The 72,089-nt window shown below is 41.4% G+C and overlaps 1 protein-coding gene across 2 annotated transcripts; it reads right to left on the bottom strand.

The window, feature by feature from the left end:
• Positions 1 to 920: 920 nt before the first annotated feature.
• LOC147638649 (MSF1-like family protein) lies at positions 921 to 32,170 on the bottom strand. 2 transcript variants are annotated; one of them, XM_086798582.1, is made up of 2 exons: positions 31,435 to 32,170; positions 921 to 1,451 (listed from the first exon to the last, which is right to left on the bottom strand). In XM_086798582.1, the coding sequence occupies exon 1, from the start codon at positions 31,997 to 31,999 to the stop codon at positions 31,439 to 31,441; it is 561 nt and encodes a 186-aa protein (XP_086654708.1). In that variant the 5' UTR covers positions 32,000 to 32,170; the 3' UTR covers positions 921 to 1,451; positions 31,435 to 31,438. The 2 variants fall into 2 exon arrangements, with proteins under 2 accessions (XP_086654708.1, XP_086654707.1); XM_086798581.1 differs by having other exon boundaries at positions 921 to 1,458.
• Positions 32,171 to 72,089: the final 39,919 nt, after the last annotated feature.

Below are 72,089 nucleotides of genomic sequence, written 5' to 3' on the forward strand. Positions count from 1 at the left end.
TAGGCTCATTGGTTGGTGCTGTAACGATTGCTATCTCAACTTGTTCACATTGATTCTAACCTTATTTCTCCAACTAATTTTTTTCCAACAATATAAATCTCCATCGCAGGAGATAAGCCACCATTCCACAACGAGGGAACCTTGGATAGAGGATATGCCTTTTGATGATTGCAAAGGTATATTTCATAATCTTTACCATTAGTGGCAATATTTGCACACATGGAATATCAATAAATTAAACTTGTGAAGACAGTAGAAATGGCCAATCATATAATTTTTAAACTTCGTGAAGATATTTTTAATCGAGCTTGTTTAAGCCAATGCTACTGACTACCTCAAAAAATAAGCATGTAAAATTGCATGGCAAAGAGATACAAGGGTCACAAACTCCTGCGAAGTGGGGAAATTTTGCTCACAATTTGAGAAGAAATTTTGCTCATCCTACGTTGCAATGCTGGTTTTACCGTCACCTTTCCACAAAGTCAGCTATACAACCTCAAGCAATAGACAGACCTACAACAGAACCTGACCTTGTACAGAAGCCAAAAAGACAAGTCACCAGCCAGATTTACATGCAGCTTGGTAAATTTTATATGCAAAGCTAACATCCCATGAGAATGTGGAGTTCACAACATGGCTGGCAACTACACTGGAATTTGAAAACATAAAGGTTGCGGAATCAGGAAAAAGAGATACCGGCCAGCCAGAGGGTAGTTCTATTGTCTCTCTAAAGGGTACTGCACATGGATTTATGGACCCAGACCTTGATTTAGATGAAGTATAAGCCACAAGCTTCCAACTTCAAAGTGCAATCACCTCATACTTTGCTACCATTCTATGCAGAGGGTAGTTCTATTGTCTCTCTGAAGGGTACTGCGCATGGATTTATGGACCCAGACCTTGATTTGGATGTTTATATATATGCGTGCAGAATATGTTCTCTTTTAAGCCACAGGCTTCCAACTTCAAAGACAATCACCTCATACTTTGCTACCATTCTATGCAGAGCCCCCAACATGACAAAGACCAACAGGTCTATAATAAGTCAAATGCTAGGAGTTCAAACACAGAAAAACACAGCAAATCATGGGTCTAAAATCTAGTCACAAAGTTGGACGACGAAATCATTTTGATGGCACAGAGACATCCCAGTGTTTCTAAATATCTTAAAATCCTTCCCATGAAATCAATCAACAAAATTATATCCTTAATTTTGGCAAAAAGATGCCAGATTCTCAAAATCTGGAACCTCTTATTCTCGTGATGCTGTCTGTCACTGCTGTGGAGAAAAAGGTTGAATTCACATGCCCTGGTAGACCCCCTTTTTTTGAAACTGGTCTTCAGGCAGTTAGACTACAGCAGCTAACTTTAGGACACGTGAGTTCATCTCATGTTCTTCAGGTACTAGCCGACACCTGTTCCCACATTGACATCCAATCCTCTGGAAAGCTCTGAAACCTTGGAAAAGGGACAAGAAGAGATACCATAAGATGACAGAGGCTTTCAAAAACAGACAGGCAGACTAAAAGCTCAGACAACGAAAACAAACTAGCATCCATTACTGATGCATGTGACCATAAAAAAGCCTTTAGAGAAAAACTTGTGTTGAATGAGGACGAGAGCCATGAACTGGTCTACATGCTATGATAATCAGGTTTCTAAGCTTGTGTCAGAGGCGCAACACAAACAAGATACGGCATCTGCTAGGCAAGCCCCTGTTGAAGAAAAGAGCCTGATTTGAATCTTTTTCAACAGTTAAGCATTTTGCATTGTTGCATGTAGCATGCAGGTTGGCCTCTGATAAATGATCGTTCAAGCGAAAGTGGATGTCAAAACTACTATACCATAGATAATACATTGACTTGTTACTTGCTAACCTTAAGATAGAAGACGTTTCGTGCAAAGGTACACTACGCATAAAACTAAAATTTGAAACCCTAAATACTTTCCTTGTTAGAAAACACTTTTCAAAGCCCCCTGGGCCAAATTGAACTACTTCAATGAGCAGTGGATCATTTGTCCCTAAACCAGCTCCAGCAACCAGGGTATAACCTAAAGCCCCGACTGCCTATGCAAGGCGGCAAGGGCAGACGGGGCGGCACGCAGCCAGGGAGGCTTTTCAGGCCAGACCTGAGGTGGGCGCACAGGTGCAGCAGGGCACATGTATGCAGTCAGCCTAGGGTGCTGTATAAGGGCAGAACAGGCCTGTTACAGGGCAGGTAGCATGCGCGAAGGCTGGGCTGCAGACAGGGTGCCTGCATGTATGATGCACAGGGAAGACTGTCCGGAATGTGCGCAAAGCTGAGCAGGGTACCGGTCTATGGACACATAAAGCGGTAATTCATTCACGAATAACCTGGACTTACTCAGACACAATCACAGAATCCTCGCTCCCTCGCTCAACAACACATTGGCCCCGAAGTCTGGTGCCCCTTGCGGTATTTCTTTATTGTTAAAAAGTTGGAAAATACAAAGCCCGAGTGCAACAGAGCACTCTACTTGCACTAGCTGAGTTTTACAAATTCTGGGAGAAATTTGCCAACATAACTGCACTAAAACTGTTCCATAACATCTCAGAATGAGTCCCAACTGACAGGCTCACTTCCATAGGCATCTCCCAATGGAGTCCAAAACATCACAATTCAGCTTGCTGTAATTTTCTGCACAGACCTGTTTTCAGCTCTGTTTTCAGCCCAAATTAACCCTTGTACTGTCCTGGAAGACTTTAGCAAAGTCCTACTGCATTCAGGCATCAACCGGGCAACATAACAACCCAAAAACAGCCCCTAAACAGTGCTGAAACAGCGTTGTATTGAAGAGGTTATTACCCTCTTCCGTCCCTGCTTTGGTGTAGGAACTAACTACACCGGTTCCTGTTCAAGGAGGCAACTAGCCTTTGCATATAAGCATGAAATTCACACAACTGTACCTGATTTTATCTGATGAGAGCACTTCCATAGTCTGCAAGAGAGAGAGAGAGAGAGAGAGAGAGAGAGAGAGGCTGTGGGGAGCAAGCTCAACCCTCAATACATGAGTTGCAGGGCAAGGGAGTGCACCACAATAGCTCTTAACGTGCAACAATCCACCCTGATGGCTGCAAATGAGCCTCATTCAGCCCAAATTCCCACGCTTCCCTCTTCTCAATTAGGAAAATGCACATAAATTTGACACTTGGCACATTTTTAAGCCTTTTCCACATGCAATCTTCCAGGCTAAAAATCTCCTCTGATTCACATTCTCACAACAGTCCTTTGTCAGCTTTTGGTCCCCTTGACATTCCGCACAAACTGACGCGAACACTTTTCAATTCCGACACTGCCAAAAATAGCAATTCCCTAGATTTTAGGGATGAGGTCATCTGCATTCCTTCTGGTCTCCTGACCATCTTTGACCACTATGGTCACTTCAGAATTTGCTTAGAATTCAAGATACATTCACATTTCGGTGGCGGCCACTTACTAGTGTAAACTGGCCTATACCCTCATTCAGTGGCCATGTCCTGGACACTGTCATTCATCTTTCAGTGCAGTTCTCAGGCTTAGCCAACCACTGGTCCAAAGTCCCACTGGTTGACCCATTCTGACATTGCAATGGTCCAAGCCCTTCCAAGAGATCTCGGGGGAAAGCAACAGCAACCAAAGAGAAAGAAAAGAAAAATATATATTTATAAAGAAATGTAAATAAGGAAAACAACTCCAAAAAGTTTCACCTCCTGGTGACATACCCCCCTCTTGAAAGAAGCAAGCGACCTCGATTGCAAGTCCACATGCAAACGGATGACATAGGACGAGCACCAGATTCCCCAGGTGATTAGTGTCATCGCATGTATCTCCTGCCAACGGATGACACGGGACGATGATAGGAATTCCCCACTACCATTTGTGCCATCGCAGGTTCAAGCCTTTCAAATACATGTTTCCGGATGCAACACAGGGCGATATCATATATCTTGTACTATTAGTGTCACAACATGTAAATCATTCATTTGAAGCGTAACAGATACAACTTCAAAGCACTGAAGTTCATTCATTGATTAAGTCATTGACAACAAATGTCAAAACTGTACATTGCCAAACATATAATACAAATGTACAGGTCATTCAGAATTCAGCTTCAAAAAGCATATTAAACCACTGCAGGTTCTAACAGGAAGGCTTCCTTGTGAAGTTGCATCAACTGAGGTGAATCAGCCAGTTCAACCTCATCCATCCATTTAGCATCCATTGGTGAATAATTTCTGAATTTCACCAAGTATCTTCTTGCAACTTGTCCTTTCACTTTTCTGTCTTTATGGGCCAGAATCTGCTCAGGAACCAGAATTTCATCCAATTCCTCCACTTCAGGCTGTTCCTCTGGCACCATATCTTCTGGCACATTGCCAATAAAAGGTCTCAACAGGCTCACATGGAATGCATTGTGGATCTTCCAAGTGTCTGGCAATTTCAACCTGTATGCCACATCGCTGATCTTCTCTGAGACTTGGAAAGGACCATAATATCGCATACTGAGCTTAGGAAACAGACGTTCCTTGCCCTTTCTTTTTCTCAGTCGTGCCTTTTCAAAACGCAATAAGACCCAGTCATTCTCTTTAAACAAGAGCTCTCGACGATGCATGTCAGCAGCTCTTTTCTGCTTAGCTTGTGACTTTTCCAAGGCATATTTGACCTTCTTATAGGCTTCTTGCCATCCCTCAACATACCGATCTACTTCAAATATCTTATCCTTTGTCTGCAGAATGGGAGGTACTTTCTTGCCACCTTCAACAATTTCAAAAGACGCCTTGCCAGTAGAGGAATGCACTGTATTGTTGTAAGCATACTCTACTAATGGCAAATAATGCTCCCAAGCTGCCTTATGTTCTGACACATAACATTTCAGCAGGTCCAAGACAGTAGAGTTAGCCTCTTCAGACTGCCCATCAGTTTGAGGATGAAAAGAAGATGAGAATTTCAAGGTCGTGCTCATATTCTCAAACAATGCTTTCCAAAACAAGCTAGTCATCCTTAGGTCTCTGTCACTGACAATAGACTGTGGCATACCATGGTATTTAAAGATATTCTGTATGAAAATCTTAACCATGTGCTCGGGCTTTATCTTCTTTCTAACAGGAATGAAGTGTGCCTGCTTACTGAATCTACATATTATAGTCCAGATTCCATCATTCCCTGTCGTTGTCCTTGGAAGATCAAAAATGAAGTCCATGGCAATACTTTCCCATGGTCTCTCTGGAATAGGCAGTGGTTGCAATAACCCAAGTGCCTTCTGTCTATCAAACTTGACTTTCTGGCATACTAGGCAAGATCTGACATAAGCATCAAGATCACGTCTCAAAGCTAGCCAATAAAAGAAAGTCTCAACCGCTTTCACTGTAGCATCAATGCCTCGATGTCCAGAATATGGTGGAGCATGACTTTCTAGCATTACTTTCGGCCTTAACTGCTTAGTCACACATAGCTTTCCATGCATCATGAGAAAGCCGTCTTTCAGAACATAGTGATCATGATGTTGATTATTCATTAGCTGCTCATAGATTCTGGAAAAATCTTCATCACTGGCATACTGCTCTTTCATATCATCCAATTTCTGGTGATAAGAAATAGAAACAGCTGACACTTGTGGTTTGCGAGACAATGCATCTGCAACCACATTCTTCTTGCCTTCCACATGCACTATCTGAAAATGGAACATTGACAGAAAATTTGCCCAGCGCATGTGTTTCTCTGACAACTTTGCCTGTGTGAGAAAGTATCTGAGCGTCTGATGATCCGTTTGCACAACAAAATCAGCACCAAGCAAATAGTGTTTCCAACTAGTAAGTGCATGGATCACAGCTAGCAGCTCTTTCTCATAAATCTGATAGTTCTTCTCAGTGTCAGAGAGTATTCTACTCTCATATGCCACGACTCGGCCATTCTGCATCAAGACAGCACCAATGCTGTTCCCACATGCATCACACTGCACAACAAATGACTTAGACAGATCTGGCAATATCAACACAAGATATGTAGTCATTTTCTGTTTCAAGCATCTAAATGCTGATTTCTCTTTATCTGTCCATTGCCATTTAATGGCCTTCTTTTCAAGCGCATGTAACGGTGAAGCAATCTCTGTAAAATGCCTTACAAATCTGCGGTAGTAAGAGCATAGGCCAAGAAAACTGCGAACATCATGCACAGTCTGTAAATCTGGCCATGAAACGATTGCTTCAATCTTAGCAGGATCCATTGTGACACCATCCTTTGATACAATGTGCCCAAGGAAGTGAATTTCTTCTAGAAAGAATTCACTCTTCTTGCCATTAATGAGCAATCTGTTGTGTTTCAGCTCATTAAAGATTGCTGTCAGATGGTCTCTGTGCTCCTCTTCACTCTTTGAATAGACTATCATGTCATCAAAGAATGTGCCCACAAAGCTTCTGTAAGGACGGAAAATTCTGTCCATCATTCTGTTAAATGTGGCAGGAGCATTTGTCAATCCAAAGGGCATGACTAAGAACTCATAGAGACCAAATGTAGTGCGAAATGCGGTCTTGTGCACATCCTCGGGTCTGATTCTGATCTGATGGTACCCACTCTTTAAAACTATCCTGCTAAACATTTCTGCTCCTTGCAAACGATCAAGAATATCATCTATGCGCGGAATCGGAAATCTACTCTTGATCGTGTTCTTGTTCAAGGCTATGTAGTCAATACACATTCGCCATGAACCGTCTTTCTTCTGTACTAGTAACACAAGTGAACAAAACGGGGAACTACTGGGCTGAATTAGTCCCTTCTCTAACAGCTCATTAACCTGTGTCATAATCTCTTTCTGCTGGGCTGCACTAACCCTGTACGGTGGCCTATTGGGCGGACTAGACCCTCGAATAAGATCTATGGCATGATCCTCTGGCCTCTCAGGGGGTAACTCTCCTGGTAAAGACTTTGAAAAACAGTCTCTAAACGTATCCAAGAAAGCTTTTCTACCTTCGTCTAGTGTAGACAAATCAGTTTCAACTTCATTCACTTGCTTTGCAAAAACCAAGTACGCAGAAAGATGATTTTTCATTACTGAAGTTATGGCAGAAGCAGAAATAACTGGGACAGACTCTCCTTTCAGCTTCACATCCAGAACATGAGTCTTGTCCCTATGTACAATTGTGATTTTCCTATTAAAAGCATCCAACACTGCATGTTTCCTATGACACCATGGAATTCCCAACAGGACATCACATCCTTCCAAGGGCATGATAAGAAACTCCTCTGTGTCCACATAACTCTGTATATGCATGCGAAGTTTGCCAAGTATAGGAGTGACAGGAACTGAATGCCTAGGGCATGCCAAATCAGCCTGTCCAACTGGTCCCATCTCTTCAGCACGAATTCCCAACTTGGCTGCCAATGCCGGTGAAATAAAGTTGGCTCGAGCACTAGGGTCAAAGAAAATCAGCACTGTAGCATCTCTGATTTTACCCCATGCTCTGCACAATTCTGTAGCATTATCACATGGCTGGTCACCAACCATGTCAGGTACCAATCCTGCACTCGGCATTGTCTTTCTCTTAAGTGGCCCTTCTTTATCCTCGGCATCTTTTGCTGGCTGTTGTGGACATTTTGCAGCCATATGCCCTTTCTGTTCACAGATGAAACATTTCCCAGCTTGCATCAATGCCTTTCTCTCTTCATATGACTTGCTATATAATGGCCTCTTCTGTCCTTTGCCTTGACCAGCACTTTTCTGAGGCTGTGTCTACCAAGTCTTCTTCTCAAATGGCTTCTTTCTATAAAATGGTCTAGGTGGGAAATCCCTCTTCACAACTGGTTCCTGTTTGCCCTGAGGTTCCTTGTTCACTGTGCTCTTAAAGCCACATGAACCTCCCTGTAGCAATGCATTAGCCATGTTTGCATTCTCAATGAGCTGAGTCATATTAGAAACATTGGTCTTAATGCAATAATCCCTGATTTCTTTGGGCAAACCACAGCAATACTTCTCTATTTGCTCTGACAATGGCACTGTTCTGTAGGAAGTTCCTGGCAAGAGTGCATCCCAAAACTTCTTATTATACTCTTCCAAATTTACACAGTTGGCTGCATCAAGTTTGTGCCATGCTGTCATAACATCCACTTCAAAAGTATTTGTAAGCCAGGCAAAAGAGAACTGCTGCTTAAACTGAACCCATGTAGCAGGTGCTTGTCCTTGCATCAACAGTGAGGTCCACCACTGCAATGCATTACCTTTCAAGAAAGTAGCAGCCTTTCGCACCTTAGAAGACTCTGTAAAGTTACCCCCAGTGTATGCTGCATCAAACTGCTGAATAAAAGTCAACGCTTTCAATTTGTCTTGCATCCCACTGAAAGTCTCAAACTTTACTGCTTGACCTCCTTCTTTGTAATCCTTTTGCACCTTTTCTGCATCAGTCCTTACTGCTCTTTGTCCATTAGGTTGAGATAATTCAGCCACACTAACACGTGCTGCGGGCCCCAAAGCTGGACTAAAATAAGTTTGAAATCCGGGTTGCACACCTATATTGGCATAAAGAGGGTTCACAGCTTCCATAGGCATCATTCCTGGTGACACTCTTGACATCAGTCCTGGCAAAACTGTGGGCGGCCTAGCCATGGCCTGGAAAACAGACCCACCACCAAAATAGCCAGGCTGGGAAGCAACGAATGGAGGAATGGTCGGCATAACCCTTTGCACATTACTGCCCTGGCCATTAAATGCCTGTACCTATGCCAGTGTAACATGCTGCACTGGATCAGCTGCCACTGCTGGTGTCTGCTCTACATGCTGTGGCATCCTTGGCACTTGTTCCTGTGCCCTCTCAACTGCATGCTGAGATGATTCAGCCTGGGAATCCCCTGTCCTTGACTGCAAATATCTCTTCATCTTGGGATTCTTCACCAGCTGTTCAAAGGTACCAACCATGCTCAGGAGCTGCGCATGAAATAAATCCTCTTGTTCCTGTTCTTCTACTGACATGGCTGGTTGTGACAATGGCTGTGTCCGCTCAGATGCTGACACTCTAGGACCTGTCATATCTCTACGGTGTCGGCGGGTAGAAGAGGAACTCTCTTCTGCCGGGAGGTTTCCTTCTCCCTTATCTGCCATGCTGTCTACTGAGCCCTCAAAGGAATCCTGTATCCAAAGAAAGATCTTGTAATCAAGGACCCTATCCCGGCAATGGAACCATAAAACCGGTCTATGGACACATAAAGCGGTAATTCATTCACGAACAGAATCCTCGCTCCCTCGCTCAACAACACATTGGCCCCGAAGTCCGGCACCCCTTTGAAGGCACTCAAGAGTTAGGGTTAGGGTTTACACAGGTTCAAGCAAGCAAGCGTGGAAACCAAGATGAGAGAGCACGACTTCCAATATGCTTCAATGATAAGAAAAATCAAGTACAATAGCCACATGATAGTGACCCTAAAAGATAAGTGTTCACATGTCCGGCCATAAATGTGCCGGGTGGACCAAAACACTTATAAACTGCATATAAGTGAAACTGAACTAAACTGGGGGAAAAAACCTCCACTAACTGAAGTAAAAAGTGCCCCAGTAACCTACTGATGATCACTAGCACTCCTCTGGGTGCATACACAGCATAAAACCCAACAAACCCCCCTGGAGTGATATGTGATCACTGTACATCATCCACCAAAAGGAAACAAATTCAAAGCATTGCGGAATGCTTCAAATTTCGGACGTGGTAATGCCTTGGTGAAGATGTCTGCCACATTCTGATCTGTAGGACAGTAGATCAGACTGATATCTCCTGCCTGGAGTCTCTCCCGAACAAAATGATAGTGAATCTCAATGTGTTTCGTGCGAGCATGAAACACAGGATTCCTGGCCACAGCAATGGCACTCTGACTATCAGTATAGATAGGTGTAGGCTCCTCCACTGAAATATCCATATCAGTCATGAGACGACGCAGCCAAACACACTCAACAGTAGTAGTGTAGGCTGCTCTGTACTCTGCCTCACAAGACGAAGTGGCCACTGTGGTTTGTTTCTTGCTTAGCCAAGAAATGCATGAAGCGCCAAGAAAGAAACAATTTCCACTAGTGGAATGTCTGGTATCAAAGTCACCAGCCCAATCTGAATCACTGTAAGCGTGTAACTGCATGTCACCCCCCTCAGGATAAAGCAACCCAAGAGACAAGGTACCCTACAAATAACAAAATACACGCTTCACAGCTTGCCAATGTGACAACCGTGGGCTGTGCATGAATCTGCTCAACTGAGAGACTGCATACTGAATATCTGGCCTTGTATTACACAAGTAAATGAGGCACCCAACAGCCTGAGCATATGTAGTGGCATCAAAGGAAACACTGTCATCTTGTAGTGACAGTTTCATCCCAGGCTCCATAGGAGTACTAATAGGCTTGCAATCCTGAAATTTAAACTTCTCCAGAAGTTTAGCAACATAACGTGATTGCAACAACCCAATGCCTCTGTTATCCTGCACAAACTGTATGCCCAAATAGTAATGTACAAGAGGGTAGTAGACCTTCAAACACATCATTTTCAGACTGATTTGCCTCATAACCAGCCATGGATATTTCTGATTTTTCATCAAAAATCACATCCCGACTGATGAATATCTTCCTGGATAGTGGGTCATATAACCTGTAGCCTTTGCTCTCACGGCTATACCCAACAAAAATGCATTTTGTGGCTTTATCATCCAGCTTCCTCCTCAACTCTTTGGGTATGTGTGCATATGCAAGACAGCCAAAGATACGAAAATGCGATACAGAAGGCTTGCGGCCATGCCAAGCCTCAAAAGGAGTAATAGAAACCAATGCCTTTGTGGGACATCGATTCAAAATATGACAAGCACACATTACTGCTTCCACCCAAAAGATATGTGGTAGTCTTTTTGCCTTTAGCATACATCTGGCCATCTCCATGAGTGACCGATTTTTCCTTTCTGCAACCCCATTCTGCTGTGGAGTGTAAGGAGTAGTATACTGATGTTTTATACCTCTACTCCCAAGAAAAGAATTCAGCATATGTGACATATATTCCCCCCCTCGGTCAGAACGGAGAGTCTTCACCTTGCATCCTGACTCTGTCTCAGCAAGTGCTACAAAGGCCAAAAATGCATCATATACCTGTGATTTCTGTGTCAAAGGATAGACCCAGCATATACGAGAGAAGTCATCAATAAATGTTGCAAAATAAAAGCAACCACCTAATGACTTCGTCTGCATGGGTCCACAAAGATCACTGTGTATAAGTTGCAACTTTGCAGTTGCTCTTAGAGCCTGATCACGTGGGAAGGAAAACCTGTGCATTTTTCCCAAAATACATCCTTCACAAATGTGATCTGGAGGCTTCTCCATGAGAGGTAGATCTGTAAACATATTATGTCGCTGCATATGCATAAGACTACCAAAATTTACATGCCCCATGCGAGCATGTCATAACTCCGCATCAACCATAGCTGGAGTAAGAGTGAATGCATGATAAGCAGACTGATCCACTGGCTGAAATGCATCCAACTCATAAAGTCCATGACATAATGTACCAGTAAGCATCAAGGTCAAGGCATTTGCTTTGTCTCTGACCATGCATTTATCATCATCAAAGTAGACCTGCATTCCACAATGTGCTAAAGAAGAAATGGACAACAAATTCTTCTTTATCCCTGGTACATATAAGGCATCTGTAAGGCGGAGAATTGAGCCATCAATGGCTGTAAGCTGAATCTCCCCAATGCCACAAACTGGATATGAAGCATTGTTGGCACACTGAACAGTTTTGCCAACAGGGGCAGGGCCAACATGACTAAACAAATCCCTGCGAGATGTGATATGCTTTGAGGCACCACTATCAAAATACCAAGTACATGCATGCTCTGTCAAATTGAGTGCCTGTGAAGACCAAGAGGCATCATAGCTGCATGTATAAAAACAGTAATCCCTGTCCTCAACAAAAGAAGCAGTCTCTGGAGGAGCTTTAGAAGTATCATTAACTGACATCCCAGCTTCCTTTGCCTTCTCTTTGGCAATCCTCTTCCTACATTCCGTGATGTAGTGACCTGGCTTCTTACAGTAATGACATTTGCCCTTCTTCTTGGGCTTTCCATCACCTTTCTTGGTATCCTGTGAAGAACCACCATCACCTGAATTTTGATTTGCACTCTTTGGCTGAGTTTTTCCTTTCCCCTTTTGACCTGTAGTAAATGCTTGTTCAGCATTTGTGTTCATATTCATATTCTTCCTCATTTGCTCCTCTTGTAGTAAGAGAGCAACAAGTTCCTGATACTTGAGGGGTTCAACAGCATTCCTCATGCTGAGGTTCAAAGAGGTATGGAAAGCCAAGTAAGATCTTGGCAAAGAGTGCAAGATGGTGGACACAAGCTGTGTCTCAAGAATAATCTCATCCACATTGATGAGTTGCTCTCTCAAATCCTGCAGCTTGTTTAAGTGGCTAGACATGTCATCTCCTTCATTCATTTTCTGATTTTCCAGCTCTCTTTTCAAAAATGAGATCCTAGCCTCATTACGAGCAGCATACATCTGCTCCAAAGTCACCCATGCATTCTGTGAAGAGCCAGCTGAACGAATATGAGGTATAATGGACCTCTGTACTGACAATGCAATGAGTGACAAAGCTTGTGCATCCCTGGCATCCCATGTCTTTTGAGCATTTGTTCTCTGAACAGGCAATGGCTGTCCTGGAGCCTGTACCTGTTGTCCTCGTCCACGAGCACCCCCTTGGGGAGGAGTCTCTGGAGCCAATGGACCTGGACGTGGTTCATCACCACTAACAAAATCCCAAAGACCTTTTGCCACAAGCACATTTTTCAGCATAAAACTCCACAAGGAGTAGTTCGTGCCATCCAATTTGTCTTCCTTAGACAAATATGTGAATACATCACTTTGCTGTTGATTTGCCATTATGCTTTACGCACAATGTTGTACCTGTTTACCAAAAAACCCAATAGCAAAAAACCCTGATAACAACTGTACTCCACTGAATACAGTTCACACAAATCTGCCTGCACTCTCAATCCTCTGAATGTGCAGCTCAATGCACCAATGACTGAGTAGAGCAGCAAATGGCGTACACAATGCCAAAATGCCCCAAAAATGCCCAAATTTGCTGCACCCAAACTGTGCAAAAAAACCTGTATAGTTCTTTGCTAGAAAATCTGCCTGTTGTGCCTGTATATTTTTCACAGAGAAAATAAAAATGCCCAAAAACTGAATTTTAATGCTTACCACCGAATGACTGTGTAGGTTGTGTTATTTCTGCAGGTACTGTTGACTGTACTATGCTTGTACAGTCTACTGGTTCTGTACGGAAGCCAGGTACGAAATCATACAGACGTATCTCTGCAGGTACAGTCCCCAGGTATGCAGCACTGAATGCTGCACTAAAGGTACAGTCGCCAGGTGCAGTCGCCAAGTACACAGCACTTAAAGCTGCACGTTTCTCTGTGCAGGTGAAAATTAGCGCTGACTGTACGGAAGCAAGTCGACTTAGTACTCAATGCGACCAGCGTTGACAAGAGCTGGTCTTGATGCTGACAGCAGCGAACAAGTACTACAGGCTGCAGGCGGCGCTTGACTGTTGCAGTACCCGACTGAAGGCGACCAGGTTACAGAAGGCGGCGCACAGCTGCAGGCGGCAATTTTCTGGCGGAGCTTACTGTACGGGGCTGGTACACGTTGACAGGTACAGTACGCTGTACGGCGTTGTCAGGTACGGAATGCTGTACAGCGCACAGTTGTAGTTGAAGGCGGCGCATACAAGGTGTACGGGCTGAAGGCCGACTGAAGGCGACCAGGCACGGGCAGGTACAGTATCTGAAGGCGATGCAGGTACAGTACCCGACTGAAGGCGACCAGGTACTGAGGTTGTAGGCGGCGCTTGACTGTACGTATGGGCAGCTAATGCGCACGTTGAGCTGATGGCGGCGCACAATGGTGTGTACGTATGCTGTACGGGCAGCAGCAATGCAGAGCTTCAATGCTCTGATACCAATTGAAGGCACTCAAGGGTTAGGGTTAGGGTTTACACAGGTTCAAGCAAGCAAGCGTGGAAACCAAGATGAGAGAGCACGACTTCCAATATGCTTCAATGATAAGAAAAATCAAGTACAATAGCCACATGATAGTGACCCTAAAAGATAAGTGTTCACATGTCCGGCCATAAATGTGCCGGGTGGACCAAAACACTTATAAACTGCATATAAGTGAAACTGAACTAAACGGGGGGAAAAAACCTCCACTAACTGAAGTAAAAAGTGCCCGAGTAACCTACTGATGATCACTAGCACTCCTCTGGGTGCATACACAGCATAAAACCCAACACCCTTGCGGTATTTCTTTATTGTTAAAAAGTTGGAAAATACAAAGCACGAGTGCAACAGAGCACTCTACATGCACCAGCTGAGTTTTACAAATTCTGGGAGAAATTTGCCAACATAACTGCACTAAAACTGTTCCATAACATCTCAGAATGAGTCCCAACTGACAGGCTCACTTCCATAGGCATCTGACTACCCAATATTAACCCTTGTACTGTCCTGGAAGACTTTAGCAAAGTCCTACTGCATTCAGGCATCAACCGGGCAACATGACAGCCCAAAAACAGCACCTAAACAGTGCTGAAACAGCGTTGTATTGAAGAGGTTATTACCCTCTTCCGTCCCTGCTTTGGTGTAGAAACTAACTACACCGGTTCCTGTTCAAGGAGGCAACTAGCATTTGCATATAAGCATGAAATTCACACAACTGTACCTGATTTTATCTGATGAGAGCACTTCCATAGTCTGCAAGAGAGAGAGAGAGAGAGAGAGAGGCTGTGGGGAGCAAGCTCAACCCTCAATACATGAGTTGCAGGGCAAGGGAGTGCACCACAATAGCTCTTAACGTGCAACAATCCACCCTGATGGCTGCAAATGAGCCTCATTCAGCCCAAATTCCCACGCTTCCCTCTTCTCAATGAGGAAAATGCACATAAATTTGACACTTGGCACATTTTTAAGCCTTTTCCACATGCAATCTTCCAGGCTAAAAATCTCCTGACTGGTTCACATTCTCACAACAGTCCTTTGTCAGCTTTTGGTCCCCTTGACATTCCACACAAACTGACGCGAACACTTTTCAATTCCGACACTGCCAAAAATAGCAATTCCCTAGATTTTAGGGATGATGTCATCTGCATTCCTTCTGGTCTCCTGACCATCTTTGACCACTATGGTCACTTCAGAATTTGCTTAGAATTCAAGATACATTCACATTTCAGTGGCGGCCACTTACTAGTGTAAACTGGCCTATACCCTCATTCAGTGGCCATGTCCTGGACACTGTCATTCATCTTTCAGTGCAGTTCTCAGGCTTAGCCAACCACTGGTCCAAAGTCCCACTGGTTGACCCATTCTGACATTGCAATGGTCTAGAAGCCCTTCCAAGAGATCCCCGGGGGAAAGCAACAGCAACCAAAGAGAAAGAAAAGAAAAATATATATTTATAAAGAAATGTAAATAAGCAAAACAACTCCAAAAAGTTTCACCTCCTGGTGACAGTTGGCAACTTGGACATATCACATTGGCGGGCCAGGGCCTGAGCACTGACTGAACAGCAGGTCGTCTCATTCAAGTCATCGTAGCCTGCTCAGTCACCAAGTCTTGGTCAATCAATGGGCTCCCGTCCTAGACCCTCTACCAATATGGACCAAAATAACTATCAGTCTTGCAGAGCCCTCTCAATGACTAAAATAAGTGAATGGAAATCTCGATGAATGACAAAGTATTCACCTCTCTAATCCGACTAAGCGCACCTGCTACACTATTCAAGGACCCCTGACCCCTTGCGATAGCGTATCTCAAAATCAAAATCTTGCATTAACTCTGGCCATCTAGTCTTTCGTCCTCTCAAATGATCCGCATCACACACATACATGATTGACTGACGATTAGTCAATACCATGCCCTTCTTGATTTAGGACAGCTCCTATGCAATCACCACAAGCATCACATTCAACTACGAATGACTTGTCCAAGTCAGGAACAATCAATACTGGACCACATATAATAGCATGCTTAAGCTGCAAGAAAGCATCCTGTTCTTTTGAAGTCCGTTTGAAAGTGATTTTCTTCTTTGTGAGATCATGTAGAGGAGTGGCAATCATAGCGAAATGCCTTATGAAACGCCTGTAATACGAACATAATCCCAAAAAACTACGTACTTGATGTACGTTTTGCAATTCGGGCCAATTCCGAATGGTCTCTATCTTTGCAGGATCCATTGTAACTCCATCCTTGGATACAATATGACCCAGATAATGAATCTCTGAAAGAAAAAACTCACTTTTCTTGGCATTAATGAAAAGTTTATGCTTCCGCAACTCTTCGAACACTGTGACCAAATGAGTTCTGTGTTCCTGCTCATTCTTGGAGAAAACGAAGATATCATCAAAGAATACTCCTGTAAATTTACGATGGGGTCGGAATATCCTATCCATCATACGATTAAATGTAGCAGGAGCATTGGTGAGACCAAAAGGCATTACCAAAAATTCATATAATCCGAAGGCTGTCCTGAATGCAGTCTTATGGACATCTTGTGGAACCACTCGTATCTGGTGATAACCACTCTTCAGATCAAGTCGGCTGAAACAAGCCGAACCATCAAGCTTATCCAAGATATCATCAATACGCGGAATTGGAAATCTGTTCTTGATGGTAAGCTTGTTTAAAGCTCTATAGTCTACACACATACGGAATGATCCGTCCTTCTTTTGAACAAGAAGCACAGGAGAGCAATAGGGTGAGGAACTGGGCTGAACCAAACCTTTCTGTAAAAGCTCGTTTACCTGCTTCATGATCTCTTCTTGTTGTGCAACACTCACTCGATATGCGGGTTTGTTGGGTGGAGAACTACCTGGCACAAGATCTATACGATGATCTTCGGGCCTTTGGGGAGGTAATTCACCTGGCAATGAATCAGCAAAACAGTCGTTGAATGCATGAAGAAAATTCAGCCTATCATTAGACATAGCATCCACATTTTGATGATTTGGTACAAGGCTATCACGAACAAAAACCAAGTATGCAGAAAGACTCTTTTTCATTGCTTTATTAATTTGGATGTGTGATACAAGTGGGATGGAATCCCCTTCTTTGCCAGCATCAATAAAATGCATGCGGCCTTTATGCATAAAAGAAATCATATTGGACTTGTAGTCTTTGCGGGGCTCAAGCCTATGGCTTGCCCAACAATACATCACATCCATTTAGTGGAGCAACTAGGAAATGTTCATTATCAAGGTAGCCCTGGATATGAATGCGCAACTTCCCTATCAATGGGGTAACCTGCACCTCTTTACCAATAAATGCAGCTTCGGCTTCAATCTGAGGTCCCATGTTCTCAACCTCAATACCCAATGCAGCTGTCGTTTGCATAGAGATGAAGTTATCGGTTGCACAGTCATCAAACACATGAATAAGGCGGGCTGATCCTTGATTTGTACCCAAGCCTTGCAAACCATTCGCTCTTTTGCATCATGACTTGTATTTCCTTGCACATCAGGAACTGCATGTACATTAGCCTTGGTCTGCTTGTCCTTGTGCTTAGGTTTGCGGTCTGGGCACTGTCGAAACATGTGCTCTTTGCTACCACAAGAAAAGCATTTTCCATCCTTGGCATATTGCTCTCTTTGCTCCGAGGTTAAGCCGAATTTGTTCTTCCTTGGGCCCTGATCTTTAGATGTGTTATTTTCAGCTTCACCACCCTTGTAGGTCTCCCGGAAGTTCTTTTTAGGTGGCTGTCCACCCTTTTGCAGATTTGGGACAGCCTTGTCTTTCCTCTTTGAACCTCCTTGATCCTGTTTAATCTTGAGCACCAATTGCTCTGTAGCAAGAGCAGAAGCTGTGAGCTGTTGCAAAGTATGTTTCGGGTGCAATTCAATGCCCGAACGATATGCTGGTTGCAGTCCAGAACGAAACTTCCTCTTTCTTTCATCCTCAGTGATTTGCATAAAGGGAGTTACTTCCAGCAACACTTTCCAAAACTTGTTTACATACTGTTGCACGCTTTCATGATCTCTTTGCTCCAACCTGTCCCACTTTTGGGTAAGAGTTTGCTCCGCATTTGGTGGCAAAAACTGAGCATAGAATCTATCCTTAAATTCCTTCCAGGTGCAAATGGGATCCTTGGTGATCTTTTCAGTGATCCACCAATGAGCAGCAGTCCCTTTCAAAAACATGCTAGCATGGCGTACTTTAGACTTTTCAGTAAAGTCCTCATCGCTAAAGGCAATGTCAAACTGTGCCACAAATGCTAACACTTTAGAAGCATCATGTTCACCATGAAAAACATCAAATTTAACAGATTTGTCACCTGCTTTGAATTCCTTGAGCTTCTTGGCATGAGGCTCATGGTCTTCTCTTTTTCTTTTCCCCTTATCCAACTGGCCCCATGGGCCGTCACAGAAGTTTCATAAGGCACGGTGGCATGTGCTCCACGAACTTGAAACTCAGATGCATGTGACTTACCTGCATATGGCATTGTCTCTCCATGAGACAACTCAGAAGGCAAGATTCTTCTAGAAGCAGACCTGTCACCCTTACCATGGGATACATATCTTGCATGCATGTGACTTTTATGCTCTCCATGAGCACTAGCATACATATATCTGTCAAGCTTTGTGCCTTGTGGAGAAGATGCATGACGAGAGGTGACTGTCACCTCTTCCTTTTGCATAAAAGATTTCAGCCTTTGAAATGCGGAATCTCCATGCTTCAAACGAGGTGGATTTCTGAATTTCAGCTCTCCGTCGTCCCCCTCTTTGATATCACCTTTGCGGAGGAGGTAGGCAAGTGCCAACTCCCTTGGCTTCTTGCCCACTTCCCGTGCCATAGACTCAAAAGTTACATCTACCATTGCATCAGCCTTCCTAGCTTCAATGGCACTTTGCACATGGGGATCTTCATGCAAAAACTTTAACTCTTGCTCTTGAGCCTGCAAAAGTTTTCTCATATGTTCCATTTCAGCCCTCATTGCATCAGGCTCATGACTGTCTTTCCTGGAGACAGTTGACCCTTTGATTCACTATCATTTACCCTTTCAAGGGGCTTGTGCCTTCCTCGCAGAGCATCGGACCCACGAGAGGCACTAGATGGACCCCTCGAATTTGGCACTTCCAAAGGGTTGCCTTGGCTGTCCATTGTGTTTAAGTGTGCTAAAAGCGGGATGTCCAGTACACAGGTTCGTTTCCCCACTAGGAAGAGGGAAACAACCGTGCTCTGATACCAATGAAACCGATCCCGTCAAGTAGGAAGAGACTCCGTTGGACAACCACACACGTAATAGCACAACTTAAAATCACAATTTGAAATGGACAACTTAATAACAACTTGAAATTGAAATGAAATGAAATGGAAAGATGGACACCAGCACTGGGGCCGGAACGGGCCGACCCCCCCCTCAATATATGATATATTTATTGGGAGTATTTAACAAATACAATGCTCCATGGGTTCCAAGAACCAGATGATGTCCATGTACATATGAATACAGTACCAGACAAATAGGTTCGAAGTCGACGATCGAAGTAGATGCTCGAAGCAGAACGATCACTAGCGTGGTCCAGTCTCTACAGTCCTGTGCTTTCACTGGACTCCGCGGCGAGCGCCTCACTGGTGTTCCGAGACCACGCACAAACAGGCGCTCTCGTACTAACGCCCGGCTCTCCCGATCTCAGCACCTTTGGACCGAGGTTCTCCAATAGAGCTTGGACTACCCGGCACCGAACGGGTGTTACCGTGGGGAATGAATCCCTTATCAGATTTAACACAAAATACTTTATTTAAATCTGAAAATTCACTTACTTGAAGGTTGCAGATTGTAGACCAATACCCGAGGTATTCGTGTGTGTAGCTACTTGAGTGGAATACCGAGATGTAGCCACTTGAAGAAAGAAAACACCGCCTATGGAAAGGAAGTGCGACCACCTGTTGTGCAGGACACAGCCTGCCTTCTTGTGGAGGAGTTTGTCTTGCTACAACCGCCTAGTGATGCAGCTGCCTGGTGAAGAACACAAACGGAAGAAGAGGCTTGTGCAGTTGCCAACTGAAGACAGGCGCAGCCTCCTACTGTAGGCACAGCTGCCTGAGAGAGAAAAGTAGCCGCCTAGTATAGAGGAGGCACCTGGCTGCTGTGCACAGCTACTTGGCTGCAACCTGCGCAGCTGCCTGTAGTGGGTAGCTTGCTAGAGAAACAGGCGCAGCTCGCTGGAGAGGGCCCACGACTGCCTGCAAGAGAAACGGGCAGCGTCGTCTCTGCAGGTATGCTGCCGCGTGTAGGAGCAGCCGCCTGAGGAAGCAGAGGCAGCACGCTGAAGTTAGGAGCAGCCGCCTGGTAGAGTATGCGCAGCCGTGCAGCACGATATGGCAGCCGCCTCTGTGTAGGAAGAGCAGCCTGCAGGAAAAGATGGTGTGGAGTATGCAGCCGCCTGTAGATGTACAGCCGCCAGCAGTGAGTACAGAAGCGCAACTGGTTCAGCAGCCGCCTGGGATTTCGTGTGCAGGAGATGGTTGCCAGATTCTCTCTTACGAAAGATGGTGGGAGAGCACGCCGGTGGTATATACGATGGAGATGATGGCTTCTTTTTAATAAGGTTGGAGAGGGAGTGATACAACTAGTGCTGGCTGGCTCCCCACGCTTGCATGTGGGCGGATAGCTCTTTGGGGGTGTGGGTAGGTGACCATGCACCCACCCCCACACACACTTAAGTGGGGCTCCCCTCCTTGGCCCCTAAGTGGGTGCCCAAAGGGGGTGCCCACTTTTAAGTGAGTGTGAACAAATGACCTTATAAAATGAAGGTTTAAAATATGAAATATTAAAACAACATGTGCAATATACTTACCACCTGTTCACATGCACCAAAACTCGTCAGAAGACAGAGCAGACTTCACGACTCACTGGCACGCGTCCCCGCTCAGTAAGTAACACGTCAAGCAGGCAAACACAAAAATACAAGTCATGCGAAAACAATTTCAAACATGCAAAACATGTGTGCATGTGCAAATAGTAACATGGACATATCTCCCGTTCATGGAACAAGTACAAAATATCTGTCGGCACAAAAATGGCATGACGTAAAACATAAAAACCTGGTCTTCCTATGGAGTGACAGTCCCATAGGTAAGACACAGTCCCAGGCACGAGCCTCCCTATGGAGTGACAGTCCCATAGGTAAGACACGGCACGAATACTGGCTCTTCCATGGCGTGACAATCCCATGGGTCGAACACAGTCCAGGTCATACACGGGTGGCACCAGTCTGGCTCCCGTCCATACGACACCATCTTGCTAACACACGGGTGACACCAATCTGGCTCCCGTCCATGTCAGCAAAATACTGGCCTCTTCACATGAGACACTGGCCTGGCCTCAAGTGAACGAGACACAAAAACTGGAGATGGACCAAATGGTCGGCCAATTGGTGACATCATGTGCCTGGAGGCACCATTGTCTAGAATCCGCTCCCAAGTATCCGTAGCGACGAGTCCTTCAACCTCCTCTCTGCCCAAAGAAAATGAAACATCGGTGTCCATCACCTCCAGGTGCACAAAAGCTAGAGTCTTCACGGTTGCTGCTGAGGATTCTGCACCCTTCTCGGTGTTCCGCTTGGAACATTGCCGCCAATAGTGGCCTTTCTTGCCACAATCGTTATACAGGTCCTCTCTGCCTTTAGTTTCTCGCGGTCTGAGTCAGGAGACATCTTCTCAGAAGACTTCTCCTATGAAGCCTTCCCTTTGCCCTTGTTGTTACGGCCTTTCGATCGTTGGCCAGTTAAGGCATCTGAACCTCCGCCCTGTGGAGGATTCGAGAATCTTTCCTCCTGGTCCAAGACCATGGGTACAAGCTCCTCTCATGTGATGGTGTTGAGCCTGCCACTGGTAATCAAAGAAGAGTAGAAAGCTGAGTACTAAGAGGACAAATGCGACAATAACGTGATGGCCATATCCTCTGATGATATCTCCTTCCCAGCTTGAAGAACTTCCTGCTCAAGAGCTTGCAGCTTGTTAATGTGCTCCCGCATCGTCGATGACTTTGGAGAATTCATAACCCGCATCTGTACTTCCAAGGAAATCCTCTTCATGGACGATACCCTGTTATAGAGAAGCCAAATGCTGCCACATACCTCTGGCTAGCGTCATATGCTTGATATGATTGATTACCTGAGGTGTGTAGTTGAGGAAGATGAAAGAACGGACCCTTGCATTGACACGATCCCATAACTGTGCTTGTGCCTCGCGTTCTTTCCAAATTGAGAGTAACTCCCCTTCCTCTAACTCCAGCCTTGGAACCCCAACAACAATGAAATCAGCAAGGTCATAAGACTCCAAAATAGATTCCATCATTACCTTCCATATGCCATAGTTGTTCCAATCCATCTGACGGTCCACCAAGAACGTGGAGTGTCGGGATCTTCACATGCTTCTCAACAATCTCAAGTAAATCTGCCATTGCGGGGATGCAACTGAAAAGAGTGGGTGGGTGGGTGAGTGGGTGAGAAAAAAGAACTTTGTAACTTGGTTGAACACAATGCTAATCAATACACTTAAATACACTAAGATTTGAAGGACACTTGCTCATATACAAGAAGTAAATTGCTGAATTGACAAGAGACACACAATGAGCCGGAACGGCTGACCCCTCCCTTGAGTAAATTGTATTACTATTGGAGAAATTCAATAGATAGCTTCACGGGCATCCATTGCCAAATCCTCAAGCACTACACGCACTTGATGATATCCACTCTTGAGATCAATTCGGCTAAAGCATGTCAATCCATCCAACTTATCAAGGATGTCGTCTATGCGTGGAATCGGAAACCGATTCTTGATGGTAAGCTTATTCAAAGCTCTATAATCCACACACATACGAAAGGATCCATCCTTCTTTTGAACTAAGAGGACGGGTGAACAATATGGGGAAGAGCTTGGCTGAACCAAACCCTTCTCAAGAAGCTCATTTACTTGCTTCATGATCTCCTCTTTTTGGGATGCACTTACACGATGGGCTGGCCTATTAGGTGGTGAGCTACCCGGCACAAGATCAATGCGATGATCTGCCGGTCGTACAGGTGGTAACTCATCAGCAAAACAATCATTGTGCTCTTGCATAAATTTCAGCCTATCATTACAAAGAGTGTTTACATGTACATTATTTTCCTCAACAAGATCTCGTACAAAAATCAAGTACGCAAAAATACTCTTTTTCATTACTTTCTTAATTTGTACATGAGATACAAGGGGAATGGTATCACCCTCTTCACCAACATCAATTACATGTTCTCGGCCTTTATGCATGAAGGTGATCCTGTTAGTCTTGTAAGCCTTGCACGGATCAATACGTGTATGCCAAGGCTTTCCAAGCAATACATCACAGCCATTCAAAGGTGCCACAAGAAAATCCTCATGAAGAGAAAACACGAATTTTCTCTTAATAAGTAAGTGAATTGGGGTCCAATCAGGTGAGAGGACATGGGGAGATGCCCATTTATGAGTAAAAGGGGAGGATTAGGTCCTGGACATTGAGTCTTGTCTGCCTCGGGACTTCAGTGAGTGTGAACTTGGAAGCGGTCATAATTTATAAGTGACTTTTGGGCACCCAAACTTTAATGAAGTGGAAACGCACTCACTTATAAATATTGGCTAAGTCCTAAGGGCTATTTGAGCCTAGATTGGGTAAGTATAAACTTTAATGAAGTGGGAACGCACTCACTTATAAATATTGGCTAAGTCCTAAGGGCTATTTGAGCCTAGATTGGGTAAGTATAAACTTTAATGAAGTGGGAACGCACTCACTTATAAATATTGGCTAAGTCCTAAGGGCTATTTGATCCTAGATTGGGTAATACTTACCACCTGTTCACATGCCACACAACCATGTCAGCAGACAATTTCACACGCACGGTTCACGGGCGGGCGTCCCCTTACCTGGAACTACACATTGGTCAAGCAAGCATGAAAACAGCATGCAATTTCATTTGCAGGCAAGCACATAAAGATGCTATGCAATGCAGCATTGGCATGAGCAATTTCCGTTCATGAAACCATATAAGACTTGGCGTTTCCAGGCAAGTATATGCGATACCAGACCCGGTGGAAAGCCAATCCTCCAGGCGTTTCCGAGCATGTACACAAGGGCACAAGTCCCAGCGGAAAGCCAAGTCCTCCAGATATTCCGAGCATGATAACATCAAGTCCCAGCAGAATATCATATCCAACTATACAGCATGACACGTGTCAATCACATGCATAGGCACATTCCATAAGCCATGGACACCAATCCAATATGTACATAGTGTGAAAGCAAGAGTGAACTATTCGGGTGGCCAAATGGTGACATTTCTGGAAATTGCATAGGAGCTGTCCTTAATCAAGAGGGACATGCCGTGGCTTATGAGAGTCGTAGATTGCATGATGCAGAGCTATCTCTTGGCATTTATGAGAAAGAGCTCTTGGCTGTAATTCATGCACTTACTATATGGAAACATTACCTTCTTGGGACTGATTTAAGATGCCTGGCAAAGAGGGTGCATATCCTAAGCTTGCAACCAGGTACTATGGGCCTTTTCGAGTGATCGAGAAGATCAATGAAGTGACTTTCAGATTGGCATTACCTACTCATTGGCACATACACAATGCTTTTCATGTGAGTCTCCTTCGCAAGTATGTAGGACCGGAGCCCAGTGAAATGGTCATTGAGGATCCACCATAAGTGGATGAGCTTGAGGAGATCTTGCAGCCAGAGCAGATTGTGTATCACAAGGAACGCAAGCTTGCTGCAGGCAAAGTTGTGAGGCGTTACCTTGTGAAGTTTAAGAACTATCTTCCCATTGATGCTAAATGGATAGATGAAGAGTTCTTCATAGATTGCCCGCATGTGCTTCAGACATATTTGGATGCATTTCAGTTGCGGACAACTGTTTAGAAGCGGGGGGGAATGTCACCATTTGGCCACCCGAATGGTTCACTCTTGCTTTCACACTATGTACATATTGGATTGGTGTCCATGGCTTATGGAATGTGCCTATGCATGTGATTGACACATGTCATGCTGTATAGTTGGATATGATATTCTGCTGGGACTTGATGTTATCATGCACGGAATATCTGGAGGACTTGGCTTTCCGCTGGGACTTGTGCCTTTGTGTACATGCCCGGAAACGCCTGGAGGATTGGCTTTCCACTGGGTCTGGTATCGCATATACTTGCCTGGAAACGCTGGTCTTATATGGTTTCATGAACGGAAATTGCTCATGCCAATTCTGCATTGCGTAGCATCTTTATGTGCTTGCGTGCAAATGAAATTGCATGCTGTTTTCATGCTTGCTTGACCAATGTGTAGTTCCGGGTAAGGGGACGCCCGCCCGTGAACCGTGCGTGTGAAACTGTCTGCTGACATGGTTGTGTGGCATGTGAACAGGTGGTAAGTATTACCCAATCTAGGCTCAAATAGCCCTTAAGACTTAGCCAATATTTATAAGTGAGTGCGTTCCCACTTCATTAAAGTTTGGGCGCCCAAAAGTCACTTATAAATTATGATCGCTTCCAAGTTCACACTCATTGAAGTCCCGAGGCGGACAAGACTCAATGTCCAGGACCTAATCCTCCCCTTTTACTCATAAATGGGCATCTCCCCATGTCCTCTCACCTGATTGGACCCCAATTCACTTACTTATTAAGAGAAAATTCGTGTTTTCTCTTCATGAGGATTTTCTTGTGGCGCCTTTGAATGGCTGTGATGTATTGCTCGGAAAGCCTTGGCATACACGTATTGATCCGTGCAAGGCTTACAAGACTAACAGGATCACCTTCATGCATAAAGGCCGAGAACATGTAATTGATGCTGGTGAAGAGGGTGATACCATTCCCCTTGTATCTCATGTACAAATTAAGAAAGTAATGAAAAAGAGTATTTTTGCGTACTTGATTTTTGTACGAGATCTTGTTGAGGAAAATAATGTACATGTAAACACTCTTTGTAATGATAGGCTGAAATTTATGCAAGAGCACAATGATTGTTTTGCTGATGAGTTACCAAATGAGTTACCACCTGTACGACCGGAAGATCATCGCATTGATCTTGTGCCGGGTAGCTCACCACCTAATAGGCCAGCCTATCGTGTAAGTGCATCCCAAAAAGAGGAGATCATGAAGCAAGTAAATGAGCTTCTTGAGAAGGGTTTGGTTCAGCCAAGCTCTTCCCCATATTGTTCACCCGTCCTCTTAGTTCAAAAGAAGGATGGATCCTTTCGTATGTGTGTGGATTATAGAGCTTTGAATAAGCTTACCATCAAGAATCGGTTTCCGATTCCACGCATAGACGACATCCTTGACAAGTTGGATGGATCGACATGCTTTAGCCGAATTGATCTCAAGAGTGGATATCATCAAGTGCGTGTAGTGCCTGAGGATTTGGCAATGGATGCCCGTGAAGCTATCTATTGAAATTCTCCAATAGTAATGCAATTTACTCAAGGGAGGGGTCGGCCGTTCCGGCTCATTGTGTGTCTCTTGTCAATTCAGCAATTTACTTCTTGTATATGAGCAAGTGTCCTTCAAATCTTAGTGTATTTAAGTGTATTGATTAGCATTGTGTTCAACCAAGTTACATTGGTATCAGAGCATATGGTTCTCTTTCACTTCTATCGGGAGAGACGATCACCGTGAACACTAGCTATCTCTGCACTTAGAACATTATGGACAGCCATACAATCAATGTTGGAGATGCTAATACAAGAGGCAGGGACAATGAAATGCATGCCTCCAATGCTTTACAGGATGAGCAAACTCATGTGGTGCACAATAGGGAACATGAATGTGGGACAGCCGTCCCGTGGCAAAGAGAAGATGCAAGAAGAAGAGTCCATAGTCTTGAGGACTGAACTTGCTCGTATGCAGGCTCTTCTCCATGCACAACAAGAAGAATTGAATCTCTATCGCCGCGAGGATCCATTGGTACATGATCGTTTGAAGGCCAAGAAAGCTGAATCTTATATGGATCATGCAATGGCAATGATTGCTCAAGAGTTGCACATGCAACCGAGGGATGCAGCACGTGCATACTTGGCTCGTACCGAGGATGTCTATGCAGAAAAGGCAACCATCCCACATGTCTTGGAATCCCCACAAGTGCCGGAACAAGAACTTATGTCTAAGAGGATAAATCTCCATGCTATGGGAGAGGAACAATCAGTGACTTCACGCCATGCAGGAATACCTCATGTAGCCCGTGAAGGATACAATGTTTATGGCAGTGGTCAAAATGTATGTCAAATGCCATTGCCGGCTGAAAATGTGCATGCACAACACATGCAACATGGGCTGCAATTTTCTGTTGGTGCAGGTATTCCGCATATATGCCACTCATGCCTTCGAGTGTGCTCGTGAGGAAGAAGTTATGGCTGAAAATGTATCAATGCATGTTGAGGGGCCAGCCATGCCTCATGCTTACAGGGCACATGTATCTATGCCTTATGCATCACCTTTTGGTCCAAAAATGATGCCAGTCACAGGGGCTGTCCCAATGGACAAACATGGGGGAAAACATATTGAGATGCACACACATGCATCAAAGTCTCGTGACTTCAAAGCCGGTGTAACATGCAGAAGCTCTGGGAGTCTTCTTTCAGCCCTAAACACTCTTGAGAACCATCTGATGCAAAAACGCAGGTATAGAGAGAGAGTAGAGAGAGAGAGAGATGTGCTGGAAATTCAGTATATTTCTATGATACAAAAAGGTATCTGAATCTGCAGCCATGGGCTGCCTTACATAAAAGGTGATGACACCTAAATCTGTCCCCTATGGGACCTCTAATGATCCAATCCCCTAGTGGGAGAGAGTGATTATAATCCATGAGCACCCTTGCCTTTTATATGGGTCTTTGGGCACTCTTTATGCTGGCCGACTGCTGGTCGGCCAGTTCCACAATCATAAAATACTTTCAGCGCTGCCCGACTTGTTGTAAACGCTGCCCGACTGGCTCTACTCCTTGCTCCTGATGCGCTTGTTGCCCACACTCTGCTGACGTCAGCAGACAGCTCTTCTGGCAGCCAGCATCCTGTGTCCTGCAGAGCCGACAGCCATCTGATCCATGCCTTGCTTCATTCTACACTATAAAAGGTGCTCTGTGCTCTGTCTACCTGGTTCATACTCTTTATCTGGTTGCCTTTTTCTGGATCTAGCCCTGAGAATGTCCATGGCATCTATGATGCACATGACATCCCCCTCTGCTAAACTTGATGACGGGAATCCAACAGGCTCTTGGATGACTGTCATCATCCCAATCCTTTTCCCGAAGTCCTTCTGTCATCCATCCATCCCTGGCAAACCCTTTTCCCTGAAATCCCGGCGTGTTCTCCAAACCACTCTGTCTCTGATGAAGATCTATGCATCTGGTTCCTCTAGTCCACAATCCGTTCCTGCCCTGACTCTGAACACCGTCTTGGTCTTCTTTCCTGGAACTGAGTCTCGCACTCTCACATCACCCTTGGAGGATGAACCTCCCTTGGGACCGTTACCTGAGAACCTATCTGGCTCACGGAACTGCCATCCCCATCTGGCACTATGGAACACCACCAACAAACCTCCTGGGAGTTCTTCCCGATCTGTGTTCCTAGCCTTGGGCTTCGAATCCATGTACTTTCCTGTACCTTGGACCTGTACACCATCATCTGGGACTGAATCAGTGTTTAGCTTTGCTGAGCCTGATGCTCGGATACCAATGTAACATGTGGAAGCTCTGGGAGTCTTCTTTCAGCCCTAAACACTCTTTAGAACCATCTCATGAAACGCAAGTATAGAGAGAGAGTAGAGAGAGAGAGAGAGATGTGCTGGAAATTCAGTATATTTCTATGATACAAAAAGGTATCTGAATCTGCAGCCATATGCTGCCTTACATAAAAGGTGATGACACCTAAATCTGTCCCCTATGGGACCTCTAATGATCCAATCCCCTAGTGGGAGAGAGTGATTATAATCCATGAGCACCCTTGCCTTTTATATGGGTCTTTGGGCACTCTTTATGCTGGCCGACTGCTGGTCAGCCAGTTCCACAATCATAAAATACTTTCAGCGCTGCCCGACTTGTAAACGCTGCCCGACTGGCTCTACTCCTTGCTCCTCATGCGCTTGTTGCCCACACTCTGCTGACGTCAGCCGACAGCTCTTCTGGCAGCCAGCATCCTCTGTCCTACAGCCGACAGCCATCTGATCCATGTCGTGCTTCATTCTACACTGTAAAAGGTGCTCTGTGCTCTGTCTACTTGGAGGAGAGAGAGAGAGAGAGAGAGAGAGAGACGTGTAACTCTGCTATATATACACAAAAAAATCCCGAATACCGAATACTACAAGTGGGGGAGCAAGGGGTCATTTTATATGGCTCCACATGAGCAGTCGGCTAGCAGTAAGGACAGTCGACAGCATCCAGATGGTCCACAACCTCCACCAGCTCCAGTCGGCCAGCCCCTATCAATCGGCCAGGCCGCACACATATCAAGTCGGCCAGCTACAAAGTACAACTTGGGGGCAGAAAACTCAGTCGGCCACTATCTGGTTCAGCCAGAAGCCAAAGAACAGCCTCTCACACAATAGAAAAAAAACAGAAAAAAATATGGACAGTGGAAAAAAATGAGAAAACACCTAAATCGGGCGGGCACACCCACAACAGAGACCCTGGTGTAAATATACAGATAGGACATGACTACTAACATGTACCTGATTGTACCTGCTGTTAAATTCCACGCGTATGCTGAATCTGAACTGTACTTGCTGAAATCTGATTATACCTGCTGCTGCTAAATTTCACACGTGTACTGAATCTAGATTGTACCGACTGAATCTAGATTGTACTTGCTGAATAGTACCTGCTGTACCAAATTGTATTTGTTGTACCAGGTGCCCTCATGTTTTCTCATTTGTGTAAATCTGAAATTTATTAATTTAAATACAGAGAATTCTTTAAGTTTTGTGCAAAGCAAGAACGAAGCATGTATATGCTGAGTCCTGACCATGCTCAAGAAGTTCTTCCTGGTGTGGTTAGTATTTTTTCCTGTGTGGTGATACTAACCGCGCCCTCAGAGTCACTAAGAACCAATGAAGGTTAGACACACCAAGGAATTTGGGAGCAAAGCTTATTGGGGAGAACCAGGCCATGTTCCCTTTGCAGTGTGCCCCTTGGCCTATGTTAGTATGGGCGTACCTGTTGGTACACGGTCCTGGAAGACCAATGAAAGGCAAGTGTGCACCCAATGAAGGTGAGAATGAACCTGTGATTTGAGACTTCTCCGACCAACATATCTTCATCAACTTGGACCAATTTTGTTTGAGTTGCTTTCACTCCGGCCCTTTCCAACCCCAATGCTAGTATCATGTGTATTTTTGGTATTTCCAATATTTATGTTGCTGATGTTGTTTCCATTGTTAACTTTCAGTTAAGATAAGTATTCTAAATTTGTGTATATTGTCTTTCAATCTGTAGGCCTCCTGTAGGGAGCGGTCACAAAGAGCCTTGCTCTCTCTCGCTCTCTCTCGCTCTCTCTCCACACACAATGAAGATCTTTCATTGCCAATAGTTGCTCTCCTGGGATGTCTTGATTTACAAGAGTGAATCCAAATAGTCAAGTGTGGGCATACAAAATTTACAAAAGCTTTACGTATGCATAATCACACACTATTTGGAAATGCCCCAATTCACCATTAATGTATGTACATGCTTGGATGAAAGAAGGATATGCCAGGTAAAAGACACTGAAAAAAACACGACTAAGATGTGGTAGAAAAAACATGGAAAACAGTAAATCTTGTATACACTATTCAGAGGTAATGAACAAAACTCTTTGCACTATCTTTCACAATTTAAGCCAAAAAGATGACACATTGCAATGAAGACAGATATTTTACTGTTAACATCACTGCATCCCCAATAGGCAACTGAAAAAAAAACATCAACCTCTCATAATGTATTTGATTGATAGTAAAGGTACTTAAAAAGTCTGTTATGATGTGCACGCATGTGAGTCAATCTACTCAAGTTTACCCTTAGGATCATCAACTTAGGCTACAGTCCACCAGCTTTTGATGTGTGCATGTTAGATTCACCAATTCTAGATTACCCTCCAAACAAAGGAGTCATCATCTCGGCTTGATGCCTTTGATGAAGTAATTTATCTTGTACCCAAAGTGTAATTGACACATGTTTGAAGGTGCGTAAAAAATGTAAGGTCGATCTGTTTTGAATCATTCTTAGAATGCATCACAACACTATGCTATGAAGGCAATGAAGAAACCCATAAGATGAATATGATCAATTCCCAAGTGCAACTGCATGCAAAATAGATTGAAAGCATCTAATTACATACACAAGAACAAAAGTTGATAGATGGATTGACCAAGCCAAGAAAGGAAAACCTGATCAAACGCGGACTCCGATTCCATTGGCTTCAGCCTCAAGGTAAGCGCACACATGTTCCATGACCTCTCGACCTTTGGCGCTATTCTGTTGAAACTTCTCCACGCAGCGCTGCTCAACCTTCTCAGCCATGGAGGCGAGGGCGGAGAGGGTATGGCAACTGATGCTGGTTTCCTGGCGGAGGACGGTCCAGTTAGGGTTTTGAGGATGGGGGGAGTACCAACATTTCTCTTCGACAGAGACGAAGTCCTTGAGTGTAACGTTGCGAGTGACCATCTCCATTGACTTGTTAGCCGCGTCGACAGTGGAATCCTCCACGCAATGACACACGGTCTCACCAACGATCTTCTGCAGCCACCAAGGCCCTGGGGCGTTCACTGTGATGGCACGCTTCGTCAGAAGCTTTCCGTTCACGCTATCCAGCTTCCTGTCTATGGTGTCCACCTCCAGTATGTGCGAGAGCCTCGACCTGTTTTCCGGATCTGTGTACTTCCGCCAGCACGCCGAGGTTACCCGCTCCCATGGATGCATAAAGGTATGCTCCTGCGAGTAGCGCCGCACCATCGCTGTTAGAATACAAAGATATGGGGCCTTAACCCTAGCTTAGACACAGAGATAGAGGAAGAAACACTGGCGTGTAGAGCGAAACCCCAAGGAAGAAACACTGGCGTATAGAGAAAAAACCCCAAGGAAGAAAGACTGGCGCGAAGAGCAAAAATCCCTTCGTGAGAAGACGAAAAGAAAACAGAAAACCTAACCATAACAGGTCTCGTTTCAGACGTGAACGGCCCTAGCCGCCCGGGCGAAAACCATGAAGTGCCATCGTTAGAAGAAGATCCATATATTTTACCGGTCAAAATTATTCAAATTATTCCAGTGTTTACTTGTTCAAACTATTACATTCTCTTATCAAGATTGATGAATCAATCCATAGTTATTGTGTGTGGTTCATGTTAACAAATGGGCTGGGATGATGGGAGAAAATAATTTTTAAAATTTCTAACCTTGAAAATGTGCTTCTACATCAAATTTAGATACTTTATTTTCCAAGGTTCGATCAATTTGTTTGATTTTTTTTATACCTAACGTCTTCATGAAGCACTATTTTTTTGTAGAATATTAATCCTATTTGCTTTGACTCCAAGGATACAAAACAAATCTGTTGAAACTGGGTCAATCAAATCAATTATGCTTAGGATGCAAAGTTACAAACATGTAACAAGAGATACTCAAAAGCTGGCCAGCATTTCTCTCTCTTTTGTAGGATCAATAACTATGTTGAAGGTGGCTAGTAGGAGAAGTCAGCTACTTATGAAGGTTAAACTTGTATCACATTATGTATTATGTGGGTAACACATGTGAAAAGGGCAACTTATGAGTGAGAGGGGCAAATGAAGTGCCCTGTGAGCCCATCAAAAAGCAAGCCTGCTCAAGACTATCATAGATGTTGAATTTTCCTTATAAATCACCCCAAAATAATCCAACTAGTAAAATCAAGACAATAGTGTGAAATTTTGACAAAATGAATTTCGTTAAATTTTTTAGAAGAGCTTCTCATACAAGTTAAGCTACTTCACACTGTCCATGCGCAAGAACTAGCTTCTAGTCCAATAAGAAAAACCTCCTAAAAAACTCACAATGGAGAAGATTGACATGACAAAAAATAGAAGCTTACTTGTATTGATAAATGTTGGTTGAAAGGATCGGTGAGCCCTACGACAAACTGATTAGAATGTAGGTATAAGCACATATGCATCAATGCAATGGGGGAGCAAATTTGATTATGAGATGGAGTTGAGGTGGTTTTTGTTACAGGTATATATTTTTGATGAATTAATGATCATACAAAAAAAAATGTTTAATTTAATTTGTGTAGGATTCAGCTTAATTAAATGTGCAAGTGGGCACAATATTAATGTATAGGTGTAAATGTGCACAAAGTCATTTTATGTAACAAGGCCCACTAGCAATTTTATTTGGGCAAAGGTTTTTATATGTACAAACCTTAGGAGACTTTATATGGTTAAAAATGTGTAAAGCAATATCTCAAAAGTGGAAAAAGCAAGCCCAATTTGTATGCTCATCTATTCTTAGCTCCTTGGGCTATTTTTATGAATAAAATTCTCTAAATACTCATGTCATGGAAGTGGAGCTACACGGCATGGGGGGGGAGATTGCACCCAATCTTGCCTTGATGGTGATGTTATTCTATCTCTCTTGCCTTATGTTATGCTATTTGATTTGATTTCAATTTAATTCAAGTCTTTGTTTTAATTTTTGATGTATTTTATGAGTTTTTAATTATTTCTTCAAGAAGTACAAAAGGGTCCCGTGACAGTGGTATCAGAGCTTTGGTTTAATTTAATCTTCTTGAAGGTGGTCAAAAACTTGTGGACAAAGAGGTGAAAGAGACAAAAACAGAGGTGATTTTGGGAATTTTTTGAATTTAAATTGAAGAAGAACACGTTTATGGATTTATGTTTATGTATGGTTGAAAGAAGACTTGTTTTTAACCATTGGGGATAACCAATCTCCATCAATCTATTGCCCAAAGGGTAATGGTAGGTGGAAAACCATTAGTGGGTTTCCCAAAACCACAAAACCACCTTCCTCAACACTAATCCTCTTCATAATCTGTCCATACGGATTGAATCAGCCGAGGAGAGGAGCATGGAGAGCCGTAGTCAGAATTGCTAAACCCAATTGCTCCTCAATTTGTATAATCGAAGGCCATTATAAATCCTACAAATTGAAGAATTCAAAAATTTACACTTCTGTGAGAAGAGAGAGGCGCTGATTTCATGAAAAGGGGAGAAGTTTAAAATTACATATATATATATATATATATATATATATAATTTCTTCTCTAAAATTTTTCTCCCCTCCTCTCTCCAACTAGCGACAGTAAGTGCAACAGTCCATGGGGGGGGGAGTTTATTTTTTAAAATTTTATTTTCCCATATCTCTCTCTGTTGCACTGGGCGCAACCTTTTCTTCCAGCCCGTTGAGACATTTGAAGCCCTTAGAGGTTTATTAAAATGATTTAAAATGAAAGCCTATATATATATATATATATATATATATATATACACCTTTTCCTTGCCATGATGGAGGCGGTGGGCTGCAACACAACAGTTTCACTCTTGAAAAATCAAAGTATATTACATTGGAATAAAGATGATCGATGAATGATGATCAAGGCATCAAGAAAAGTGTTACCTTGGTTATCTTCTTCCATAAATTTTTAACTCTTTTAATGACCTCTTCAACTTGTTATTGTTTGGATTTATTTTGGAGTTAAGAACTTATCTTCTACGTCAGCAATATTCTCGAGTTTTTGAAGATTTTTGAATCCATGATTATTAACTGATTTTTGGACATCAACAAATTAAAATGTCACATATACTTGCAAGTAAGTTGCTATCCTCCATAGCTTAGTAAATAAATTTTCCAATATTTCTATGAAAGTTTTATCTTCCAAACGGTGATTCAAACACTTTACAAGTCAGCTCTCGTTTTTTACCTTACAATAGTGATCATGCTTAAATATTCATTGATAAAACTTCAAGATTTTATTTCTTATAATGTCATAATTAAATATAACCGTAGTTACGTATGGAATAATAATCCGTTCGCATTCTTTCTCATTTTTCTCAATAAAAATTATCATTACAGTCGAATACATAAAAAGGTACGAGTCTCTACATTTGAGTTTCATGCTTATTATTTAAGTTTATTTCAACTTCAAAAGTAGACTAACCTTTCATCATCCAGACTCGTTTATTCGTTCAATTTCATCTACTTTTGGTTTATAATCTCACGTATCCTTGAGTGTCAAAATTCTTTTGACAGATAATTTCAATGACACCAACGATGGAGGTATGCATATATATTCATTTTCTTTTATACAACTTTTTCATAAGTATTTCTATAATCTTTTTCCAACCTAATAACCTGATTAATTAACCTTACATTCAACATTAAGATTAATTCACCTTACATTCAACATTAAGATTAATTAACCTTACATTCAACATTAAGATTAATTCAAGTTCAATAACTTAAATGAAATTTCTAGATAGAGAAGATTTGTGTTGGAATTTAAGTTTCAAAGGGAACTGGCCACTCCGCCTCAAACTTTTATTCTGAAGGAAGTGATGTGTGGAATTAATATGGTGGTATGGGACATCAGATTGGCTTCATATACTTACTCCAGACACATTTATGTCTTCTATCTTTCTACCATCTTATGTATGTATGTACAATGTGCCTATGTGGTATGGGACACTTAGACTCGTCTTACATACATTCGTTTGATTGGTTCACTGCATATGCATTTTATGTAGATCTAGTCTTCCACACCAATCACGAAGTCATCCTCTCATGTGTTTATGCATTTTATGTAGATCTAGTCTTCCACACCAATCACAAAGTCATCCTCTCATGTGTTTATGCAACTGTATATCGGGGACGCCTGTATATCGTATGTTGTGCGCCTCCACTGTTTGTTTCAGTTGGTTCGTATGGAGGGGTGATTCCTGGGATACTTACGCCTGGCAAACATGTGTGAGCCGCCTTCACTGTTTGTTTCAGTTGGTTCGTATGGAGGGGTGATTCCCAGGGTACTTATGCCTAGCAAACATGTGAATGGCTGTTATTTAATTATTTATGGGTTGTTTATATCTCAAGACGACGTTGGGATTAATTGATGTGTTCAATTAATTGTTTAACTAACGTGGATAGCGTCTGAGTATAGCAACAAGAAGTGTGAGGATACCAATTGAGGTGTCGCACTGCATGAGATGTGCGAGGATACCGATTGAGGTGTCACACTATATAAGGCAACCGATTGAGGTGTCGTATGACTGGTGGATTGAGAGGTGGTGTGAAGATGATGATCATTTTTCTTTTGTATTAAACTTTTTGTACATGTTATTTTTTATTTGATAATGATCACCAATTTTGGTGTCGCACGAGTTTTCTTGATTGGTATTCCATGTCCATAAGAAACTCTAAGCCATGCCTTTGTGCCTTTGAGCCATGTTCGGACCTCTGAGTTTACCTTGCAGGTTATGACATCAACAATCTTGTTCTCTTGGCATTTTTCTTACGCAATTGAGGACAATTGCTTCCTCAAATGGGAGGACTGTTTTTACAGGTATATATTTTATTATATTTTTAATGAATTAATAATCATACAAAAATATATTTAATTTAATTTGTGTAGGATTCAGCTTAATTGAATGTGCAAGTGGGCACAAGATTAATGTATAGGTGTAAATGTGCACAAAGTCATTTTATGTAACAAGGCCCACTAGCAATTTTATTTGGGCAAAGGTTTTTATATGTACAAACCTTAGGAGACTTCACATGGTTAAAAATGTGTAAAGCAATACCCCAAAAGTTAGAAAAGCAAGCCCAATTTGTACACTCGTCTATTCTTAGCTCCTTGGGCTATTTTTATGAATAAAATTCTCTAAATACTCATGTAGTGGAAGTGGAGCTACATGGCATGGGGGGGAGATTGCACCCAATCTTGTCTTGATGGTGATGTTATTCTCTCTCTTGCCTTATGTTATACTGGAGTAGCCACTTCGAAGTTAGGGGCATGAAGACTATGGATAAATGTAGTGTACACAAATTTGTCATGTTGTTTCCGACCGCTGCATATCAGCTCTTTTTTTTTGGGAGTTATCAGTGAGCCCACCGCTACACTTCTACCCCTGTTAGCCCAACGCAAGGCCCTTATTTTTCAAACTGCAGCTTCTGCGCTCGGATTATTATATATAGCCTGCAGACCATCTGGCACGGCCGCTTGTTGTTGCTCACCTTCGCCACACGATACGCTTGCTTAAGCGCTGTCCCCCGTGGCCACGCCTCATGCAAGTGGGCGTTGAGCATGAAGTGGGTGGTGCTTTGCACCATGGCATGAACTAAAAGATGTGGCATCCTCCCACAGCTATCGTTGCTCCGTATCTAGCAAGCAAAGGAGGTGATCGTGGCAACATAAAATAAATGCTACATATGCTTTGCACATCATTACCTTAGGCAATGTAAGAATATTAATTTTTGAAATGTTGTAAGCTATGTGTATTAGTCTATTCTAGATTTTAATTAATAAGAACTAGAATAACATATTGTGATTAATAAATAAAGGTAAATAGCTTTTGGAAAATGCCAAAAAGGATGTTGTGTGTCTTTTAACATACTAGTGCGCATCAAAATCCTACCATGGTCACTCTAGAAGATGTTCTTAGAGATGGTTTGGTTATAAAACAAGATAATGCACATTCTTACAGACCCATGGGCTAGATTAAGAAGGTAGAGAAGGGTGGTACCATTACTTGGGCTACTCTGTTTTTACAAAAACTACAAAAGGAGATCACAAGGGTGTCAAAACAAAATACACATACAAAGGTGATACAAGTTCTTATAAAATTATTCCCACCAATTGAGGTGGTGTAGGTTAATCTAACTCTTGTGCTACAAGTTAATCTGCCCACCAGTGTGCTAAAGCCAACTCCCTAATAAAGCAGAGGACTCCGAGAGAACAATCAACCAGTCCTCCAATAAAGGCCTAAAACAGGTCCATGATGTCCCTTTTGTGGGATGGATTAATCTTCTCCTCACCTCATTTTTGTAGATTATTAATGCTTGGCCTTCTACTCAAGAGCTCTAGCAAGCAAAGGAGGGAATTGATTGGTCTTTTTGTAGATTATTAATGCTTGGTCATTGACTACTCAGGAGCTCTAGCAAGCAAAAGAGGAAATTTATTGGTCTTTTTGTAGATTATTAATGCTTGGTCTTTAACTAGTGAGGAGCTCTAGCAAGCAAAAGAGGGAATCGACTGGCTCTAAGGAGGGCACCCAAGAAAAAACCCACATCTTGGCACCTAACTTTATCCATAAAGTTGAGTGAAACAAACCCAGAGCCTCTATAAGACAAATTTAGGAATTTTGGAAATTATTCGAGTCCCATTTCTTATAGGATTGGTTGGAAACTCGGTACTTTTGTGTAGTTTGAGCTAACATCTATTTGTTGGTGCACTGTTTGTGCCAATAGATTATATCTTGACACAACTATTTGGCATATTTGTTTGTAGTTGTATAGATACATACGTGACACTAAACTTAATTGAGATTATACAACACCTTTCATATGAAGAAGATAATGTTAAATACTATCTCCACTTTGAGACATTGAAGTAAAAACATGGGGTTTATTTAATTTGCCAAAAGAATTCTAAATATCATTATAAAAAGGAACCTTCGAAATGAGAGATCTCTAAAGGGTGTGGTGTTAGAAACAACAAAACAAAAAGTTAATCTCAATGACAGTAACAATATGCTAAGTTTACGATTGATCCACAGATAAAAACCCATCTTAGACACTATATCAAGATTATAAATCATGATATATATGCTCAAATTTCAGGGACATTGAAGTAAAAACATGGGATGATAATGCCAAAGCTGGTTTAGGCACAAGTCTACACAAGGGAATAGGTGGCAAAGGAGTGGGCGCTGATTGTTGTCTCCATAAAACTTTGAAGCTCCTCTATATTTTGATTCCACATCTTTGGAAAAATCAAGTAGGTTCCGGGCATATTCCACATTACATTGTAGAGGGTATCATAAAAAATTAGTGTGTTATTTCCATCCAGGTCATGAAAAATTCTCCATGCTACATCTAAGTTTTTGTGGTATACAAATCGATATCCAATAAGAAGATCCGTCTTTTGACATGCTGCATGCCCTGCTACGACCTTAAACTTTTGATGGTGCCGAGGAAAGCACAACTCAAGAATGCGTCGAGTCTTTTGTAGTCTATTAGTACTCCAGATCCATACCTCAAACCATTGCATACAAAAATCAAGGAAAGTGAATGCATCTTTGCGAATCAAATGCCAAACACTTGTATTCTCTTCCACAAGATGCATATGTTTGGCCCAGTCTAGACATACATCACCATGTTACATCTCAATGGTCTTAAGTAAAACACCATTGAGTTCAAGTATCAATACTCTTCTTTGTTTCCTTATTGTATCTGGGGGTGGTGGAACTCTTTTGCCTCTAGGTACATAAGTCACCAATGATTGGTGCCACCTCAATAGTAAGTTTTCTGTACACTTGAAATCAAAGCTATATGCTTCAACATATCCTGTTGAAAACAAAATGTTTGGTTAATGTACATTCAAAATTTTGAATAAATATATTATGTGCCAACAACATAAATTCATCCATGATATGGATGGTCTTAAACCTTCATAGACAAATGCTCCAATACCTCATTAGTTCAACTAAAAAAATAAAAGAGCGAGTATATTGTCAATGCTAAATTTCATCAAATTTATTGAATATGATGTATAAAAGATTTTCACTATTGAGATAATTGAGTCTATCCAAATTAAATTATTATGATATTCATAGCCTTACACCTTGACAAGGCAATATATTCAATAAAAAACAAACACATCTTTATTGCAATCGAATTGCAAATATTGACAAAAGAGATAATCAAATGACAGTAAGTTTGAAGGCATTTGATTTCTTGATACAATAGTGTAAAGATTTGGCTCGTACAATCCAAAAATTAAACCCATCTAAGCACATTGTTTTGGCCAAAGCCTAAGTCTATCTTATGGGCTTTTAGGTACAAAATGGCTCCAAATATTCTACACCCAACAAGTCTTGATATTTGTGCAGATCCCATACTTCAAACTGCACGTTTAGACCTCAGAAATGGTTTCCTTCGACTTGCAGCAACAACTAGTATGGGTTAGGTTGGAATCTGATTATACTGTCACTCAATGTTTAATGAAACCAGACATTATCCTACCCATAAGCTCAAGTAAGCCTTTTGTAGCATTGATATGTATGCTTTTGCTGTGAAACTCCACTTATGAGATGACCACGATCATATCCCAAGCGAGTAGCATAAGCAATAGCGTGTTGATCACTCAAAATCCTTCTTTTGTAACACACTTTTAACAAGACTAGCTGGTCTTTGGATAGTAATGGTACTCCAGCTTTGGATGCCAACATTGCTAGATCCTTGCTTATAGATTCTACTTCTCTTTTTTCCCCTCTTGATTGGACATACTTTAGCTTATCACCATATAATGGTAAGTGTGAAGATGCAGAAGATGAGTTTTCCACTTCTTCTCGCAAAAATAGGGAGGTGAATTGGAGCCATTCTTCCAGTACATCTTGAAAATCGATAAATAAATTATGGCCATGTGTGATAGGAGATTCACCTAGCCGATTAAGCAAAATAATAGACCTAATGTCATTTGTATTATTTAGATTTAAAAGGTAGGGTAGAAGGTCATTGCACAGTACGTAGTCGTGCCCTCCTTGAAAACTTTCAGGGAAGAGACAGTTGTCTTTTGGATTAACACATCCCTTGAAAGGGCTATCATCAATAAGCAATGTATTCTTCTTATTGCAAATATCTTGGAACTGATTCCAAACCTTGAGTAAAGGTTTAAACATAGCCTCAACAGTAGGCTTATCTGGCCTATACACTTTTCGAAGATTATGGATATAACATTCTTCTTGTCCCCACACCATAAAGAAATGATATTTCTTATGTGCATACTGTTCAAGAGTGTTTACATAGGCACAAACATTCTTGTGTAGCATGGTGGACCAAATACCAACATGAAAGTACTGGCAAATCTCATCCAAAAATTCAAAACACCCGAGGCGAATAACAACTGTGGTGCGACCAATATCAATTCGAATACAATTTGTTTGTGGATGCCTCTTCTCTTCCTTGTTGAGTAAAACTCCATTAAGATCAAGTATAAGTGCATGTTTCTTTATGGTGATTACACGAGGAATATTTTCTGCATACAATACAGAAGAATGATCATACTTAACAATATTAAAACAAGTGATCCTATATTATCAATGAGAGCTAATTACAACAAAACATCCACAAGTTTACTTTCGTTTCATGCTCCCATATTCATCTATGACGATGGCTCCTAGACTTGATTGCATTTCCCTATTGATTGGTGAAGATTGAAATACTAATCTATCTCCATCTCTCTCAAAAGAATATAAACTTCCTAGAGGCCTACTCTTTTGTGTATCGGAATTTAGCTCCTCAACACGTTGCTCTATTTCTTGCGTACTTAACTTGTGACTGTTAGAAGCAGCTATACCTGCAAAAACAACTCTCGCTGAGAAACATACTTTTTAACACACAAAATTGCTGAATAAATCATCTTAAATAACATCCTATTGAAAAAGATATACCTTTAGTTTTCTTGGCACCCTCTGCCACCACAGAGTCCTTGATTTCAACTATTCTCTCTTTATTCGTAACATATGTAGCCTCATTAATTTCTTCAACACCCTCTGCCCACAGAGTCCTTGATTTCAACTATTTTCCCTTTATTTGTAGCATATGTAGCCTCATCCATTTGTTCAACAATCTCTTCTTGTCTCTCCTTGGTTGCAGAAGTCTCTTGAAGCTCTTCATTAACTTTATATTTATTCTCACTAACCTCAACATTAACTTGCAAATTAGGAATGTCCTTAGTCTCTTTAGTCCTATCACTTGAAGGCCTTGAAGATGTTTGCAAAGCTGAATCATCGATGTGATCTACCTCCACCATGTTGTCTTCATTATTTCTAGCATTTAAATCATGAGAGTTGATCTCTCTTGTAGGGCTTTCATGATTCTAGTTGAGCAATGTTATCTTCGTCTTTCCTTTCTTTGTATATATCTGTAAGATAAAAATAAAATGCTATTACTTTTAGGATTTAAATAATACACCAAGGTTAATACAATACTAGTCATTTTTATATCTACACATATACTTTGTATCCAAACTTAGATTACTAAACTTCGACTGATGTACCATAATGAATTAGGAACCATAACATAAGAGTCAAACTTGAGTTTGAGCCTCACTTACAAGGGCAACGTAAAGATCGCTCAACTTGAGATTGTGCCTTGTGTTGGAAGACATCCCCAAGGTTGGACATAAGTGGAGGTACGGTTGAAACTTAAGTTTGTTGAGCCTCACCGCTACACTAGGATATGGAGTAAGTGTAATTTCTTAATAGTAAGTGTGCGTTATCATTTGTATTAGGCTCAAACTTAATTTTGAGCCTCACTGCTACACTAGGATATGGAGTAATTTCTTAATAGTAAGTGTGCATCATCATTTGTACTAGACATTGGCATGAAATAAAGGATAAATAGAATAGAAATATTCACTTTAATAGAAAAATGTTAAAAGTGAATCCAAAAAAGCTAATGTATTAATCAAAAGACAAATAATTATTTCAACAAATCCACACTTTGAACAAAACCTATGCTAATATTAGTTGTTGATAAGCTCCTTTCAATGATCACCATTCGTTGTACATTCATAATAAGCACTATCAATGCACTTTTCTACCTTTCTTTGGTTGAGAGCTTGATGGGCTATGAGCATGGAAAGCCTTGTTGACATCTGTATCCCCAATCTTCTCAACGGCCATAGCAACCTCAACATTTGTAGTTTCCATGGCTTTTGCAGAATCCAATATATCATCACCATTCCCACCTTCATCATCATTTTCATGCCTTCCAGTATCTTCAAAATTATCTTCGGCATCCTCATTGAATAGAGCATCATTCCCCTGGTCCTCTTCATTCCTTTGCCCTGCATCTTCAAAGTCTATAGCATCCCCAACTTCTTTATCATCATCTGTGTCATTTTTGTTGTTAATATCATCACCTTCCTCTTCGTCCTCTGTACTTGGTGGGTCATCAATGTGAAGATTTTGAAGGTTCTCTTTTTCTGCATCATCTAGTGTTTGCTTTTTTGTGCCGCCACTTGCACCACACCACTCTTGCAAGGACGGGTGACCATCTAAAAGAGCAGAGCACTTTGATTCTAATGCCATCGCTTCCAAAATCATCTTTGCATAAAGCAATACATCGTCTCTTCTTTAGCAAGCTCTCCTCTAGCACAACTCCACCACAATATATCTCTACAACATAGCTCTGTTCAGGACAAAACCCTGTGAGATGAGACCATCAATAAAGCCTTTATGGATGAATTCTCTATTTTGGCCACTAGATCCTGAGATGAATACATTTTTTGTGAGAACCTTATCAATGGCCTCAAACTTGTCAACCTTGCTGATGAAAAGAATAACAGTTGCAATCTCAACTGTTCCAGATGTCCAGGCATCATCTTTTTGTGTGTGGATCACACCAAATTCATAGTGTACCTTTGTTGACTAGCTAGAAATCCCTTCGATAAGCATTCCAATGGTGATGAAATCAACAAAACACACAAGAATATATTCATATTGTGAGTTTAGTGTGTTCAAAGCAAGTGCCAACTTGGAGAAAAATTCTGACGAGAGCTGCTCCTTTGTACCATGTAGGTCCATGATTGCCAGCTGAAATGGTACATGCTCTTCACTATAAAAGGCTATAATCTTTGTCATATCAAAACCCACCCCCCTAATTTTCCAAGGAATAGACTCTTGTTGAGATACAATACCCATAGATGCTCTATATAGGTGATTCAGTAAAGTTACTACACTTTTTGGAAGTGAAGGATTTTTTTTTGAACGATTGAGAGCATCCCTAACAAAGGACTGGCTGTAGCTCCTCAATTGATTATACTCATACTCCCCTAGTTTATATGTCTCACACACCTGTTCCCAAGTCATCTTTTCCCTTGTCAGATCAAAATAGAAGGCGGTTATTGCATCTTTGAGAACTCGATCTGTTTTTAGCCTTCCAAGCCATCTCCTCCATATCCATTCTTTGATGGGTTTGCTTTCTCTTTTAAGCAATATTCTCTTGTCAAGAAGTGATGTTTGAATGTCCAAAACTTCACTCTTCTGAAGGCCTAAAATGCACCTAAACAACGTTGGGCCTAGTTGGACTGTTCCTGGTGCCTGTTGAATTTGCCCACTCTTCAAAGTTGGAAATCTGGGATTTTGATCAAGACCTTTAGTTTGAGTTTCGCCCTTTGTATTTGGTAGCAAGCCTTTTGCATAAAGCCTCATGATCTTAACCCAGTTCTGCCATACATCATCATCACATAGAAGCAAGTGTAAATCATTTTTGACAAAGTTCTTATGTAGTGTGTGCTCCGTGGTCTCCACAAAGGCCTGCAAAGTTGCAAAGTAAGAAGCTAGCCCCCTCACTATAGATATCACAAAATATTAGGAGGAATTATGCATCTATGGGTTTTCAATCATTTGGAGCTTATGCTCAAACTTGAGTTTGAGCCTCACTTGCAGTGCTAAACTAGTATATAATGGTGATGCTCGATCTTAGGTTTGAGCATCACCTCCGTATGCAAATCTAGCACTTACAAGTGAGGCTCCAACTTAAGTTCGAGCCATAATTAGATATAGAAGTGCTATGCCATCACAGAGAGGTGAGGCGTAAAGTTCAATTTCAAACCAAACTATTAAGTTTATGTAGTTTGAGAAGAAGCCTTACATGCATCTATGAAGAAGTAAAGAAGAAGTAATGTAGGTCTATGATTTACCAAGATATAGCAAAGAATCAAAAGAGTACCTTCTAAGACTCGTCCATCTTGGGTTGATTGACACCAGGCAAAGGTTGACTAGGACGACCGTTTGCATGCCATTGTGCTCGAGCTTGTAGAAGTTGATCGAGGAATGGCTCCTTTTGCATTGACTTTGCAACAGATAAATTCGCATCCTTGGAAATGTCACGAGAAATCTTGGGCGGGCAATTTACAATTATCTTTGATCTCCTGAACCTGAATTGCTGACGCAGTGGAGGGGTCACGTTAGCCATATTTAGAGCTTGCAAGCTTTTTGCAGCACTAATGGAGTGTTGACCAGAGATAATCCAATATTCAACTTTATGAATATCTTCTTTTGCGAGTTTATCAAGGGATTGTTTTGTAGCACGATTACAGGGCATCAAAATTGCAAGTATCTCCTCTTGCTTTGGGTCCTCAATAAAGTCTTGGGTCAAAATACGAACCTAATCCTTATTTAACCTTCTATACACATAGTTTGAAGGAGCAGGATAACATTTCATCACATCAATGCTGAAGACCTCATTTAGACCAAAGGGATAATATCCCTTCTTTATTTCTAATGAGATAATTGCTTTGCTGCCCTTGTTTAGAGTCTCAACCTCCATTAGCTCGTCATCGGACGCATCTATCTCCTTTGAACCACTTGCTGGTTTTGTCCTTTGCCTCTTTAAAGAGATTTCTTGAACCTTTGTAGAGTGCTTTCTCTTCTTTGCAAGTGCTTGCTCCTCTTCTTGCACCTGAGAGCCTGCCATGTCTTCAGCTGCTATTATGCTTACATCAAGGACTTTTATTTTGTCACCCTCATTTTTATGTTTTGAAGAAGTTGCACCAGCATTTGTAGATGCTTCAAGTGCACTCTTCACTATGGCCCTGCCTTTTTTTTCTACAATTTTCCTAACTTGAGTGGTTGTTGTCTCCTTTTCAGGTATGGACTTTTTTCGTGAATCCAAAGCCTTCTTTGCATGCCTCACTGCTTTCACCAGGTCCTCCACATTATCCACCCCTGAGTCTTCTTGATTAGAAAAGTCAATGATCTTCAATCCTAACTTTACAATAGAATTTTCCTTTCCTAGTTTACTGCCAGTCATGTCTGCTGGGTGAAAAGTTTCCAATGATAAGCAAAACTTATTTGCTTTTGTAGTTTCTCCTTCTGGCAATACAGTGCATGTGAAGCATGGGTTTGCTCTTGTATCCACATCATCCTTAGCGCCTACCACAATGCCCATATCTCCATATGATGTATCACCTTGAGACAAAAACAAATGGAGGACTCCTTTGAAGTTTGCACTAGCATCGTAGCTATCCACAAACCATTTTACTCCTTCTTTGTTACTCAATTCGAAGGTTTTATCCACCTTAATTCTAGGAGTGACACTTTTAGCTTGAGTTGTTGTTTCAAGAGCATCCAGAGTAAAGATTGGTGCACCATGTGGTTGCGAGAGGTAGCGGGCGCTCTGCTAGCTTCCATTCTTGTGAAGCAAAAAAAAAGTTTCAAAACCTTAGAAAAAAATGGATTTAAATGCTACATATCAAATCAAAACCTATCAAACTTAAGAAACTTAATGCATGCTACAAAAAAGAGCCACAGAAGCTCGACTTAAGCTGGAGCCTAGATCCAAGTTGTGCACTCATATGCTAGGGGTACGCTAGCATAGAGAGACAAGGCTCAAACTCAAGTTTGAGCCTTAAGGCGAAGTTCCATGTATGGGAGGCTTGAACTTAAGTTGGAGTCTTAAGAGGCCAGAGTACACTAGCATGGAGAACAAAGGCTCAATCTGAAGTTCGAGCCTTAAGGCCAGTGTACACTAGCATCGAGAGCCAAGGCTCCAACTCAAGTTCGAGCCTTAAGGCCGGTGTACACTAGAGCATGGAGAACAAAGGCTCCAACTCAAGTTCAAGCCTTAAGGCCGAGGTGCACTAGCATGGAGAGCAAAGGCTCAAACTTAAGTTCAAGCCTTAAGGGGCCGGGGTGCATTAGCATGGAGAGCAAAGGCTCAATCTGAAGTTCGAGCCTTAAGGGACCGGGATGCACTAGCATGGAGAGCAAAGGCTCAAACTGGAGTTCGAGCCTTAAGGAGCCGGGGTGCACTAGCATGGAGATCAAAGGCTCAATCTGAAGTTCGAGCCTTAAGGGACCGGGATGCACTAGCATGGAGAGCAAAGGCTCAAACTGGAGTTCGAGCCTTAAGGGACCGGGATGCACTAGCATGGAGAGCAAAGGCTCAATCTGAAGTTCGAGCCTTAAGCGGCCGGGGTGCACTAGCATGGAGAGCAAAGGCTCAAACTCAAGTTCGAGCCTTAAGGCCAGAGTACACTAGCATGGAGAACAAAGGCTCAATCTGAAGTTCGAGCCTTAAGGCCAGTGTACACTAGCATCGAGAGCCAAGGCTCCAACTCAAGTTCGAGCCTTAAGGCCGGTGTACACTAGCATGGAGAACAAAGGCTCCAACTCAAGTTCGAGCCTTAAGGCCGGTGTACACTAACATCGAGAGCCAAGGTTCCAACTCAAGTTCAAGCCTTAAGACCGGTGTACACTAGCATGGAGAACAAAGGCTCAAACTCAAGTTCGAGCCTTAAGGGGCCAGGGTGCACTAGCATGGAGAGCAAAGGCTCAATCTGAAGTTTGAGCCTTAAAGGACCGGGATGCACTAGCATGGAGAGTAAAGGCTCAAACTCAAGTTCAATCCTTGAGGCCAGAGTACACTAGCATGGAGAGAAAAGGCTCAATCTGAAGTTCGAGCCTTAAGGCCGGTGTACACTAGCATCGAGAGCCAAGGCTCCAACTCAAGTTCGAGCCTTAAGACCGGTGTACACTGGCATGGAGAACAAAGGCTCCAACTCAAGTTCGAGCCTTAAGGGGCCGAGGTGCACTAGCATGGAGAGCAAAGGCTCAATCTGAAGTTTGAGCCTTAAAGGACTGGGATGCACTAGCATGGAGAGTAAAGGCTCAAACTCAAGTTCAAGCCTTGAGGCCAGAGTACACTAGCATGGAGAGCAAAGGCTCAATCTGAAGTTCGAGCCTTAAGGCCGGTGTACACTAGCATCGAGAGCCAAGGCTCCAACTCAAGTTCGAGCCTTAAGGCCGGTGTACACTAGCATGGAGAACAAAGGCTCCAACTCAAGTTCGAGCCTTAAGGCCGGTGTACACTAGCATGGAGAACGAAGGCTCAATCTGAAGTTCGAGCCTTAAGGCCGAGATGCACTAGCATGGAGAGCAAAGGCTCAAACTTAAGTTCGAGCCTTAAGGGGCCGGGGTGCACTAGCATGGAGAGCAAAGGCTCAATCTGAAGTTCGAGCCTTAAGGGACCGGGATGCACTAGCATGGAGAGCAAAGGCTCAAACTGGAGTTCGAGCCTTAAGGGGCCGGGGTGCACTAGCATGGAGAGCAAAGGCTCAAACTCAAGTTCGAGCCTTAAGACCAGAGTACACTAGCATGGAGAACAAAGGCTCAATCTGAAGTTCGAGCCTTAAGAGACCGGGATGCACTAGCATGGAGAGCAAAGGCTCAAACTGGAGTTCGAGCCTTAAGGGCCGGGGTGCACTAGCATGGAGAGCAAAGGCTCGAGCCTTAAGACCAGAGTACACTAGCATGGAGAACAAAGGCTCAATCTGAAGTTCGAGCCTTAAGGCCAGTGTACACTAGCATCGAGAGCCAAGGCTCCAACTCAAGTTCGAGCCTTAAGGCTGGTGTACACTAGATTGGAGAACAAAGGCTCCAACTCAAGTTCGAGCCTTAAGGTTGGTGTACACTAGCATCGAGAGCCAAGGCTCCAACTCAAGTTCGAGCCTTAAGGCTGGCAAGAGCCAAGGCTCCAACTCAAGTTCGAGCCTTAAGACCGGTGTACACTAGATTGGAGAACAAAGGCTTCAACTCAAGTTCGAGCCTTAAGGCCGGTGTACACTAGCATCAAGAGCCAAGGCTCCAACTCAAGTTCGAGCCTTAAGGCTGGCGAGAGAGCCAAGGCTTCAACTCAAGTTCGAGCCTTAAGGCCTGTGTACACTAGCATCAAGAGCCAAGGCTCCAACTCAAGTTCGAGCCTTAAGGCCGGTGTACACTAGCATCGAGAGCCAAGGCTCCACAAGTTCGAGCCTTAAGACTGGCGGGGTACACTAGCATGGAGAGCAAAGGCTCAAACTCAAGTTCGAGCCTTAAGGCCGGTGCACTAACATGGAGAACAAAGACTCAATCTAGGTCGAGCATTAACACATAAGTTCTATGTAGGAGAGGCTCGAACTTAAGATGGAGTCTATATCCAAGTTGTGGAGTCTATCTTGGATCAGTTTTACAGGTTCTCGACATATGTGAAGATACAAAAGAGAGCAGCAAGAGGTGCAAACAATCTACGACGAGCAACGATTGACAAATGGCACACTTAGCGTGCAATCAAGTAAGCGTTTATATTAGTTTAGACAATCAATTAAAGAAGGACTTACTTGCTGAAGTCTCCGATGTTGCACATTCTTGATCTTGACGGATGCTTGAGGTATCCGAGGAAAAGAAACTGCTAGAAACGCAGGGCTGCAGAGACACAGGTTGCGGAGATTATTGCTGCGAGAGATTTGCTCCAGGGTGCGCTTGAAACGCAGGGCTGTAGAGGGTGCGCTTGAAATGCAGGACTGCAGAGACACATGGAGCGGAGATTATTGTTGCGAGAGATTTGCTCCAGGGTGCACAGCTTTTTGTATGGGCGAAATGCGAGGTCGGTCGTTTCTTCTTTTTCCGAGGGAAGGCGAAGGGCGGGTGCGCAGGTTTTTGTTTGGGCGAAATGCGAGGTCGGTTGTTTCTTCTTTTTGCGAGGGAAGGCGAAGGCGATTTTTTTTTTCAAGAGAGAGAAGGCGAAAATTTTTTTAGGGTCGGCGGGGAATTTCGAGGTGCGGGCGGAATTCTGTTGGGGGGAATTTCGAATTTTGGGCGGATTTTTTGAATTTGAATTTGGGGGGGGGGGCGGCCGTTGGGGGGAATTTTTGAATTTGAATTTCGGTGCGCCGGGAGGTGGTTGCGGTGCGCGCCGACGGAGGAGGAAGGGGGTGGGGGCTGGTTGCGCCGAGAGAGGAGGGGTCCTGCTGCGGTTGCGTCGGGAGAGGAGGAAGGGGGGGTTTTGCTGCGCCGGGAGAGGAGGGAGGGGGCTGGCTGCGCCGAGAGGAGGAAGGGGGGGTTGGCTGCGCAAGGGGCGGTTCTGCTGCGCCGGGAGAGGAGGGAGGGGGCTGGTTGCGCCAGGAGAGGAGGAAGGGGGCTGGTTGCGCCAGGAGAGGAGGGAGGGGGGGGTTCTGCTGCGCCGGGAGAGGAGGGAGGGGCATGGCTGCGCCGACGCCGCCAGGAGAGGAGGATTCGATTTCATTCCCCGGGAGAGGAGGACGTCGACGGAGGAGCGTCGGGACGACCCGGCAGAAAGTTTCATTCCCCGGGAGAGGAGGACGCCACGGAGGAGCGTCGGGATGACCCGGCAGAAAGCCGGGTTTCGGTTTCGGAGGAGCGTCGGGACGACCCGGCAGAAAGTTTCATTCCTCGGGAGAGGAGGACGCCACGGAGGAGCGTCGGGATGACCCGGCAGAAAGCCGGGTTTCGGTTTCATTCCCCAAGCCCAAGCCCAAGCCCAGGCCCAGGCCCTAGGTCCCAGGTCTTTTGATAATAGTTACTTTCACTTTTGGTTATATACTCATCTTCACCCACACCCCACTTGTTTTATGGGATTAGGCTAGTTTCCCTCTCTATTCCTACTTACTTGTGTAATAGACAAGGCTCAAACTCAAGTTGGAGCCTTGAGCTTGAGATTTCTTATTTTCTTCCCTATTTTTCCCATACACCCAAATATACTTATAAACTATGTGATTAAAAATTCAACTAAAATCTATATAATGCACAATGGCTCATTCTCCAAGCCCAAGCCCAAGCCCAAGCCCAGGTCCCAGGTCTTTTAATTACAGTTACTTTCACTTTTGGTTATATACCCATCTTCACCCACACCCCACTTGTTCTATTGGATTATCCTAGCTTCCCTCTCTATTCCTACTTACTTGTATAATAGATAAGGCTCAAACTCAAGTTCGAGCCTTGAGCTTGACCTTGAGCTTGAGATTTCTTTCTATTTTTCTCATACACCCAAATATACTTATAAACTATGCGATTAAAAATTCAACTAAAATCTATATCTAGGAATTACTGACACATGCAGCTAGCCTGGTTTGAAATTTGCATGGCTGACCAGAGAACGGTTCAATCAAGTGGGATAATTAGAGGAGAACAAATAGAAGTGGCACGATGCATGCCGTGTTCATAGTACTCAAGATGACTGAAATAGCAGGTGCATATCCCATGCTCCTAGGAAGACTCTGGCTCAAGAGTGGAAGAATAAAGCACAACAGGGAACGGATAAAATCAAAATTAGGAGAGGCAAAAAGAAAGTATGCATTTCAGCTCTGCAGAAAAAGACAGGCTAAACTTGGTAAACAAAAAGGATGTATCGTTATGTAGAGTTTTCAAATAGACTCTATCTCTCTCTCTCTCTCTCTCTCTTTCTATTTAAATTTAGGTTCTTTAGCACTTCCATTTTTTTAAAACCATTATAGACTAATTAAGATAAGTAATGATTTATCAGGGTTAATTAGTAATTTACTAGAGTGAAGACGATGAGGAAGGCAAGAGATGCTTAATTAATGATTTACGAGGGTTAAGGCGTTAATTAGCAATTTACCAGCGTGTAGACGATGAGGATTGTGGCAACGGTGAGCATGCGACTGAGGTAGGCGTCGCCCAAGAAGGCACCCAACCTAACGACATGCTCTCATAATTGCTGGTCCAATACACCCACACAAATAGGCTAATTGGCATCACAAACTCCACACAAATAGGCTAATTGGCATCACAATTGCTGGATCATGCACCTGCAAAGGCAATTTGCATCATCATTAATATACTTAGATTATATAAAGCTTGATGAGCATCTTTGATTAAGGAACGTTTCAATGATATTAGCATTAACCACACCTTCCACAGTAACGGCATGTCTACAAACAAGCAACAACGCTGGTAGCAACGCATATGCGAACAATGGAATGCATGAATAAAGCCGCTATTGATGCAAGATGGAGTAACCTAGTGCGATGTCGGGTGCTAAACCGCCTCCTCTCCCCCTTTGCTAAGCCACGATCGTCTCCTTTGCTTGCTGGATACTGAGAAACGCTGGCTGTGGGAGGATGCCACCAAGCCTTTTTGTTTGTTTAGTTCAGGCCATGGTGTATAGCACCACCCACTTCATTCTCTCATGAACGCCCACTGCATGAGGTGGGCGCCTTGTTTCCGTGATGATATGGCATGCAGTGGTCTACTAGCCTTCTCTGACCGGACGACTGCACCGTTGTCATGTTTGGAAAAACACTACATTTGGCACTAAAGGGTGAGGTAAGCATATTTGGACTTCAGTTTCTCGACATCAAGCAAGCTTAAGAAGGCGGAGGTCGCAGTGGGCAATGGACGAGGAGGGGAAGCCAGTGCAGGGAAGGTCATTGCCATCGTCAGAGGTGAGGCCTGCTGCTGGTGGGAGGCCAATTTGAAAGCGCACTGTAAGTGATGGTGTTGCGAAGCTCGACTTGCACAAAAGAGAACTTGTGCGAAAGCGTGTTGTGCCAACAACTGATGGCATTGCGAAGAAGCTTGATCTGCTCACAAAAGAGAAAGTTCTACACTAAAAATGTGTGTGTGTGTGAGTGAGTGAGAGAGAGAGCATATGTATATGTATGGGAGAGAGAGAAGAGAATGTGTGGTCTCAAGTGTTTTTTTTTTTTGAGGGAGGGCAATAGCACTAGTGTTATTACCCTCCCTCCCCCCTTCTTTCCTAAAAAACCAACAAATGTATATGAGCCTCTTCAATTTCCCTCCTCCTCCCCTTCTTCTTCTTCTATTACTTTGAGCTAATGCCTGCTTTGTTTGGACTTCCACTAATTTCATATTGAAAATCCAAAATCAAGGATAAAGTAAGAGTAATCTCTCTCTCTCTATGTGTGTGTGTGTCTGTGCTGAGAGGATGTGGGCATCTCATCTTCTCTCTTTTTCTTGAATGATTATATGCAAGTTTGAAATCTCTCTCTCTCTCTCTCTCTCTCTCTCTCTCTCTCAAAATCATCTCCCCCTTACCCCTGGGGAACACTTAAAGTATGGTGGTGAAGAAGACCTACCCTCTTCATTTCGGCCGGCAACATGCTGGCTCCAATGACCCTAGTCTAGCTATAGCTTCCTCGCTAGGCATGATGAAGAGGAGGGCTCCGTATTAGTTAACACTCCCCCTCTCACACTATGTGTGCAAGCAAGGGAGCTGGCATATTGTTGTGCTTAGGTTTTCCAAGCCAAACACTCAAACTCACATGGTTTGCATGCATGGAGATGATATTGATCCCTCGAACGGGGGGTGAGCATCGTAACTATAGACTAGTGGGTCACTCCCATGCTGCCCTAACTCATGTAAGAACCATCCCGGAGAGGAGGGCAATACAACCAAGTCCAACATTTCCATTGACAATGTGGGAGTTGTTAATATAGAAAAGACATTTGAGATTTGCATAAATGGTTGATTAGGTGTGTAAAAATGAAGTAACTAATCATCTTAGCATGCTAGACAGCAAGAAAGAGATTAACACTAATGATAATGCTAATGATAAAAGTGAAGCATAATGAAGGCAAAGGGTTTAGCTCAAAATCTCATATATTTAATCCCTTAGATAAAGTGCCTTTTTTATAGGTTTGAGTAATATCCACTAGCCATTAATCATGGCCCATAAGCTTGCTTAAGAAACCCCTAATCTTTTCTAGATTTGAGCACCATCTCCCTTGAAGTGAGCACCCATGAAGCATCCATTCCCACTTGTTCGAGGCACCTACTTTTGGCCTCCACATGGACTAGCCATTGCACCTTTTCATAAATCTTTGGGCTCCCTTTAACCCTTTGAACCACAGTCTATGACTTATGCAACCGTTACAAATGTTTGAGGGTCGCATATGCCTCCCCCTTGCTCTAAACGTTTACCCCACATAAATTAATATTTCAACACTCCCCCTCAAGTGATGAACTACTACCACCGTACATACTTTGGTGGACCTAAACTCTTATTTATTTGCTATAGTGGTCTATTACACAGGTGCCTCATGGCCCCTCTTCCATTTACTAGAAGAGTCTTTTCGATGATTGGCCTCCTTCTTGGGAAGCCCCTTCATTTGGCTCTTCTTTCGTCATGATGTTTGCTTGATTGTTGTTAGGAGACTTCTTCTTGATTCAACAATCTTTCTCTATGTGGCCTGGCTTGCTTCAAAAATTTGACTTCACTCTGGCTCTTGGTCCATTGGTGAGAAATCTTTCTCTTTTTATTATGAGGAACCCCCCACTTTGACTTTGAGTCTCTTTTCTTCCTTGATCAAGGCCAGGCCAAAAAGGTTCTTTAAGGTAGCCACTAATGGGCTAAAAGCTTCCAAGGTCATGCTCTTGAGAAGGATTGCTATAGCATCCTCCTCTTCCACTGGAGACCCAACACATGCAAATTTTATTTTATTCAGATGTGCTTGGAGCGACTCACTCTCTTTGATGTTTAACCCAAAAAACTGAATTTTTAAACTTATTTTGGACTTATTTTGTTTAGCACCAAATAGTTTTTCTAGTTCATCCCATGCTTCTTTAGAGTCTTCTGACGTAATGAGATGAATGAAACTATCACTATAATGATGGCTAGAGATCTCCCATCTCTCCCTATCCAAAATATTTTTTTATCTTCCCCTTCTAATTCTAGACATTTCTCTCTTCCACATACTGTCCCCCAAAGCCCATCTTTCATGAGAACAAACTTGAGTTTAACTTGCCATGTATGGAAACCTTCACCATTACATTTATCTACTATAACTGGATTTGACGTGGTTTATGTTAAAATTACAGCAATGTGATGAGCTATGGTGGATCAAATGCTAGAATCAATATCATTAACAAAGTGATTAGATGATAATTAAGACATGATTAGTGAGTAATTAACTAATAGCTTAATGTAGGCATGGATAATAAAAAACCAGCAAGTTCTCATTAGGCCAATGCCTCAATTTATAGAGTTTACATCCAAGCATCTAATCCCACTGATTTCTCCTTGATTCACTCCACCTCTTTTGCTTGATTCTCTCCACCTCTCCCAGAATATCTCCACACTTCCTAAATCTTCTCATGCTACCCTTTATTCTCTCCCAGTAGATTTTTCTCACCTTTTCACAGGTTCTCTCACATTTACAGATTCTCTTTTACAGCCTCTTGCCAAGGGCTTGTTCCCGCACACACCCTATTCACTTGTATATTTCAACACCTCCTCTCAAGTGAATACTCTTAGCACACCTGGACCCTATACCAAGTTTCCCTCTTACTTGATAGTCCGCGACCAGTGCCTAGCACACCTTCCCTCCTCAAGTGAACAATCTTAGCACACCTGGACCCTATACCAAGTTTCTCTCTTACTTGATAGTCCGCGACCAGTGCCCTCAAGTCCCTAAACTCATGGTCCTTGACACTCTCTCTCTATGTGTCCAAGGCTACTACAAGTGCCCGTGACCTTGACTAAAGTACTCACACATACATCTACCACGTGGCCTACATCATCGGTAGCTCAGAGGTGGTTTTACTTTGTTGGGGCAGGTTACATTGGGTTGTGGGGTCTCTCTCTCTCTCTCTCTCTCTCTCTCTCTCTGAGATTTTCACATGGCTCCTCACTCTTTGGAGCCTCACATCTTCTCTTGTCTTCAGTCTTCTTGTCGTGGGGCAGCTTCTCTTCATGCGTCCATGTCTTCCTCTTCTTTCAGTCTTTTTGTTGTGGCAACTTCTCTTCTCGTGTCCATGTCTTCCTTCAATGCTTCCTCTAGCTTTTCTTCTTGGTGTGGATCTTCCTCTTGGAAAGAGATGTTCTTCTTCTTTCATGGCTGGGGCCATGAGCTTGTCCGTTAGTTCTTGCTCCATGATGTGAGCAACATGTTTAAATGTTTTGTTGACAGTTCTTTTGGGCTTTTGATGTTTATCTTGTGTCATTATGCAATGCGAACCCAAATCTATGCGGAAGGTCTTACCTCTTGCCTTATTCTGGACAAGGGTAGTGTTTGATCCCATTTTTACACTGATGTAATGTGCCCAATACATAATGCATATAGCATTCATTCTTATGCACAATCCCAAATGCAACTCTGGCTGTGAATAATCTTGAATTTGAGTGTGATTTGCAGGCATTAACCAAGGGTTAAATGCAAAATGATGATTATCACAAATTTATCAGCATAATTTTACCAAAAATTAAATTAAATCAAGGGTAACCAATTTGTATGGAATGGTTGGAGTATCAAACCATCTCCAAATTGCAATCTGCAGTTATAGGGATCTGTATCAGATACCTAATGGTTAATTTGAACCCTCAATTATACCAAAATATAGTGATTAGTATTGATTAATCACTGATTAGCAAATTAATCCTCTATTTTGTGTGCAGAAAATAGAGTATGCGGGGAGCCCAGATCTGAGGCCTTAGAGTTCAAATGAGCTCAAATGCTTTCAAGGCCATCAATAGCAATTAGTCTAGAGAGGATTAAGCCAAGAAACACAAGATTTGACCAAACATTGAATGCTTAATTTGTGTTTTACCAAAGTCACCTGCTGCAGATTTGATGAAGAGCTTGGATCTCACTGTAGACTTGATCAAATCAAATTCTGACTTCACCAGCTTATAGAGAATGCTTGAAAACCCCTGGAGCTAAGAGGAATTAGATCAATTTGATTTGATGAAGTAGAACTTTCATATTTTCTCCCAAAAAACGGCGCTTGCAAATCAGCGTGGAACTGCTGCGTTTCTTAGCAGTTTGCGCTTCTGATTAGCTTGGCTAGAGCACCACTGAAGTAGCTATGTATGGCTAGAGAGGCTTGAGCTAATGTGGCTCCTGGAGGGAGATCAAGCCCCTCCATTGACTGGGGGTACAGAAGGCTTCTTGAAAATAACTAAAAATTTGATTATTTTCTAATTATCTACTAATCCTAATTAACTAGATAATGGTCTCATAAACTTGATGGATTCTAGGCTAGGCTCTGATACCATGTTAAAATTACAGCAATGTGATGAGCTATGGTGGATCAAATGCTAGAATCAACATTATTAACAAAGTGATTAGATGAAGATGTGATTAATGAGCTAATAGCTTAATGTAGGCATGGATAATAAAAACCCAGCAAGTTCTCATTAGGCCAATGCCTCAATTTATAGAGTTTACATCCAAGCATCTAATCCCATTGATTTCTCCTTGATTCACTCCACCTCTTTTGCTTGATTCTCTCCACCTCTCCCATAATATCTCCACACTTCCTAAATCTTCTCATGCTACCCTTTATTCTCTCCCAGTAGATTCTTCTCACCTTTTCACAGGTTCTCTCACATTTACAGATTCTCTTTTACAGCCTCTTGCCAAGGGCTTGTTCCCGCACACACCCTATTCACTTGTATATTTCAACAGTTTCCTTATGGGAATGGAAAGGTCTTTGCAATGGGTTTACCCAAAGCTAATGTCTAGTCCCTTACAAGAGTGGAGATATGTATTAGATGAGATTAACACTTCCCAAATTCAAAAACTATAAAACCAAAGTATACCATGATTTGGGAGAGTGATGTACCTCAAATCAAGGGGCAAATTGGTTTTAATGATGTACAAGTGTTTAGCAATATCTTAATGGTAGAATAGAACCCTCAATGGCTTTGGAAATTAATTATAATTAGCACTAATTACCCTATTAACATATGCACTTTTTTTTAACCAACAGAGCACATAACGATTTGATAGTTAAAGCTTTAATGGTTGTTGTTTGTGCTCAACAAACCTTTACACACATCCTTCATAGCATAAGCATTGAACCCATGAACCAATAAACACCAACGCGTTAATGCACAAAATCTTTTTACCCATGAGGCTGGAATTTTTGTTACCCAATTTGTTGCTTTTGATTTAATCAATATGTCCCTCCTTTAATGAGTTGCAACTCCTTGAGTTGATTTCCTAGTATACCAAGTTATGACTTCTTAGAGAAAATGAATAAAAAATCTTTGATTCTTGATGATTTAGAGCTTGGAAAAGCTTGGTAAAAAGAGGAAAAAAATGTTTGAAATAATAATTAAGAAAACTAATCTTTTTCCTAAACTAACCTATCCTATGGTACTACTCAAGAGGTTGATACCAACTTGAGATTTGAATCTATAGTTGGTTAGGGTGTGTAGAAATGAATTGAACTAATCATCTTAGCATGTTAGTGAAACAAGATCTACAAGCTTAAACCAAATTCTCACAATAATAAATAAATTGAATAGAGAGAGAATAAATTAACATAAGAAGATGAACGTAAAACACTTGAACAATATACTTCACCACACAAAAGACAAGTATTGGGTGCAATCTATCCCCTCTCAAGAAGTGTCGACATCCTCTCACTTCTTGGGTATTTATGTCTTTATTAACAAAAAATAGCCCACATGCCAAAAATAGTTGCACACTCTTGCATAGGCTTGCCCTTCATAAAAAAACAGGAGTTTCTTTTACCAAAAGATTAAATAAATTCTTTCTATCCAAAACACTAAGGAAAAAAAACATATAAACCCCCAAGGGCTAGTTCACATGCAAGCCCATGTATAACAAAAGTGGGGGGCTAACAAAATACGAAAATATCTCGTAGTAAATACCACGACCAAGATACCAAAATCATTGGTTCATGCTAAATCACCGCCTGGCCATACCGGCTTACGAGAGCACAAAGCTTATCAATCTCACCAGCCTTATATGGTTAATTGGGGATGCCTAATTACCACTATGTTCGTAGCATGGTACTTGGGTGATTCTGATATTCCATGAGTAGGAAATATGAATTTGGGGATGGCTGAAACTAAGTGCTAGATTTAATGCTTATGAGTTGTTATGTAATTTTAGCAGGTGTTGCTAATGTGTAATGTGTTTGAATGGACAACTTGTAGGTTGGTGAGATTGATGAGCTTTGTGCTTATAGAACGGTATGGTCGGGACATGATGGCGGTGATTTGGCGTGAGCCGAGAAGGTTTTCCTTTTAGTATTTTGGCATTGGCATTGGCAGGATAGCCAACGATTTTGGTATTTTGGTCGTGGTATTTACTACGAGATTTTTTTAACTTTGTTATACATCTACGTGGACCTATTAATTTGGTTGCCTATGAACTAGCCCTTGGGGGTTTATATGTTTTTTTTCCTTAGAGATTTGTAAAGGGAGGATTTATCAAAGCTCATCAATCTCATCAATCTGTAAGCTTTAATATTGTCAATCATGTCCATTCCTCAGTGGTTTATTGGTGGAGTTTTGCGGGTCATATTTTCATTTTGGGTGCGTTTTGGGGGCCGTTCGCGTGGTTTTTGGCTTTCTGCAGACATCTTCGGGGACCGGATATGCATTGTTTTTCATCGCTTTCTTGAGTACTGTTGTCAGATCTACTACAAATGAATGTGTAGATACACAAGAAAGAATCTATGGGCTTCACTTTAGTGACATCGATCTCTGCATGTTATGAGTAAAATTTCAATTCACTATACTCTGTATTTCTTTCATACACCTTGCACGTCTCCATTATCAATGACCTTATTAGCAGCCACCTTGGTTGCATTAAAGAGCACTCATTTGCAGGTTGCGTGATTACTTGCTTGGGTATTATCAGAAATGGCAGACAGTGATGTATTTCGGCTATTATTTATTGAATAAGCTTGACGGACTAACTACCCATTATGGTCCTATATGATGCAGCATGTATTAGTAGCCAAAAGGGCTATGGAATGTTGTGGTTGGTATTGAGAAACGTCTTGGATGAACATGCAGAAGGCACATCTATAGACTTAGACTCAGTTTCACATGGTGCATTACCACATCATATCTCAGAACAAACAAAGTGGGATGGAAGAGATGCGCAAGCACATGCGTTGCTTGCTTTGTTAGTTAAGAGGAGTATCATTTCTCACATTCGGTCATCTAGGACTACTAAACATGCTTGGGATGTACTTGCATCATAGTACTAGATACATAATGAAGCATATGTTGCCTATATATATGCAAGCAATTAGAGTCAAAGTATATATGTTGTCTATATACACAAGCAGTTAGAGTCAGAGCATATGGATGAGGGAGACTCCACGGACAGTTTCCTTATAAAAATCAAGGATTTTAAGGAGCAGTTAGCCAGTGTTGATGAAATATATCCTCACAGTTCATTGGTACCTATTGTCTTGAATGCGTTGCAAGACTCATATTAAATTTTTGCTTCTACCATCAAACTCATGAGATGAAAGGCAATTCAAATGCCTTGAAGTTTGAGGAGTTGGTTTTTGTGCTCTTGCAAGAAGAGCAATCCAGGCAAAATAGATCTGTTATACATACATGAGATCAGGCTTTTGCTACCAGTCAACAAAGAGGCAAAGGTAAATCCTTCCTCAGGGTAGTTACAAGCTAAAATTAGAGTCATCAAGCAAGCTTATAGACAAGGAATGCAACAAGAAAAAAGGGAAAATGCAACTATTGTAGGAAACTTGGTCACTACATTAATGAGTGTAGGAAATGGCTGGAGAAGGAGAAAACGAAAGACTCAAGCATGGTTGTATCTGGTGCATCAGCATCCAATGTAGAAAACAAAGAATCTACAAACTATGCACATGATAATTGGGCTTTCATTGTGCAATGCAATTATGAACCTTCACATAAGGATGTATGCATGGCTATTTATAGATGTACATGTCTGGTATTTTGACAGTGGTACTAGTAAACACATTACTTCTAATCGCGCAGTTTATTCTCATCACTTGAATATACTCCGCAGAAAAACATTATAGCATGTGTAAACAACTCCTCATATCTTGTAAAAGGAGTTGGTAAAATTATTCTCACTACTATGTATCAGGGATCAAGAAGAGCTTGTTATCTGTCTTTGCCATTACTAAGGCTGGCTTAGTTGTTCAGTTTGAGGATAATAGATGTCTTGTGCATGAACATAACAAGACAATTGTTGTGTTTGGTACTTTGTCTCATGGCCTTGGCTAGATGCATATGAAAGACAAAGCCATGCTATATGCATAGTTTTTTCTACAAAGGCAATGGGTGATGCTAAGCTATGGCATACATGCTTTGATCACTTGTAAAGAGAATGTGGGGGAGAGAGAGAGCTTGAGTTCCTTGCAAGCATGCACACACACACACACACACACATACACACACACACACACACGAGAGTGCAAGACATAAGAGAGAGATGGATGGCTGAATTTTCTTCTATCTTCTTCTCTTCTCTACAACCATATAACTAAAAGATAAGAGTACATATATAAAGGGAAAGTACTCTCCTACAACAACATACAAAGTGGTTAGTCTATAATGTGAACCTGACTATATGAGCTATGACATAACTATGCAATAACTCTATTACTCCTCCAAAGTGGCTATCACATAGCCTGTTATCCACTAGTGGCATATCAACCATAATCTCACCAACCATGCTAGTGGCATAAGTGCGGAAGCTGTCACCTACATGGGTCATCAATGCCTTCGTGAAGATGTCAGCCACCTGATCCTCTGTATACTGACATATACTAGATCTACATCACCTGCTAGAACCTTCTCCCTCACAAAGTGATAGTGCACCTCAATGTTCTTTATTCTAGCATGGTATACTAGGTTGCTGGCCAATTATATGCTACTCATGTTGACAATTGCCCTATCCACGGGCTCACACATATCACCAAGTAGCTTCTGAAACCAAGCTACCTCACAAGCTGCCATACAGCGTATCCTTGTACTCGACAAGGTAACTTTTGGCTGCTTCTTACTGTTTTAGCTCATAGAAGCACTCCTAAATGAGAACATAAACCACTGGTAGATATCCTATTTGCAACACTACCAGCCCAATCAACATCTGTGTACCCATGTAGCTGTATCTCCATACCTGCCTCATAAAAAATTCCATAATCAACGGTGGACTTTATGTACCTGAGAATCCGTCTAGTTGCATCCAAGTGTGGCTTCCTAGGAGCCTGCATAAACTGACTCACAAGTCCAGAATCATAACTCAAGTCTGTCCTAGTAAAGGTCATGTAGATCAAGCTACCTACTACTATGTGCCTATGTTTGTAGTGGGGTCCTCCAAAAGCTCACTTGTATATGTGGAAAGCTTTGTGTTATGCTCCAATGGCACTGAAATAGGCTTACAACCTGTCATACCATACTTGGACAACATGTCCAAGCCATATTGTCTCTGCAACAATAACAAAATGCCATGAGATGATCTCACCACCTCTATGCACAAGAAATACCGGAGCTCACCCAAATCCTTCATCTCAAACTTTTGCTTCAAAAGCCTCCTGACATCATGTATGTCAACATCACTATCACTAGTGATAATCAAGTCATCCACATAGATGATTAATAGCATGATCCCTCTATCTGTCTTTTTCACATAAAGTGAAAAATTTGCATTGAATATTTGAAATCCAATGGTAACAAGATTTCGTAATCTTGTTTGACCATGCTATGGGTGCCTGCTTCAAGCCATATAAGGCTTTGCATAGCCTATACACAAAATCTGGGTGTGTATCACTCTTATAACCTGGTGGATGCATCATGTAAACTTCTTCTTTTTGCAAATCACCATGCAAGAAGGCATTCTTTACATCCATCTGATGTAAAGTCCAACCCTTTGTTGCTGCAGCCATAGCAATGACAGCTCTCACGATTGTCATTCTTGCAAAACCGGGCTGAATGTCTCTTCATAGTCAATGCCATAAGTCTACACATAGCCTTTGTCCACCAATCTTGCCTTATACCTGCTCACTGAACCATCAAGGTTATGCTTGACTTTATACATCCACTTACATCCAATTGCCTTCTTTTCCTTAGGCAAAGGAACTAACTCGCATGTTGCATTTGTATCCAATGCTACCATCTCCTCATTCATGGCATCTTCCCATTTCTTATTTCCAAGTGCGTGCTCAAAACAAGTGGTCTCTAATTCCTGTATTTCATTAACCATGTAAGCATAATGATGGGCTATATATCCATCATATCTCAACCTATTAAAACAGGGTACCTAACCCTTGTAGACCTTTGTACACCTCGATCACTGCTAGGTGTCCTCAAAATAGCTCTCATTCTCCTTACACCAGAAGTAATCACAGATGGAATGCCAAGCGTCTCATCAAGGCTCTGCTTAGAGCCGCTAGAGTCACCATCCACATATGAGTGACCTACTGATAGATCAGGCACAAAAGGTTGATCTACCTTTTCCTTCCCTCTGCATGATACATGTGTACCTACATTTGTCCTCAACATGCCTGACCACTCGTGGGGGGGGTGCACCACTAAGAAACCCTATGTATCACGTGCGTTCAAGGGGTATTTAAAAAACCCCTTACCTATGAATTTTTCATGAATAAAACGACCTCTTTTTCTTTATGGACTTATGGATTTTAAAAATAAAAAATCGATTAAAAAAACCCCGTCTGTAAATGTATTGCTATAAATTTACCTTAAATTTTTGAATTAAAAAACCCCTTCATTTGAACTCTATGGTATACTTACATATTTTTATGTGAAACCCCCGAGCTGGCCATGGGCTAACATTGGTTCCACTACTCATGAATAATTATATTTTTTCTCTAAAGTTTAATTATTAATATACTATTTTATTATTTAAAAAGTTACACGATTTTCCTAAATTCAAGAATCAATCCTATTTCATAAGAGAAAATCAATTCTACACTTATTTGCATAATAAAAGTTAAATTAGAATGGTAGACTAATGTCTATACATGTAAAAGTTAGCTATGGATGAACTAAGGTCTAAGGTCAATCTCTATGCTTAAATTATGCAGAGGCATAAATTCAAATAATAAAAGAGAATGTTTGAAAGAACACATTTAAACTCAAATTTTAAACAAATAGCTTGAAGTGAGTGCCAAATTTTGAATGTAGACTTGAATTACCTTTGATGAAATTGACTTGGAGACTATATAGGGGGTTGAGTGCTTCAGGCCTCCTTCCCTCCTCAAAAGCCCACACCTAGAAGAAGCTCTTCCCAAAGTGTAGAAGTGATGAAACCACTTCACAAGTGTAAAGAAAAGTGCTTGTACAAGTCTAGAAATGGCATCAAGGCTTTATTTATACAAGGTGCAACATAGAAAATAAGATAAAAATGACATCCTCTTGCTTTAGAAATAGACATGGGAGATTAGCTCTCCTCCCTCCCTTATTTAGCTTGGAAAGTTATTATTTGAGAGCTTATAATAGCCTTTGGTTATGATAATCAACTTCCATCCCTTTTCTCGTTAATTTTTGGTAAATGTTTCTACATATGCATGCAAACCACTTCTTTGACCATGCTTTTATCTTTTTCTCATATAATTAGGTTGGATGTGCGTGACTTAATATATTTTTATCTCTTTTCATATAAACCACTCATTTTTATTTGAAGACCATATTTAAGCTTCCAAACTTTAATTTAAACTTATTAAACCACTTAACTGTTGGAAATTGGGTGGGGGACAAGTCCCGGGAGGTCACCTATCCCAGTTGTGTTCATGCTAATGCATGAAAACTTGGTCTAGCCATCGAGACCCCAAAACCTTGATGGAGGACCTTTGGTCTATGAATTTTGTGGAAATCTCCTACACTTTGGCACCACTTTTCTAAACACCCCCTCTCGGTGCTAACTTGTACACTTTTTCTTAGCTTAGAGGTTGAACTTTTGTCCATGTTTTCATAGCTTCAAAGACTCAACTTGGCTACTTTTTAGTGGCTTAGAGGCTACATTTCAATCCATGGCTTTGATACCATGTTGGAAATTGGGTGGGGGGCTAAGTTCTAGGAGGTTTCCATTCTAATTGTGTTCATGCCAATTTATGCTTAACTTGGAGGTTTCCATAAATTGGTCAGACCCCCAAACCTTAAGGTGATGATTTGTCCATTTTGTGGAAATCTCTAGTGCTGCACTTTGGCACCATTTTTCTCAATATTAATCTTACGAATTCAATGTGTAACCCTTAGATGCATGGGTTGTGTATAACATGGGCCAGGCTTGCACCCACCATGGTCTCCGCCCACCATTTAGAAATATATTTGGATGGTTGTCAGCAATGAGGTTAATGCAAGTTCTTGAAAGAGTGGTGCCTATGTGTCTACTAAATACAGGGTTCGTGGATATATTGCCATGCATGGGCACGCGGCTAAAGGTGTACTCGTGTAGAAGCTTCTTCCAATGAAAAATCTAACACATTACTTTCATTGCCTCTTCATTCATGCAGCTTGTGCGCAGGCACCCTAGACAAGGGGTTTTTTTACCGACTTTGGGCCCATACAAAATTTGGAAAGTAGTCGATTTATTATAGTATTACCTTGATACTTTGTTCGATCTTTGTAAGTATTAGTGACCATATTATTATATATATATAGGATGCAAAGACCCAAAAGATCACATGGGATGCTAAACATAAAAGCTAGGAAGATACAATTAAAGAAGGAATTGTGTGGGATTAAGAAGAACTCTCATGTGTTTGTCTCTTATAGGACAACACAAAATCTAAGAAGATGTAGGAATTTCATGGGATTAAGTAGGAATTACATGGGATTAAGAAGAAATCTTATTTGTTTATCTCTATAGGCTAGGAAGATACAATTAAAGCATACATGGCATGGGATTAAGAAGAACTCTATGTCCATAAATTATTATATGTTAAAGATCAAAAGTGTGACATATGTTTTGGATACTATAGGTTCTCTAGTGGATGATGATGACTTGGTTATAGCTATGTTAGTAAGCCTTGGGAAGGAGTATAAACCTTTTCATACTTCCATTAATGTTCAAGAGAATTATCTAGATTTTGGTGAGTTGGTGGCTGGTTAGCCACCACCCTACCACACTGGAATCGATAGAACCAAACAAGTTCTCACCCACCCATAATTGAATGCCTTTCTTAACTTTAGCTTTAGAAAACAGGTACGCACACACTCCTCTTTAAAACTTTAATATAAAAATAATCCATTGACAAAACAGATATGGTCACAGATTTCATAACTCAAAATTTCCATTCAATCCCTTGTTTCACAAAAAGAGTACCACTTTGGACTCTCCATTGGGACCAGCTGGTCAGCAATGAGATCCAGTAACAGATTACAATAATCATTTCGTCAACATTCATATATATCTTCCACGACATACGCATGGGTGTCCTAAGCACCGCGAGCCCGTGCATCGCCTGGTCAGAACCCTCAAGGATCCTCCTTAGGTGTCCTGGTACTTCACTCAGGGACCGCTTTGTCGGCCCTTACCCATCGTACCGGAAGCACACCATTTTTCACCATACCCATGCTGGTCAAGACCTGGGCAGGTTTTTGCTGCATGAGCTGTCCCTTAAACACTCCCCGCCAACTGTTGCAAACCGAACTTCCCTTAGATAAACACATATGCCAAATGCTCCCTCCAGCATTCTGGCGTAAGACAGTCCTTTAAGAAAACAGGGTTTCTATGCAAGTTTTCAGTTTTGATTTTGTTTTTGAATACAATGGTTATATCTTAACTCCGTATCCCAATACTTCTAGATCACAGGTCTGGATTCCCAAGCAGAATTCCTCGAATTCTGTAATCTTGATCCTCAGATCAAAATCAAAGGTCTCAACTTAGTTTCAAATTCGGAGGGTGATTTGAGTGCATTTTTCTTGAACTGGGCACATCGTCATTGATCGAAACTGACGAAGGAATTAGGTCTTGGTGAAAAGTCTGAATCATCAGAGTTTGAGTCTAGAAAGGTTCTTCCTAAACTATGTTTCTTGAAAGGTAATGTTTCAATTTCTCTTTTTCTAAATTTCGTTCATTGAATATTTGCTTACATATTTCTAAACTAAACATGAATTCCTAGGAGGAATAAAATAATCATTTATCTCGATCTCCTACTTCGATAGTTTATTTGAATTTTCTCATTCCCATCTTAGTGAATATGAAACGGTAGAATTTTCCCTTACATATTATCTACTTATTCATTTTTCCAATTTTTACGAAAATTAACAGAGGATTAAAGAGAACCCTTATTTAATTATAAAAATTCTATATGCATCTACTTATGCATAAAATCCAATTCTGATGAAAGTCACACTTTTATCATCATAAAAATCATTTATGATGAAAATAACTCTTTTAACATGAAAGAATTTCTTTTATGCATACAAATTATTTATGATGAAAATCACTCTTTTAATATAAAAGAATTTCTTTTATGCATCCATTTATGCTTAAAAAGCATTTATGATGAAAATCACACTTTTAATATAAAAAAATCTTTTATGCATATATTTATGCATACAAATCATTTATGATGAAAATCACTCTTTTAATATAAAGGAATTTCTTTTATGCATACATTTATGCATAAAAATCATTTATGATGAAAATCATACTTTTAATATAAAAAAAACTTTTATGCATATATTTATGCATACAAATCATTTATGATAAAAATCACTCTTTTAATATAAAAGAATTTCTTTTATGCATACATTTATGCATAAAAATCATTTATGATGAAAATCACACTTTTAATATAAAAAAATCTTTTATGCATATATTTATGCATACAAATCATTTATGATGAAAATCACTCTTTTCATATAAAAGAATTTCTTTTATGCATCCATTTATGCATAAAAATCATTTATGATGAAAATCACTCTTTTAATATAAAAGAATTTCTTTTATGCATCCATTTATGCATAAAAATCATTTATGATGAAAATCACACTTTTAATATAAAAAAATATTTTATGCATATATTTATACATACAAATCATTTATGATGAAAATCACTCTTTTAATATAAAAGAATTTCTTTTATGCATCCATTTATGCATAAAAATAATTTATGATGAAAATCACACTTTTAATATAAAAGAATTTCTTTTATGCATCCATTTATGCATAAAAATCATTTATGATGAAAATCACACTTTTAATAAAAAAATAATAATTTATGCATATATTTATGCATACAAATCATTTATGATGAAAATTAATCTTTTAATATAAAAGAATTTCTTTTATGCATCCATTTATGCATAAAAATCATTTATGATGAAAATCACACTTTTAATATTAAAAAAATCTTTTATGCATATAATTCATTTATGATCAAGATAAAAATTTCAATATGCTTCCTTCTATGCATAGAATTTAATTCTAAAGAAAGTAACACTTTTTTTAATAAAATATGTCTAGTAAGCATTTTTCTATACCTAGGATGAAAAATAACACTTTAAGAATACATATAAGATGGGAATCACTCTTTTTGAATAAAAAAAAGTAAAACTTATTTTTCACAATTTTAGAAAATTTTGCCACAACCTCCTTTGTATGGGGCTGACCATTTTTCAAATTTTAACTCTCTAAAATTAATTAGAAGTTCACCAAGAGTATTTAAATCATTCTAATGTAAACATTTTCTACTTTATCAAAGGAAAACATTATAAAAAACTTGATTTTATCCATGAATCATTCATCTAGGATAAAGAATGGTTGGATTTACTAAAGAAGAGAGGGGAATGCCTTTTTCAATGAGGCATAACATCATATTCATATTAGAGAAGACAAAAATCATAAAAAACCATAAAATAAAATAGAAAAGAGAAGAATCTCCAACTTACAAGGAGAATTTGAGAGCTTTCCTTTGGCTTGATGGTCTGAGGGATCTACTCTTGTTTGAAACAAGAGTGGCTACCAATCTTTAGAAGAGGGAAGGTCAAAAAATAAAGAATTATGAGTAAATTCACAGTTTTTGGCTCTTGGGAGAAGTAGGGTAACAGTGCAAAAACACTATTGAGCTTCAACAAAGAGGAAGGCTTCTATCTATAGGAAAAAGTAAGCTTCTAACCAAGCCAACTGATTCTAGAATTTTCCAGATCAGTTTGGTCAATTTTTGACCATTTTGGGTCAGTTTAGTCCACTTTTTGGATCTAGTTGAAACAGGAGAGAGGAGAGATAAAAATATCTCATTATTTGGGAGTTTAAAACTCTCCCACACATGTAAAATAGACGCCTCCTTCATGAGGGGAATTCCCCCATACTAAGGTGTCAAAAATGCATCATTTCTTCTAAATATCTCTCTTTTTTAACTGTTAACCTTGTCCTTAGTCAACTCTTCATCTTATGTGAGTATTTACTCATTTTTGAGAGATTTTCCTTTTATTCTTCCATTTATCTCCTCCCTACATTTGGATGAATCTTATTGGTCCATAGGAACCTTAATTTAAAATTCCAAAAAAATCTTGACCCCTAGGATAATGCCTCTTGAACAGATTATACTTGATTTCTAATGCACCTTCTAAAAATCTTTTTGAACTTCTGTTTCGGGGGAACTTATTTTAATAAGAAGAGATATTTTTCCATCCAAAAATATTTAAAAACTGAATTACCACTCTCTAGAAGATTTTCTCTCTCTAGGCCAAAACTGGTAGAAACAAGATCTTTTATATTTCTGAAGAGGGATTTGATTACAGGGGAAGATGCTGGACATCTTGAGAGGCTGGGGAGGAATCTTACAGCTTTAAACAAAGAAAATATGCACCTGAAAGACAAACTAATGAAGTTGAGTACACTAACTGTGAGAAACAGTAGTTTACAAGATAAAAACACCTTTAATCATGTGTGGAAATACAGTGTTTATCATCCAATGCATCAAAATTGCTCCTGGAGGACTGGGGAAGCTATGCCAGAATAGTGCGAATTTAGGCTCTACAGTGGCGATGCAGGCTCAAAATTCGCACTATTCTGGCACTGCTCCCCTACTCAGGATCATTTCTAATGCATTTATAATGAAGTTGAGTACACTAATTATGAGAAACAATAGTTTATAAGATAAAAATACCTTTAATCATGTGTAAAAATACATTATTTGTCATCCAATGCATCAGAATTTCTCCTGGAGGGTTGGGGAAGCTATGCCAGAACAGTGCAAATTTGGGCTCTACAGTAGCGGTGCAGGCTCAAAATTCGCACTGTTCTCGCACTACTCCCCCAGCCACTCAGAATCATTTCTGATGCATTGAAGTTGAGTACACTAATTGTGGCACTTCCCCAGCCACTCAGAATCATTTATAAATGCATTTCTGATGCATTTATAATGAAGTTGAGTACACTAATTATGAGAAACAATAGTTTATAAGATAAAAACAGCTTTAATCATGTGTAAAATTACATTATTTGTCATCCAATGCATCAGAATTGCTCTTGGAGGGTTGGGGAAGCTATGCTAGAACAGTGCGAATTTAGGCTCTGCAGCGGCGTTGCAGGCTCAAAATTTGCACTGTTCTGGCTGCTCTCCCAGCCACTCAGGATAATTTCTGATGCATTTATAATGAAGTTGAGTACATTAATTATAAAAAAACATCATCTTTACAAAAGCTTTCTTACAATATTGAGCTTCCTTCTCTTGTTATTGGGCAGAGTGTGCTCAAGGAGTGATTGGGCTATTTCTTGAGGATCCTCTATGCCTATGCTTTTGGCTATACCTATACAAGCAAGAAACTTACCCCTAAATCCAAAACCAAAAACATCGAAGGCAAGGGATTTTTTAATCAGAACTATACATTTGGTGCTCTGTGCCATTGGAGGCTACACAGAGCACCTTAGAGAGGGCTTTCAAAAAGAAGAGAGTGAAGGCAGATTGAGGGGTGTAGTCCCTGTGGATAATGGCGATGCTATCCACAAGAAGCCGACCAAGATAGTGCGCCAACGCAACATCATGTCCATGGACCTTGGCCTGGTCTCTGCTGCTGTGCCGCCGCCTCTCCATGCAAATGCGTCAATTTCAACCACCCTCTGCAATCAAAGAAAAAATCAAAATATTTTCCTATACATAATTCCCATGGTTGTCCCCTCCTTACGCTTCCCAATCTGTAAAAATATAGAAAGTGACACAATAACCAGAAAGTGTAAGGGTTAATTCTAGACATGTAGTGGAATCAGATTTACCTTTCTTCTCATCAACTTGAAACTTGACTCTTCCACATTGTCAAAGCCCATGATGTTAAAGTGTTGACGCAGGTCTGTTAGGCTCCAATGCTTGCTTGCTGCCACTCGCTCAATCCATCCATTTTGCATCATCACAGCTACCTCAATAAGCATAATTTCTTCTTCTAAGGCTTGAAGTGGGATCCATGTCCCGTGCTTTTGCATCCATCTTTGGTAGTGCAGACACATGTACAAAATAGAGCGTGCCTTAAAGAACCTGCAAGACACTGTAGAATCTACTACATTGCACTTGTACACATCACCTTGATGTGACCCCTCATTAACCTCCCAACCCTCTCCTAGTAATCCTTGAATTTGGTCAGACCGAACCTCCTTACAAATATACATTGTTTTTGTTTGGTGCATTAGCATGGAATTGAACATGTGCACAAAAACATGTAAAGGACAAAACCAATTTAGCCCTACTGACCTAGATGCCTTTGAAAACTTGAGTGATGTCTTGATATCACTTACCATCTTAAACTTTAAGCATAAGATGGTCCAAGCATCTGGTTTGGGCCATTCGGGAATTGTTAAGAGGGGGGAATCTCTTCTAGCTTGCCAAATAAACCTGGTTTTTTATCTATAAAATATGAGTGAGAAAAGAAAAAGATATTGTTCTGTACAAGATCACTTGGGCTTTGAGATACAAACATTGCCTCTCCAATGGATGCATGCATAGCATAGAAAACTCCAGTGAGGCTTTGGAGTGGTTGTTCCTCAACATAATTAGAGGGGAAAGTATCTGCAGAGAGACATAAGAAAATGGAGTGGTTGTTCCTCAACATAATTAGAGGGGAAAGTATCTATAGAGAGACATAAGAAAATGGAGGATCATAAGAAAATTTGAAACAAAAAATCCAATATTAGCATGTTGTTAAAGCTGTGTTTATGTTATACTGACAATTTGAAGGAAACCTTGGTCGTTGGCCTTGAATGTATAGGTCTCCAAGGGTATACACATGTTGCACTATGGCAACTAGTCCTTCCTTCTTAGTATGCTTGAAGCCTTGTAGCCGCCCCTT

Source organism: Cibotium barometz, chromosome 5, assembly GCF_041138505.1.
Source record: "Cibotium barometz isolate CiBa-2024 chromosome 5, ASM4113850v1, whole genome shotgun sequence".
NCBI lineage: Eukaryota > Viridiplantae > Streptophyta > Polypodiopsida > Cyatheales > Cibotiaceae > Cibotium > Cibotium barometz.

Bases quoted from the DNA above. Each gene is read 5' to 3' on its own strand.
- LOC147638649 (XM_086798582.1), bottom strand. From the start codon at position 31,999: ATGGTGCGGCGCTACTCGCAGGAGCATACCTTTATGCATCCATGGGAG.